Here is a 72,089-nt window from a genome sequence, read left to right as displayed (position 1 = left end):
ACCTACACTCATTACCCTCACTAGTATTAGCACACACTTTGAGTATATGTCACCATGACCATGTCTTAGGTTTATGCATGAGTCGTTTTTTTTTTTTCCGCCATTTGAGTTCGGGGTACATTCTATTCCTAATTTCTTTATATCTCTCCATCTATATCATCTTTCCATTCTCTACATGCTTTCTCCATATCACAACCTTCATTCTTCCTACCTTCTTTCATCCATGCATGTTGAATCGAGTTTGAGTCATGTGATTCACAAACAAAATTAAAAAATGAGGGTAATGATGAAACAAATGCACAAGGCAAAGTTCTCACCAAGATTTCATGCTTTTTTTCCTTCTTTTTTTCAAATCCTTTCCCCATTAAGACTATCATAGGCACCTTTTTATTCCTCTTAGATTAATTTTGTAGATTCTTTCTTTTTTCCTTTTAATAAAATGAGCATTTATTTTCTTGCATATGATCATTTCATTACATTGCATTAAAAAAAAAAAAAAAAAAAAAAAAAAAAAAAAAAAAATTCATGTCAAACTAAGCACAAGGTATACCAATGAATTGAGGCACCCCTTGTAGCCACATCATATTACCTTTCACACTTCAAATATACAATCCTTTATTTAATAAACCACTTTGAGCCTCATCTAACGATAGACCTTTCTTCTTTAACCCATATCTACCTAACCTTGGAATGGGATGGTTTGTAACTTATGCAATTTCAAAAGCTTGAGTGATTTCAAAAGATCAAAATAAATAAAACAAGGAAAAAATAAATAAAAGTGTAAAAAAAGGGCAAGTGTTCCAATGTCTTTCATATGAAAATGTCTTTGATAAGAACACGTCTCAGATTGCGTCTCTTATCGAGTGCTCGGTACTGTGCCTGAGAAACATGAATGCGAAGTGAGTGATAGACCGCATGATAGGGATTTCCCACACTTATAAAAATGAAATAAATGCTAAAGCAAAAGAAAGAGCTAAAAAACAGTAGAAAGCCTCAAGCATAAAAATACAAATATTCAAAAGCAAGGTTGCACACCTTGGGGGCTTATTTAGGGTCTTGAGCCTTTATCCCTTTCTTCTATAACCTTTATCCTAACCACGTTACAACCCTTAAAAAGACCTTTTTGAGGTATACACACACTTGTGCGAGGTTCGACTAGAGCTATGTTCGACCTGATTCCTAACGGATACGTAGGCAACCTCACATCGAGGTGCGACCGTAATAAAAATACATTCACATTCACATACACACAACATGATCATATAAAGGGATCTCCAATGCTCATCCTATCTACTTAGATCTAGACATGGGGGCTTGATCCCTATATCATTAGCTTACCTAACCTAAGAGTCACCATCATTTGACTCTTCTTGAAATTATATCTTTTCCCACACACTTAGCCCTTGCGGCCTAACTTTAGAATCACTTTCACACACATCACAGATACATGTCCAAATATACCTTCCCTTAGGAACCCGTTGTAATGGAATCTTAACACAACGTTGAAGCATGCCTTGTCATATCCACATCACTCATCAATCATAATTGTCATTGCATCACGAAGTATGAAGTGCTTAGCCTCCGTGTCTAAGTTACCAAAATACTTTCATCATTCAGTCAACCATTGAGATAGCCTAGGATGCATTAATCTTTGCACCTTGAGAAATAGTATCAAACAACATTTGACTAAGCTCATTCAACATGTATTCAAAAACTTTGATTCCTTTTTCTTGTCTTTCTTTTTCGGGAGAAAGTTGGTACCCTCCACAAAAATGATGGAAATTTTTTCTTTTTTGCATTTTCGAGTCCCACGATCACAATACAATGCACACACGAGTCATGTACACGTTGAGTCATGTCATGATATCACCTTTATTTGAGTCTAACACATGTGTCAAACACTTCGAGTTGAGTCAACCTCGAGTCAATCACAACGAGTCAAGTTTATACCTTGAGTCATGTCAAGTCAATGAGTCAAGCAACACTAAGTCTTAGGTCAACCCAAAAGAAAGATAAGTAAAGTCCTATAATCAAAGATATAAATGCAGGTACATCTCAGCAAGCAAGGACATTCCTGGATTTTTTTTTCGAAAAAACCGTGAATATGACACAGGAGATTCCTCCAAGATAAGAGGAGTTACATTGATCAGTAAATTAGAGATGAAGAGATTTAATTTACAAAAGATTTGAGCGTATTTGGTTTAAAGGAAACAACCAAGTTCAAAGTTCGAAGCAAAATCGAGCAATGAATAGCGGCAGTAAGAGCAGAATAGAGAAGACCCGACTTTAGCGCCAGACGACAACATCCAGCGTCTGGCAACATATTTCAGCGCCTGACGCTAGATCCTAGCGTCTGGCGACAGAGCCAATTCTTGACGTCAGAGATATTTCAGCAGCGACAGAGCTTAAAGCCTCTCATAATGGTTATTTCGACCTTATACAACAATTTCGGGTTCCTTGGTACGCCAGTTAGCCTCTATAAGAAAATTGACATGATTAGTAGTCGGCTCAATTACAATCGTAGTAAGTGATTGACTTGACAAAAAAGTGTCTCACTCAGCTTAAGCGCCTAAGCATTGGTTCATTACGAACACCAAGGCATCGGTTCAAAAGCAAGCGCTTAAACGACAATATTTCCAAATATGGATTGTCGCACATTCTTCTTAAACGACAATATTTCCGAATACGGATTGTCGCGCATTCTTCTTAAAAGACAATATTTCCAAATATGGATTGTCGCGCATTTTTCTTAAACGACAATTTTTCCAAAAATTGGATTGTCATCCTCAACTGACAATATCTCCAAAAATGGATTGTCGTGCATCTTCTTCAACGACAATTTTTCCAAGATTGGATTGTCATCTCTGGCAAAGTTTCCAAGCGAGGATTGTCGTGCTCCTTCTCTGTTTGGCAATTTTTTTCCAAGTTCGGATTGTCATCACTGGCAAGTTTTCCGAGATCGGATTGTCATACACCCAGTTTCCTATGGCAAAATTTCCCAAAGGATTGTTGTAGGTTTCTATTCATCATAAATTTCGGCAAAGGTTCCTCAACGTGGATTGTCATTCATTTCAGCAAGTGGAAAAATTTTTCCGAAGTGGATTGTCGATCGACTCTTTTTTGGAAAATGTTCCAAGACTCGGATTGTCAATTGTGGCAATATTTTCCTAAAAGGATTGTCGCATAGAATTGGAAAATTTCCAAGGTGGATTGCTTTCAAGAGTTATATTCCAAGATGTGGATTGTCGATCGTAGCAAATTTCTTATGACAGATTGTTACGAAGCACTGTCAACTTTTCCCAAAATTGGATTTTGGCGAATTTTCCGAGATATAGATTGTCGTTTCATCGTGGCAACATTTCCATGGATGGATAGTTACGTGGATTTGACAACGTCCCTAAATCGGATTGTCATACATCATACAAGAGTTGTGTTGGCAACTATTCCCAAAGAAAAGAGGATTGTCATCACAGCAAAAGCACCGACATACTGGTTTGCAAGCATCAAAGCGCCGATGTATTGGCATAGCAACATTAAGGATCAACAAGCAGTGATCTTTTTGAAGACTATAATAACGGAAATTGGAGGCAGTTACAGGCGTAGCAGTCTTCAGGCGGTATTCTCTAGCTTGCAGAAGATTGTCAGAACAAATCGGTTACCTACAGAGACGTGTGTTCGACGGTGCAAGATACGCGTTTCTTAACTCTCTTATCTGTTTAACTAACGCTAGTTTGCAGGTATCTGCGTTAGAAGAATGATTTAGGATCGCAGAACGTTCTGAATCATTCTCCATCCCTATCGATACTTTGACTTTCGTTTTCGAAACTTGCGTTTCTCAAAACTCAGTCAAAGTGGGAGCTTTTGTAGACACCCAAATGTGTCTCCCCTAAACTAAACCCAGTGATGAATACCTTTGACGTCATTTGATTATCGAACAAAGCAAAAGTGTGAAAAGTCTAGTAATGAGGATGTTTTTATTAAAATATCTTTTTTTCTGTTTTTGAATATGCTTCTTTTCTTACTCTATTTTTGAAAAATGTGCATTCCAGTTTATTTTGTTCAATGATATGGGTCCAATAATGGTGTAGTTGGATGGGGCGTGAAAAGACCTTTCCAACGATATATTATAAGCCCAATTCAGATGAATAATGAGGAAGTTATGACCAAAATACTAAACTAGGCCCAAATCGGATTTTACCTACGACCCAATGATCATGTGGAGGGTCCAAAGGTCTAATCCTATTCCTAAAATAATTAGGATTAATTAGAATATTCTATAAGTTTTTAAAAGATCTTAATTTTGAAAAGATAAGATTAAAGAATTTGAGTTAAATAAAAACTTTCCTTTTTAAAAACATTCCTTTTCTTAAGTTCTAATTCTATTCGAATTTAATGCTGTTCAAAGAAAGTCAGATTTTTTTTTCGTGCCTCATGATATTTATTCAAATTTTAAATTTTAGGATAGATCTTGAAATTATCTTTTCAATGATATATTATAATATTACATCCGAGCTATAACGAAAAAGATATGAATAAGATATGAAACTCTATCCAAAACTGACACCGTCCTACTATTTCAACTATTTCTTTTTATCTACAAAATATTTTTATCTGATTGTAATTCTTTCGGAAAGTAGACTTCAAGATCTTTCCAACGACATATCATATGCCTTATTTGGACTTATGGATCAAAAGATATGATAAAAACAAAATCCGCAAAAACTGCTGTCCATCAAGTTCTATTTCGATTCGAATTCGGATTCTCTTCTTATTCTTATACCCAATTTTTTCTCTATAAATACAGGTCATATCTCCCCTTTTTCAATCACCAACTCTCATCAAGAATTTCTTGATTCTCTCTCCCTCTTTCTAGCCTAGCCTTTTACAAACACAATTTCTCATACATTAGCACTAGACACACCTAGCCAAGTTCGAAGTTGCCTTCGCCCTAGACATGAAAGAAAAAGGTACGAGGCATCCAAGTAAGTTCTTTAATTTTTTACATTTTTATTATGATATAGAAATCATGTCTAGGTTGTTGTTAGGATTCCTTGCGTCATGTTAGGGTGTTTTAATCTTCCTAGTATCATGTTTAGGGTAATTTCTATTATCAAATATGACAATTGTGTTTCCTGCGATGCTTCCTATTTTCTTTCCTAATAACATTTTAGTATCATGTTAGGGCTAAATCTTGGATCTTTATTATTTAGTGACATGCTAGAGTTTGCTATTAATCTTGTTAGTATCATGCCTAGGATCTTGCTATTATTATGCTTTAACATGATTCTGATTATTTTAATGATTCATGATTGTTATTATAATGATAATTATTTATGTTTATTAGTAAGTTGCTTGATTATATTTATTTTTATTGCTTGATCACACCTTTTATGCATGTTTAAACGGAATTGGTACTTGTAATCACGCTTAATGAGATATAATTATCTTATTTAGGATTAATATGATTATATTTCAAGTGATCACCAATAATAGTTTTGTTTGTGCATTAATATTCAACCAACATAGATAAATAGGTTTAGGGTAAACCTATTGATTGCATGTTAGTCAAAAATCGCACATGAATACGATCAGAATAAAGTAGAGGCCTATTATTAGGGTAGGTTCAATCGCTTTTAGGTTGGATTTGTACCTTCATCCCCGAACTACCAGTCATGGTTCCAGACCTATTGGAGTTAATGATCTCCTAGATCGTTAAGGGGGGTAACCTTCACCTCGTGAACGGTGTACAAGTTCCTGAAACTTGTTGGCGACTCTTTTACTCTATCTTCTTTTCCTTTGGACGCCACCGTACTTTAGTGTATGATCACAGTGGAGTTCAAGTTTGGGGTAGTGCTTGAAATATTCCCTACAGTAATCAAGCCAAGCTTATTGAGCAAACTATCGATGCCAATATGTCGGGTAGCATAAATGTTTTTCATTGATTATTTCTTTCGGTTCCTTCGAGGAATCTCGAGATATCACCTTAAAAGTGGATGCAAAACTAGTGAGGACACGGAAGTTTGGTTGGAGATAAGGAGGAGTGTAAGTCCCTCTAAGTTCTCTACCCTTTGCATGCTTTATGTGTGTACCAACCTTAGCTATTCTTTTTCTTGGCTACCTTTAATGTCTAGAAAGGATTGTATCCTTGTGCACTTAGCCTGTTGTTTGTGTTTGCTTTGATATGTCAAATCTCGAGTTTTCTTGTTTTCACCTTTGCCTTGTATGTTATGTGTTGCCAAGAGTTGTTGGTTAAACCTTTTAGGAAACCCTCACGAGAGCTTACTCGTCCTCTTTGGGGACATGGGGGTTTAAAGGGCTTGATGCATACGCTAAATGCATCCGTGATTCCTACGGCAGTGAGTTAGTGTACATTCTTTCTCTTTGTTTCTATTTTGTTTCTTTTGCTTTCAATAATTCCATCTTATTCTTTTTTGCCTCAACTTTGCTCGAGGACGAGCAAAGGTTTAGCTTGGGGGAATTTGATGAGTGACATTTATGTCACTCTTAGTAAGTAGTTTTTTAGAGCTATTTTCGTGTTTATTTTCCCTTTTATTCTCTTTTTTCTTTTTAATAAAGTTTCTAGTTTATTTTATAGTTTTAGTATGTTTTAATTTAATTACTTTATTTAATTAATTTCTAGTTTATTTTCATATTTTATTTGCTTTTGATTTATTTTATTTCGTTCCTTTTCTTTGTTACTTTCATAGTTTTTATTAGTTTTAAGTTTATTTTGTTATTTAATTTTATTTTATTTACTTGTATAGTTGGAAGTCTTTATTAGTTTTAGTTTTATTTCTCTTATTTCTATTTTACTTTTATTTATTTTAATTAATTTGGAGTGTTTTTCATATTTTATTTGTTTGTGTTTTATTTAATATTGTTAGTTTTAGTTTTAATTCTCTCATTTTCTATTTTAGTTTATTTAGCTTTATTTTATTACATAGTTTTATTTTATTTTTCTTAATCTTTTTCCTCGGTTTTGTGTGTAGGTGTTCGGGTTTTAAGTCAAGTGAGTTCAGTTTCCGAATTCATGTCAAAAGTTAATTGCCGACTGTATAAGCCGCCAACACCACCGCAGCCACCTCCTATCATCCTCCACCACACCATTTCCCCTGCTCCCTCATGCGCCAATCACCAACGTCCACTTCACAACCATCGTCAACCACCAATTTCCCTACTTTGCAAACCTAGTAGCCACAACAGCCACCCAAATCACCTGAACCACCATCACCCCACATTTCACCTTACCCTTCACCATACAAACCAGCATCCGCACTAACCTCCACCATCACCCACCAATTCCACTCCAGCTCCCACGCAACCAACACCCCGCCACATCCCTCACATCAACCACTCTCACCAGCCACGCAACCACCAACCAAATTAGCCCACCAATTAACTCCCCTGCTCCCTCGACCTTTCACACATACCTCCACATACAGCAGTAACTCACCTCCGTATCCACCTTCAGCCGCATCACAATTCTCAATCACCATCCGTCAACAGCCGCATCACCAATTTACAGCAACAAATCAACCACCAATTGCAACCCCAACTCACCCAATCAACAACCCCAATTTAAAGTAAATCACAAATCGATCGGGTTCGGGCAATTCATTAAGGAGTTCGATCGAAGTGCAAAAAGTGTTAAAACAGTTAGGAACTTTTGAAGTTGTCTAAATTTAATAGGTGTGGTCGAACATACCCATGGTTCGACCAAACCAACCCCGTAGTTCGGTAGAACCTACCCGAGGTTTAATCGAACCATTTCACGAGTTTCACACGTGATTTTAATGAAGATCAACCGGTCTAATAATGATGATGATGATGCAATTGGTGATGACAACCATTGATTTGGAGCATTGATTATGATCGGATGGTGGTGATTTCATATGGAAGCTTGATGATGGATTTTGGTTAGGCGTAAAGTAGGGGATCATCTCCCATTTTTTGCGCAGCCATATTCGAATCAGAAGGGGAAGCAGGGGTCTGAGGTTTTTGGTTGGGGGATTTGTGGGTTTATTTTTCCTATTTCTTTTTCTTTTTAATTTTATTTCTTACGTTTTATTTTATTTATTTTATATTTATTTATTTATTTATATTTTTTTAATAACTTTGCATATATACCCAATTTTGGGGTAATTAGGGAGAGTAAAAAACAATTACCATCTATACTATTCTCTAATTAGGTTTTAGTAGAGCTTCTCTCTCTAGATTTAGGTTAGGATTAGAGTAGTAAAGAGAGAGAAAGTGAGGGTTTCACCATTGATGAACTTGGATATTGAATAAAAAATTGATCAACTTTTCTATAGACTTTCATCTTCAATAAATGAGAATCTCTAATTCTCTCTCCTCTATTTTTATTTACTTTATTTTGATTATTATTTTAGTAGTTTGTATTGCTTGTTAATCATGTTTATTCTTGATTATTTGTTAATTAATCTTGTTATTAGCATGATTAGTGAGTGATTTCCCCATTAAGGGGATGGTTGTGGTGTAGTTGGATCTTGAGCATGTTCTAGGGTTTAGAATTGATTTATTTGTGATTAAAGTCTTTATACGCGTGATATTCTTTGATCTTCTTGCAAGTGCACATTGTTGGTTGATTAAAGGTGAATCTTTTGCTAACAAGAAACAGAATTTGACTTAGTTAAGGTTCATTACTATCGATTATTATTTAATAGTACCTCCTAGTATATGGTTTTAATGTAGAAACATAGAGGCTATGTTAGGAGAAGCCAATTGACTCCGGAAGACGACTAGCTTTAATCCTTTATTTCAATATTCGATCATGTTTAGTTCATCATTAATTTAATTTCTATGCCTTTGTTTATGTTCAAGTGAATGTTATACTTAAACCATTTCCCTTAGTGTTTTATTTCTTATTTTAGCATCTTTAGACTTTAGTTTATTTATCTTCTATTCCGGACTAGCTTAATTGTCGATAACATTTGGTGGTGTTTATTCGTTCCTTGTGGTTCGACCCCTATGCTTGCCTTATACTCGTATGAGGTTTGTTTAGGTTGTATAAATTGTAATTGATCTAGGGATAGACAATTGACAACGCGTTTATTACCTTGTCAAATTGCCGCCGTTGCCGGGGAACGGTTTCCATTACCGTTGTGTTATCTTATTGAGACTTGTCCATTATTTATAATTTTCTTTTGATTTGTTGGTTTTTATTTGTGTTGCTTTGTTTGAAAAAATGTCTTATATTTCTATTCCTCAATTTGATAATGAACCGTTTTGGGTGTATTTAAATAGACTTGAGGATATCCTAGATGGTGTTAAAGGTTTAACCAAGGGTGATTATTGTGAAATCATCAATTCGGGGTTAAATGAGAATTTTAGAGGAGTAGTTGATAATATGTTAAATGGTAAATTTCAAGACATGTCTTCGGATGAAGCTTAGTATTTCTATTCATGGTTAGCTAGGGATAATTATGATTGGGAGAGGGCCAATCATGAGACTTATGTTTGAGATTCTCATGCTTTAAATGTTTATGCTAATTGTCATGATTAGTCTAATATGAATTCCCAAGATGTGCTTGGTGCTCCCCGTAGTGACCATGTAATGCATGATTTCAACTCCCCACCCTCTATAGCTCAATTTAATGAGGTACATTCTAATGATGATGAAGTGCATGTTCTTTCTCGTATTGCATCCTATTTTTGCATGAATTCTAAAGGTGTGCCCCATAGTCCCCTAGATCATTCGAATGAGCAAGCTTTTAACTCGTCTATTCCTGATGATTTGGACTCATTTGATATTATGGTTTAAGTATTTCTTGAGTTTCAAACGGTATCCCATAACCTTATGAGTGAGTTCATTAATAAGGCTTCATTAGAAAGAGATGAGTTTGAGAGAAATTTGCCCCCATTCACTCTTGATTTTGAGATGGTAGACCTTGAGAAATTTAAGGGAGATGTTGTTCAAGGTTATGAAGAGGAGGTTGAGGTTGAATCGTTTGGAGTTTTTGAGCTTGAGGGAGATGTAGAACGTGAGGGTTCTTTATTTGAGGATTCCATGATTGATTTTTATTCCCTCATTAGTGATGTGAGATCTTGTGATGAGGGATTAGCTACCCCTTTTTCCCTTTCTCATACACCTTTTTCCCAAAGGTTTAACCATATCTCCTACTATCCTAGGTTCCTCCCTTCTTTTCTCCAAGAACCTCTTAGGGATCCTTTTCCTATCCATGCTTCCAAAGCCCCCAACTCTTTCGTTGTTGATGAGTAAAAGAGTTATAATGCCAACCAAAAAGATTTTTGTGAGGAGAGTTTGCCTCCCTATTTTTCTTTTTATTCTTCTACTTTTTTTTTTCTTTTTTTCTTGATTTTTCTTTTGATTCTTTTAGTTTTTCTTTTCTCCCTTCTCTTAAGCATAAGTTCTCCTTGTACTTTATGTTTGTTTGTCATATGAGCATCGCATATGCTCTATTTCTAGATATTTTTGCCGGTGCATATGACAAGCTTTTGTGTTCTTTGTCGGGTTATTTACTAGATTGGTCATGCTTGGACGTTAAGGAAGCCTTTCTCGGGAAGTAACCCATGTTTTATTGTTTTCTTTTCTTTCTTTTGCGTTTCTCTCTTTTGTTTAATCTCTTGTCTATGGGTATAGGTACTTGATGCATATACTCTTGTGCAAGGACTTTGTATTGAGATCCTTGAGATGAAGCACACCAATGATTGCTTGCATTTATAAAGCAACAAAGACAAGGAATTAGATGAAAATGTGGACAATGTGCTCAATTGCGGGTTTCAACACCCACCTCATATTTGGTTTACTCTTTCCTTCTTCCCTCATCTTAAATTTGCTTTCTCAAATGCATGTGGATTGAATGAATTATTATTTGTTGTGTTAATGTGTTTTCTTTCTTCCCCTCCCTCCCCCCCTTTGTGCCTTTATTTTGAGCATTGAGGACAATGCTCCATTCTAGATTGGGGGAGTAGCTATTCTCTAGCTTGGGGGGTTATCTATATCTCGTGGTGGTTTCTTAATCCGTAGTCTCATGATTGCTTGATTTATTCCCCCATACTTGCCAAAGTCTATTATTGATATTAGTTTTCTCTGTTTGGATTGCCATGAGCGCCTTATTGAGTTGACTTTTGGTATATGCAGTCTTGATTGATATGCTTTCATCTTGCACAATTGTATATGCACTCATGAGTATTGTTTTTTTTTTTTGTGAATATTTGTGTGTATAGTGTCTTTCCATGGCATTCAAGGGTAAGTTTCAAAATGTTTTGTTTTAAACTTGGACATAATTGGGATTTAGCACCTAAAATACCCTCTTTGCTAGTTGTTAGAGGTTTTCATGCACATGAATGTCGAGGTTGGTTCACACGTATAACATTGCCAAGGTAGTAGAACTTAAGGGCTATGTGACCTTAGCTCACTCGGTTTTGTGGTAAGATGGTTGTCGCTCTCTAGCTAGTTGAAGCTTTAATGGTGATTTTTGCTATTCCACTACCGTCATTCTTGTGAGGCTGTGTCTATATTGTTTTAGCCTTCTACATTTCTTGCATGTGTGGCGTTTGGATCCTTGGCATTGCTAGCTCATATCGAGAACTTGGCTTGATTCTACCTGAGATCGAGACTGAACCAACCTAGGGGAAGACGAAGGCAATTAAGATTTTTTTTTTGTTTTATTATTTTCTATTCTTTTATTTTTATTTTGCATTTGCTCATTTAGTAACCCAATTTGAGCCATTTTCCCTTCTTTGGCATAACCACATTACAAACCAATGGACCTTTGCTTTATTTTCACCTTTATTAGTTTTTGTGAAGCATTCTTGGGACTTGATTTGTATTTTTGGTTAATGAAAGTGAGAAAAAGAAGTGAAAAACTCAAAATTTTTGTACTTGTGATTATATTTGTTATGTTGAATGGTTTGAGAAAATGAGAAGAAAATAAAGGAAATTAAAGAAAAAGCCCCCTTAAAGTTAAAAAAGGCAATAGCGAAGAATAAAAAGAAATGAAAAAAGTGGTAAAAAAGAGAAAAAAAAATTGAGAAAATAAAAAAATATTTTTTGTTTGGTTGAAAAAGAATAAGCTTGGGGGATTATTTGCTAGAATTTTTGATTTAAAAGTTGGTAGTTTATTGAGTTTGAATTGAGGAATGATCAACCTTGCTTCACTTCTAAGTTTACCACCGATTTCCAAATTTATTTCCACGCCCTTTACCCTAGCCTAAACGTTACAACCCTTTTAAGACCTTTTGACCTTAGTGAGGTTTAGTTACTACCGGTGGAGGGTAATCAAGACAAGCCTATTGAGCGAGCTATCGATGCAAAGATGTCGGGTAGCCTAAATGTTTTTCATTGATTATTTCTTCTGGTTCCTTCGAGGAATCTCGAGATATCACCTTAAAAGTGGATGCAAAACTAGTGAGGACGCGGAAGTTTGGTTGGAAATAAGGGGGAGTGTAAGTCCCTCTAAGTTTTCTACCCTTTGCATGCTTTATGTGTGTACCAACCTTAGCTATTTTTTTGCTTGGCTACCTTTAATGTCTAGAAAGGATTGTATTCTTGTGTACTTAGCCCATTGTTTGTGTTTGGTTTGAAATGTCAAAACTCGAGTTTTCTTGATTTCACCTTTGCCTTGAATGTTATGTGTTGCCAAGAGTTGTTGGTTAAACCTCTTAGGTAACACTCACGAGAGCTTACTCGTCCTCTTTGGGGACATGGGAGTTTAAAGGGCTTGATGAATACGCTAAATGCATCCATGATTCCTACGGCAGTGAGTTAGTGTACATTCTTTCTCTTTGTTTCTATTTTATTTCTTTTGCTTTCAATAATTCCATCTTGTTCTATTTTGCCTTAGCTTTGCTCGAGGACGAGCAAAGGTTTAGCTTGGGGGAATTTCATGAGTGACATTTATGTCACTCTTAGGGAGTAGTTTTAGAGCTATTTTCGTGTTTATTTTCCCTTTTATTCACTTTTTTCTTTTTAATAAAGTTTCTAGTTTATTTCTTAGTTTTAGTATGTTTTAATTTAATTACTTTATTTAATTAATTTCTAGTTTATTTTCATATTTTATTTGCTTTTGATTTATTTTATTTCGCTCCTTTTCTTTGTTACTTTCATAGTTTTTATTAGTTGTAAGTTTATTTTGTTATTTAATTTTATTTTATTTACTTGTATAGTTTTAAGTCTTTATTAGTTTTAGTTTTATTTCTATTATTTCTATTTTACTTTTATTTATTTTAATTAGTTTGGAGTATTTTTCATATTTTATTTGTTTGTGTTTTATTTAATTTTGTTACTTTTAGTTTTAATTCTCTCATTTTCTATTTTAGTTTGTTTAGTTTTATTTTATTACTTAGTTCTATTTTATTTTTCTTAATCCCTTTCCTCGGTTTTGTGTGTAGGTGTTCTGGTTTTAAGTCAAGTGAGTTCAGTTTCCGAATTCATGTCAAAAGTTAAATGCCGACTGCATAAGTCGCCAACACCACCGCAGCCACCTCCTATCATCCTCCACCACACCATTTCACCTGCTCCCTCACGCACCAATCAACCACCTGACCACCAACAACCACCACGCAACCATCGTCAACTTCCAATTTCCCTACTTTGCACACCTAGCAGCCACATCAGCCATCCAAAGCACCTGAACCACCATCACCCTACATTTCACCTTACCCTTCACCACATAATCCAGCAGCCGCACTAACCTCCACCATCACCCACCAATTCCACTCCAGCTCCCACGCAACCAACACCCCGCAACATCCCTCACATCAACAACTCTCACCAACCACGCAACCACCAACCAAATTAGCCCACCAATTAACCGCATCAACAAACACCAACACCACCAATCAGAATTCATAACTCCCCTGCTCCCTCGACCTTTCACACATACCTCCACATACAGTAGCAACTCACCTCCGTATCCACCACCAGCCGCATCACAATTCTCAATCACCAACCATCAACAGCCGCATTATCAATTTACAGCAACAAATCAGCCACCAATTGCAACCCCTACTCGCCCAAGCAACAACCTCAATTTAGAGTAAATCACAAATCGATCGGGTTCGGGCAAACCATTGAGGATTTTGATCGAAGTGCAAAAAAGTATTAAAACAGTTAGGAACTTTTGAAGTTGTCTAAATTGAATAGGAGTGGTCGAACATACCCATGGTTCGACCGAACCAACCCCGTAGTTCGGTCGAACCTACCCGAGGTTTAATCGAACCATTTCACGAGCTTCACACGTGATTTTAATGAAGATCAACCGGTCTAATAATGATGATGATGATGCAATTGGTGATGATAGCCATTGATTTGGAGCATTGATTATGATCGGATGGTGGTGATTTCATATGGAGGCTTGATAATGGAATTTGGTTAGGCGCAAAGTAGGGGATCATCTCCCATTTTTTGAGCAGCCATATTCAAATTAGAAGGGGAAGCAGGGGTTTGAAGTTTTTTGTTTGGGGATTTGTGGGTTTATTTTTCCTATTTCTTTTTTCTTTTTTCTTTTATTTCTTTTGTTTTATTTTATTTATATTTATTTATTTTCTTTTATTAACTTTGTGTATATTCCCAATTTTGGGGTAATTAGGGAGAGGAAAAAACAATTACCATCTATACTATTCTCTAATTAGTTTTTAGGAGAGCTTCTATCTCTAGTTTTAGGTTAGGATTATAGTAGTTTAGAGAGAGAAAGTGAGGGTTTCACCATTGATGAACTTGGATATTGAAGAAGAAATTGATCATCTTTTCTATAGACTTTCATCTTCAATCAATGAGAATTTCTAACTCTCTCTCCTCTATTTTTATTTGGTTTATTTTGATTATTATTTTAGTTGTTGGTATTGCTTGTTAATAATGTTTATTCTTGATTATTTGTTAACTAATCTTGTTATTAGCATGATTAGTGAGTGATTTCCCCATTAAGGTGATGTTTGTGGTGTAGTTGGATCTTGAGCATGTTCTAGGGTTTAGAATTGATTTTTTTTGTGATTAAAGTCTATATATGCTTGATATTATTTGATCTTCTTTCAAGTGCACATTGTTGGTTGATTAAAGGTGAATCTTTGCTAACAAGAAACGAAAGTTGACTTAGTTAAGGTGCATTAATATCGATTGTTATTTAATAGTACCTCCTAGTATATGGTTCTAATGTGGAAACACATAGGCTATGTTAGGATAAGCCAATTGATCCCGGAAGGCGACTAGATTGGATCCTTTATTTCGATATTCGAGCATGTTTAGTTCATAATTAATTCAATTTCTATGCCTTTGTTTATGTTCAAGTGAATGCTATACCTAAACCATTTCCCTTAGTGTTTTTTTTTTCTTATTTTAGCTTCTTTAGACTTTAGTTTATTTATCTCCTATTCCGGACTTGCTTAATTGTCGATAACATTTGGTGATGTTTATTCGTTCCCTGTGGTTCGACCCCTATGCTTGCCTTATACTTGTATTAGGTTTGTTTAGGTTGTATAAATTGTATTTGATCTAGGGATAGATAATTGACGACACGTTTATTACCTTGTCATTTAGCTTGGGGAAATTGGATGAGTGTCATTTATGACACTCATTTGATTCTTTTTAGGGTAAATTTCATGCTATTCTATAGCTCTTTTAACTTAGCTTTTTCTGAATTTTACTCTCTATTTCTTTTAGTTTGCATTTTCTTAGTTGGATTTCTTTCTTTATGCATTTCTTGGTTTATTTTGTTATTTTCTCCTTTATATGCTTGTTTTCCTTTATTTTTCAAGTTAAGGTTGTTATCCAAGTTTCCTGAGGACTCTTCTCAAGTTTGGCATTAATTAGGATGTATAGTGTTCTCCATTTGAAGCTCTAGCATGGAGAAGTGCAAGTTCCTAAAGTCCTTGAGCTGTGTATTCAACCCACGGGGGCATAATTTCTAGTGTTGAACCTGCAAACTTTGATTTTAGAAACTAAAAGGTCCCGTGTTTATCAAGAGCATTAAGTGGAACGCTCGAGGAGCATAAGCATGATAGGGAAGACGGCTGCCATGTTCCCAGGCGCGGCCGCACCTGTCTGTGTCTCTGTTCCGTACCCAGATTTGCGCGGTCGCGCTCTCCCTTATAGTTGGACGCGCCTGTATGGGTTTATTTGGGGACGATCTAACAAACTTCTCTTAAAAGTTATACTATATATAGATTTTCTTTCTATTTTTAGAAGAGAGGGAATTAATTCAGAAATTAGAATAGAATTAGAATTGGAATTTTAGAGAGAGAAACTCTAGATTGTAGAAAGAGAAGTTCTTGATTGTTGATTGATGATTGAAGATTGTTAACTCTAGCATTTTCTCCATTACATTGAAGCAGGTTTGCAAGGATTTCTTTTACTTTAATGCAATTTTTAGCTTATCATTTTAATTGCTTTGTTGATTGTTCAATTTGAATTGAATTTTTGCTTGAATTAGTTCTATTAATATGATGATGATGAAATTGTTGATTAGCTTAGTTTTGATCTTAAATTCAATGGATTGTGAGTAGTTTTCTTGCTAGGGGAATGGTGAAGCATGTATGAGTAATGGACTGATGCTAATTGGGGGAAATTGATGGAGTTGATGTTGTGATTAAATTGGTTGATTGATTAAGTGCATGTGTGTGATTAATTGAAGAGTAGCTAACTTTGATTGTTACACTAGAATGCATTGTAAGCTTGCATTGATACGGAAAATTGATTTGTGGCTTGCTTTTGTCGATTGAGTAGGTTTGCAAGGTTCCTAGTTAGAGTCTCTCGTAGTTGGCGCTAGCTTGACCTCTAGAAGATTAGCCTACCTTACTCACTTGATTGCTTTATTGATTTTCCCTCTCAACACTCGACTTAATCATCTCCAATCCCAATTAGCTATATCTATTCCGAGTACATGCGGATCCTAACCCTAGTCCTTGATAAATTTGATTTCATTTTGATTGTTTCATTGTTTTGAATCTACACACCTCGCTTTATTGCTTTGAAATAGCTTAGCTTTGACATTAGCACTCACCTCCCATTCCTAGTGGTTCGACTCTCGACTTACTCTATGCTTTGTCTAGGAATGTGTTGAGAGAATACAAATTTTGTTTTGACCAAGGGTTGATTAGTTTTCAACGACCTCGTCTCGCCCTAGATCAGCTTTGAATGCCGCCATTTCATAAATGGTATCCGAGCGACATGTGTCGCAAATCCTGAGAGGCCATTTGGGCGTCTCCCAGGGCTGGTGCCTCCTCCAGTGACACGTGTCAAACGCTGATTGGGCCACTTGGCGGGGTATAAAATACCAAAAACATTTTCCCCTCACAGGGGTCACGTTCTTGGCACATGACTACGCTTGTGATAGGTGTCAGGCTATGAATGGCCACAAAGTTAATGTTACTATTCACTTAGTTCTAGGGTTTTACCCTGGAACATTTTACCCCCTCTATAAATAGAGGGGTTGATCTCCCTTGCATTTTTTTTTGCGTGAATCTTTGGAGATTCTTTGAATTTGACTTACAAAGACTTTGACTTCTTTAGCTTCCGACAGTCGGCCATCTTAGTTTTCCTGCTCAAACATACGCCCTAGACCGACGCCTCTTGTTACCTTATTCTAAGGTAACCGCCTAATTCCTTTTTTACATATTTCTTTGCAATATTTCTTTACGAAAAATGGTTTCCCAAACGCACCTGGCACAACCTAGATTAGTGATCAATCGGTCACTGGGGACGGTTGAATTTAGTAATAGGAGTGCCGAATGCTCGTTCGAGAACTTTCCTTTAAGTACATCTCCAAATCCGACAGTGTTTGTGCCCCTGCAGAACACGATGGCTAGAACAAAGCAGACGACAATGAGATATAGGACAGATGGTTCTTGGTACCATTCGGAAAGTTAGACTTTTTTTCAGACGGCTCTAATGGGGCGCCTGTCTCTGAAATTAGTAGAGAACCCCCTAGCACTGTCAGTACTCCTGGTGGCTCATTCTTAGAGGAGTGTGATGGAGTAAGAGAGCCCCGGGCCGAGTGGATCGGTGCCGGATGATGAATTGGGGGAGGACAGTGCTGGCACCAGTCGGCAGGCCCCTAGCTCTGAAGAGAACTCTTATGATGACTCTGCGTCATCATCCTCTAATTGCGTCCCCCTTGACTCGAAGGAGGCACAGTCGAACCTCAAGGCAGCTAGAGAGTCCCTCTTCGTTGAGAAGGGAGAAGGCTGGGAGGAGCCCTCTTCCTGGTGGCATGAACGTGCGCCTTATTATTTGCACGTCGTCGAAGGCAGGCGAAAGATCATGAAGGATGATCTTGGAAAGTTTCTTTCTACCCATGTCATGGGACATTGATGAGTGTCATTTATGGCACTCATAGGGTAGTCTTTTAGGATGATTTCTTCTCCTTTTTATGCTTTCTTATCTTATTTTTGGTCCTTTTTCATTTAATTCCTTTCTTTCTTTCTTTTCTTGTGTTTTTCGTGTTTTCCTTTTATTTGGTTCTTTTTCCCCTTTTATTCCTTTCCGTTGTTTGTTCTTGTAGGTACCTAGGATTTTTCTTTGCAAGGGGATCAAGATGGGCTACATTGACTAAGCAAAGAGAAAGTAATCGGCTTGGAGAGGCCTTGGAGAGGGAATCAAGCCGTACCAGTTTGCCGCGGGCGCGGGTAATGAAGGCCGCGGGCGCGGGCTCGTATGCACCAAGTTGCAAAATTTTGACCAGGAACTCTCTGCGGTCTGGCTGCGGGCTCCTAGCGGGCGCGGGTAGTCTGGAGAGACCGCTCCATACCAGAGAGACCGCGGCCCTCTGATCACCCCTTTAGGAGCAGGGGACTCGCCGCACCCTTGCCGCGGGCGCGGGTGTTGCCCAGATAGCCCGCGGAATTTGATATGTGTTCCGTACCAATTTTCTTGCGGGCGCGGGATTTACTAGAGACGGCGCGGGGATCCCGTTTTCCTTCTTTGCCTATAAATACACTTGGAATTCCTTTTTGAAGATAACTTTTAGATAATTTTCATTAGCTTAGTTATAGAGAGAGAAGTTAGAGAGAAGTTCTTGGTATTGGATTTGTATTTCAACATTGGATCAATTGTGCTTGGATTTCTTCATTTTCAATCATTAATGTTAGTATGAATTTCTTCTTCTAGTTCATCTTTTTACTTGATTGTTTTAGCTTCATCTTTGATTTTTTAAATTGCTTGGATTTGAATCGGATATTGCAGTTGATATTGTTTTCTCTTGATTTTGATTTAGAATGATGATCAATGCTAATTCTAGTGATTAGTTCTTGAGTTACACCATGATTAGTGAGTAGATTAGTTTCTAGGGAGAAGGGGAAGCATGCTTGATTGATAATTTGTGCTAGTTGATGATCTTAGATGGATTGAATTGTCGCAATTAAATTGGTTAACAAAGTTTTTCATGTGATTAATTAGATTAGGAATGATCAACCTATAAGATAAATCTAGATTGCATTGTAATTCTTAATGACATGACCCATCAATTTGAGAATTGCTTTAATTGATTGAGTTTGATTGTGAATTTCCTTGATTAGCCATTCATAATGACCCCTAGCTTGGCTTCTAGGAGATAGCTCTTGAACTCTCTTGATTGCTACTATTGTTTGTCCTTTGCAATGCTTGAATCAAACGAAGAAATTATCGATTAGCACATTATTGAAATAGCATGTGGAACCTATATCCCTAGTATTTAGCTTCTTGAATTACTTGACTAGTCTAATTTTAATACCATAATACCAACCTTTTTCTCACTACAATCTTCGAAATAGCTTGACTTAGGCTATAGTTAATACTGACTCACTCCTTTGGGTTCGACCCTATACTTGCCTTATACTTGTATTAGGTTGGTATAGGATTTTATAAATTGTGTTTGATTTTGAGATAGACAATTAACGACTCGTTTATTCCTCTATCAAAATGGCGCCGTTGCCGGGGAGTGATATTGGTGCTTAGCTTTAGTCGTTGAGTCTATTTCACTTTAATTGAAAAAAAAATACAAAAAGATGTTGTTTCTTAAGGCTACATTTTTAGCCGTGCTACTAATATTTTCATTGAGTTTTGCATGCATAGAGCTCGTGATCGATCCATTGTGCCTTTTGACCCGGAAATCGAAAGGACTCTTTCAAGGAGAATAATTGCTAGTCGATCCTTGGAATTTAGTTCCTCAAGCGAAGAAGGATTTGAAGAAGAACTTGGCATGGGAGAACAACCAAGAGTTGATTTGAAAGAATTGGGAATTCCCGGTGCGTATAAGTTTGAGAGTGGAATTGCTCCACCTACAACACCGGCGAATGATTTCGAAATTAGGTCGGCTATGATCTCTTTGACGGAAAGGAGACAATATAGCAGAGCTAAGAATGAGAGTCCGTTGAACCATCTCAAGGAGTTTGAAAAGTATTGCAACACTATCAAAGTGAACGGAGTTTCTCAAGAATTCATCCGGCTAAAGTTGTTTCCATTTTCTCTCATAGGCCGAGCCTTGGAATGGTTGGATAAGGAGGTAAATCCAAACTCCCTACGAATATGGGATGAAGTCACCGAGGAATTCTTGTCCCGATTCTACCCACAAAAGAAAACGGCGGAGGCTAGAGCTTTGATTCAAGGGTTCAAGCAAAGACCTAATGAAAGCCTCTACGAAGCATGGGAGAGGTATAAAGAGTACCAAAGGGAATGTCCCCACCACGGAATTCCAACCTATCAAGTCATTAAAATTTTCTATGGTGGCCTAAGTCCTCAAGGCAAATCATGCCTTGATGGGGGTGCCGGAGGTCCCATAATGAATCGGACGGAAGAAGAAGTGGTGGACATCATTGAGGACATGGTTAAGTACAATAGAGATTGGCAAGATGGTGAGAGGGATTCAACTAGCAAGAGTGGCTCTTCGGTGTACTCTATAGACCATCTAAATGCGATCAACAACTTATCCTCACAAATGACAAACTTGGGAAAAGAAATGACCGCAATCAAGGCCAAGTTAGAAAGCTCCTTTTCTTCTCAAGCTTTGAATCTTCCCTCCAAATTTAAGGGGAGAGGTACTTTTTCTAACTCTCAACCCCCTCCCTCTTCAAATAATATGCCTAGTGGTTGCTTGTTTTGTGATACATGTGGATCTTATGATCAAGTCTCTTGTAATTTCCCTCATGCTTCTTCGAAATGTGGTGATGATTTTGATAATAGTGAGAGTGTGCATGTGAATTATGTGTCAAATAATAATGTGCAATGTTTTGATAATCAAAGAGGTCAATGGAATGGGAATTGCCAAAACCAAGGTAATTTTGACAACTATAACCAAGGTGGTGGTTATAGGAACCAAGGGAACCAAGGTTCTCGTGAAAACTATAACAATCAAGGTCATAGTAGTCAAAATCAAAACCAAAGTTATGGAAATCATAACCAAGGTAGTGGAAACCATAATCAAGGTTATGTTCAAAATCAAAATAGGGGTAATTGGAACAATCAAGGTAAGGGAAATTTTCAAAACAATTCTCAAAGAGGTCCCCACCCGGATTTGTTCCGAAGACTCAACGTGAAAATTCCTATTCACAATCTCCTTCTTTTAGGACCAATTAAATGATGAACCAAGTTGTTGAACACATACATGGCCGTTAGTGACAAGAAGTTCAATTAAATGATGACCCACAACAAAATGCTCGAAAACCCAATTTCTCAACTTGCTAGTGTTTGAAAGACCAAGCAAGCCCTTCTTCTTTATCTTCCCAAGGCCTAGATCCCATGAAACCCGTGAATACTATTGTTACAAGTAGTGGTAAGGTTCTTTAGGAGATATTGCCTAGGAGGAGTGAAAACAAGGAGGTCCCCAAGGAAGCCTTGGTTGAGAATGAGAAAGGTAGAGCATCTTTAGATGAGGTTGTGGTTGAGACACCAAGAGAGGTGAGAGTAAAGAAAGATATTGTGAAACCCAAGCTCCCTTATCCCAAAAAATTCATGAGACACAAATTGGAAGAGCAATTTGGGAGATTTATTGATATGCTCAAACAACTTCACCTTTCTCTACCTTTCACCGATGTGATAAACTAAATGCCTAATTATGCCAAATTCCTCAAAGACATTTTGAGTGGGAAAAGGACTTATGATGTTGCGGAAACTATCAATTTGACTGAAAATTGTAGTGCGATCATCATGAACAAAATGCCACCCAAGTTGAAATACCCCGAAAACTTCTCCATCCCTTGTGTTATTAACAAGATGCAATTTGATAATGCCTTTTGTGACTTAGGAGCTAGTGTGAGCTTAATTCCATATTCGGTTTATCAAAGACTTGATCTAGGGGAACTCTTACCTTCTAACATTACCTTGCAACTAGCCGATAGGTCAATCAAGTTTCAAAAAGGTAAAGTAGAAGATGTTCCATTGAGGGTTGGGAAGTTTTTGTTCTCGGTGGATTTTGTTGTTCTAGAAATGGATGAAAATGCTACCATTCTAATTATTCTAGGTAGACCATTTCTTGCTACCTCGGTTGCTATGATAGATTTCCCTTAAGGTAAGAGATGAGGTCATAGAATTCGATTTGAATGAAAGCATGAAATATCCAAGTTCTTCTCTTGAAAATTGCATGATTATTGACTCTCTTGATCATGTTGTGTCTTCCATGCATGAGCACTTGCTCACCTCTAATGATGCTCTTGAGAATGTTTTGTTGAACAAAGACAAGCTAGGTGTACAATGCATGGAGGTGGCATTGTATGAGGAATTTCTTAATGGAATCCTGGAGGAAGTGGATGAACAATTGTGCTTGAATAACTCAAGCCAAGAAGCTTTTCAAGCGGCCGCAACAAAAGAAGGTAAAGGTGTGTCTATGGTAGAGCTCAAACCTCTACCATCAAACCCTAGGTATGAATTCTTAGGCCCAAATTCCACTTACCGTGTAATTGTTAGTGCATACTTGAGCGAAAGCCAAGCTCAAGCGTTATGTTGTGTCTTGAGAAAGCACCAAGGTGCTTTGGGCTATACTACCGATGATCTTAAGGGTATAAGCCCCGCTTTGTGTACACACCACATAGAAGGCACCTTTCCTTTTCTTGAACGACAAAGAAAGCTACACTCTCAAATGGGAGAGGTGGTGAAAAAAACGATCACCAAGATCTTGGATGCGGGAATCATATTCCCTATCTCAAGCTCTAGGTGGGTTTCTCCCATTCATGTCGTTCCTAAGAAGGGGGGTATGACCTTTGTCAAGAATGAGAGTGGTGAGCTCATTCCAACTAGGACGGTCACCAGTTGGAGGATGTGTATAGATTATTGACGTCTAGATACATCCACCAAAAAGGATCACTTTCCCCTTCCATTCATTGATCAAATGTTAGAGAGTCTAACAAGGCACAAGTTCTATTGCTTCCTTGATGGCTATTTGGGGTTTTTCCAAATTCCAATCCACCCCGAAGATCAAAAGAAGACAACATTTACATGCCCCTATGGGAACTTTTCTTATAGGAGAATGCCCTTTGGCCTTTGTAATGCCCCCGCAACTTTCCAAAGGTGCATGATGAGCATTTTTGGAGACATGTTGGAGGAAGAAATGGAGGTATTTATGGATGACTTCTCCGTAGGTAGGGTTTCATTTTAAGAGTGCCTAATGAATCTTGAGAAATGTTTGGCACGGTGTGTAAAGGTTAATCTTGTCTTGAATTGGGAGAAGTGCCATTTCATGGTGGATGAAGGAATAGTGCTTGGTCATAAGATATCTTACAAAGGAATAGAGGTGGATAAAGCCAAGATTGAGGTTATTGAGAAGCTTCCACCTCCAGTGAATGTCAAGGGAGTGAGATCATTTTTGGGACATGCGGGCTTCTATAGAAGATTCATCAAGGATTTCTCACTCATTGCCAGGCCCCTTAATGATTTTATTCAAAAAGATGTTGAGTTTGTTTTTGATGGTAAATGCTTAGAAGCATTTAATAGATTTACCCTAATCTCTACCCCCATTGTTCAAGCCCCAAGATGGGATCTACCCTTTGAATTGATGTGTGGTGCTAGTGATTGGGCAATTGGAGGTGTTTTGGGACAACGTGTGGACAAGAAGCTTTATATGATTTACTATATGTCCAAGACAGTAAATGGGGCCCAAAAGAAATACACAACAACGGAAAAAGAATTCTTGGTCATTGTTTACGCTTTCGAGAAATTCCGGTGTTATTTGTTGGGTTCCAAGACCACTATCTTCATGGATCATGCGACTCTCAAGTATCTCTTTGCCAAGAAAGATTCCAAGCCAAGGTTGATTCGTTGGGTGCTTGAATTACAAACTTTTGAAATAGAGATTAGGGATAAGAAGGGTGCGGAAAATGTTGTGGCAGACCATCTTTCTCGCCTTGAGGTGATCAAATTCATGATGATGGTCTACCAATTGAAGATAGAATGCTTGATTATGTTTTGTATGCCAATAAGGTTAAGGATATCCCATGGTATGCCGACTTGGTGAACTTTCTAGCATGTAGGGAGTTTCCAACTTCTTTCTCCAAGAACCGAAAGAAGAAGCTCAAGAAGGAGGCAAGACATTACTTGTGGGATGATCCCATCTTGTATAAACAAGGGGTGGATGGCTTGCTTCGGCATTGTGTCCCGAATGAAGAGGTGCCAAGTGTTTTAAAGATGTGCCATTCGAATCCAAGTGGCGGTCATATGGGCGTTTCCAAAACCGTTACTAAGGTTCTTCAATGTGGTTTGTGGTGGCCGCATCTCTTCAAGGATTCATGGAGCTTTGTAAAGTCATGCGACCGATGTCAAAGGGTTGGAAATATCTCCAAGAGGAATGAGATGCCTTAACAGCCTATTCTTGAGTTAGAGGTGTTCGATGTTTGGGGGATTGACTTCATGGGACCATTCCCATCTTCATATGGAAATCAATTCATACTTATGGCTGTGGACTATGTTTCTAAATGGGTTGAGGCCATTGCCTCCCCTACTAATGACCACAAAGTAGTGTTGAAGTTATTCAACAAAATCATCTTCCCAAGGTTTGGCGTGCCTAAGGCTGTGATAAGCGATAACGGTTCTCATTTTGTTCACAACGCCTTCCAAAAGATGTTGAGGAAACATGGAGTGCATCAATGGTGTGGCCTTCCATATCATCCTCAATCGAGTGGCCAAGTCGAGGTCTCCAATCGTCAAATAAAGCTTATTCTTGAGAAGAAGGTTGCAAGGAATAGAAAAGATTGGTCGAACAAGTTAGATGATGCTCTTTGGGCTTATAGGATGGCTTTCAAGACACCTATTGGCACCACTCCATATCGCCTTGTCTATGGCAAGTCTTGCCATCTCCCGGTGGAGCTTGAACACCGTGCTTTATGGGCAATAAAAAGATAAACTTTGATTTAGAAAGTGCGGGGGAGAAAAGGTGATTGGATCTTCATGAGCTAGAGGAGCTTAGATTTGATACTTATGACTTTGCTAGCACCTATAAAGCTCGTTCCAAAGAAGCTCATGATAAGCTTATTGAGAAAAAGGAGTTTTGTGTAGGTGATAAAGTCCTCCTCTACCACTCAAGAATGATGTTATTTCCCGGAAAGCTCATGTCAAAATGGAGTGGCCCTTTCTTGGTGAAAGATGTTTGTGCTAATGGCACCGTGGAGATTTTTCCTTTGGATTCCTCATCTTCATTCAAGGTTAATGGTCATCGGCTAAAGAGATATTTCGATGGAGTGTTGTTAGTCTTATTCATAAAATGTTTTTTTAAACCACCTTGAGTGGGGTGGTAAACGTCGAGCTAACGACGTTCAACAAAAGCGCTTACGGGAGGCAACCCGGATTCTCACCTTTACTCTCTTTTCCTTCCTTTCTTTTATTCTTGGTTTTTTGTTGATTTTAGCTCTTACCTTTCTTGTGTTTTTGGTTTGTTTTGTAGGGTGCCTTCATTCATCATCTATGGACTAAATGTGTTTGATGAGGATGATAAGAGGAGGTTTTAAAGTGCAGGGGAGAGGGCACCCCGCGGACTTGGAGAGGCCTCGGGTGCCCTTACTTTCAAAAAGAGGAAAGCGGATCAGTAGCTCTTCGCGGTCTCTTCGCGGTCTCTCCGCGGGCTCCCCACGGGCGCGGGTGCCTTAGAGAGGGCGCGACTTATTTTCTCCAACTTTGATCAGGAACTCTCCGCGGTTGCCCCGCGGGCTCCCAGCGAGCGCGGCAATATTGGAGCGAGTGCGCGTTTTTTAGAGAGGGCGCGACCCCTGTTCAGTTACAAAAAATACGATTTTTCCAGGAACTCCCCGCGGTTGCCCGCGGTCTCTCCGCCACGCGGGTGCGGCTTTATTGAGAGAGGGGCGCGAGCACTTGGATTTTTCAATACCCGGTTCCCCTCTCTCTCTCTCTTCTCTCTTATTTTCCCTTTCACTTTTAATTTTCCCCATTCTCTCTCTTCCTCCTCTCAAACCCTAACCCCAAATCGTCTCTTTCACTCATTTTTACTCAAATTCACCCTTGTTTTCACTCAAATTTACATCCCAACTTCCTTCATACTCCATTTTCATAAAAATTACTCTCCTTTCTCGTGGTTTTTTTCGGGAATTTTGAGTCTAGACGATTTTGTGCTTGCTTTGAGTCTTCAATCTTGGTATACTTCTAACCTTTGTTTTATTTTTGTCAATTTCAATTGATTTTTTTGCATTGGTTGTGAGTGGCCTTGATTAAGCATGGGGTATGATGTTTTTGGTAATTTGTATGGTGGTTTTGGAATTATTTCTGGTGATTTGTGCTTCTTTTTGTGATAGATTGTTAAAGTTGTTGGTTGTTGTTGGATTTTTGGTTGTTTGTTGCTTGGAACAGGTACTTTTTAGTTTGAGGTGGTTTTTGGTGGTCTTGTGAAGGGTGGTTTGATCAATTTGGTGGTAGTGTTGAATTTGGGTGTTTTTGTGATTCATTGTGTTGGTTGAGCTTGAGACTATGGATTTGTTGAGGAAAGTTAAGAGTAGCAAGAAAAGTTCAAACCAATCCCCCGACCAATCTTCTTGTAGCCAACCTTCAACCCCCGAACCCCCTCAAAACTAAACTACTCAACATAATGCCCCACCTCCTCCTTTACCTGCTCTCAAATTTCATAACCAGGCTAAGCATACCCCTATCTTTAATAGAATGAAATCCTGGAAATTTAGGCCGACCCGCAACTATTTTCCCGAGGATATGGTCAAATTAGGTGTTGATGCCGATCTTTACATTTTGCTCCATAATATTGGTTTGGATGAGTTTGTAAAGTCATTCCCCCGATCTTATTTGGAACCGTGCATTGAGTTTTTCTCCACCTTTGAGTTTAATATGACGGGGGATACCGACTATATCATCTCTTTTCAACTTTTCAATTCCAAGCATACCATGAACCTTGCGGAATTCAACAAAGCCCTTGGCTTCAACCCCAATACCGATATCTATGAGCCCTTGGTTGCCCTTCACAAGTCTGTTTACCATGAGGTTGCTCCGTGGAGATCCATATCTAAGAAGAAGGTGTTTAACTCTAAAGAATTGCTTGCTAGCGAGATCATTCACCCGGCTCTTCGTATTCCGCATCGGATTCTTGGTCACACAGTGTTTAGTAAGCAAGATCTTGGGAAGCTTTCGAGGGAGGAGAGCTTGGTGCTTTGGATGGCTACGCGGTCGGATTTGGGGCCGAGGTTGAATTTTGGGTATATTTTCATGAATTGTTGTCAATTGATTATAAATAGGAAGAAGACGGGTGAGATTCATTGTGGTGGTATGATTACTAGATTGGTGCATTATTTCAGGAAATAACGTTTTTTGAGGTCTTGCACTCTGATTGGAAGGGGTGAAGACATGTATTTGGATATGAAACAACTTAACAATTTGCGCTTAATTTCTAAGACTAAGGGAAACGATGTTTATTCTTGGCTAGTGCGTAATGTGCACCACTATTTTCTCCCAAACCCGGCTGCCACCTCAATTACTCGAGAGGCTAGGATTGTTTGGAGGATTCCCGCAGATAATGGGAGATTTGAGAATGTTATGGAGGAGGATGTTGGTGATGAGGATGATGATGATGATGATGGGCATGATGGTGAAGGTGGAGAAGGAGAAGGTGGTGATGGATAAGAAGAAGAAGAAGAGCAAGAGCTACAACAACAACAATGGCAATTTCAGCATGACCAACAACAACAACCGCAGCAAATAAGAAGAAGAAGACAACAACATCAACAATAAGACATCCGAGAAGATGCCTATCTCCGTGAGATGGAGGCTATGCGTTAGCATATGGAGCACATGAAATTGAGCATGCAAGGTATGTATTCAACCCATCAAACTTTATCTTTTCAAACTACTGCCTATATGACGCTAGTGTGCGTAGGGGGGAGGTCACTCCTCTGGTTAACTACCATATGTGCCGCTCCAACAAGGGTCGGTGCCATCTTGGGGTGGTGACGTCCTACCCACATACCCATATTGGCCCGGGGTTACAAACCCCGATGAGCCAAGGCGTGAATTCCCATATGAGTCCGGTCATTATGACTACCGGGTCTCGGGGGGGAGTGATTATCGGGGTGACCCCGATTACTACTATGTTCACCCCACTTACCCCGAGCTCTGTATGCAACCGGTGCCTTTTGACCAAATGTCCACATCTCAACTTGACCTTTTTAGGGGTCGCTATGGGTTCCCTCCTGGTTATACCAGAGGTTGGGATGTGGATGATGGTGGTGCCGGCCCTAGTGGCCAATAGTTTCCCCCTTGGTTGTTTGACTCCCTTTTTGTTTCCTCCCTTTTAGCTTTGCATGTTTTTAAGCATCGCGGTCAATGCCCTAATTTTGTGCGGGGGGGGGGGGGGGAGTCAATAAGGATGTTTTAGGTTAGGTTTTGGGGAAGGCAGCTTGGACTCTTGGGGATGTGTTTGAAAAGGATTTGATGGATTTCTCTTGCTTCGCTCTTGGTAGTCTCGTTGGTATGTTGTTTGTCTTGTTGTCTTGGTTTTGATGATGATGTTTTGTGGTCTCTTTTATTGATGATGATGATGATGATGATGGTTTCTCTGGGACTTTGTACATAGTTTTCGCGTAAGTTTTCTTTTGTTTCCTTTTGTTTGGAAGATACTAACAATTTCATTTTGTATATAGTCCTTTTCTTTTCTTTTTCTCACCTTGCTCGTAGCTTATGCTTTGGTCTTCGAATCTTCTTAGAGGAGGTCGTCCTTGCTCCTTTATTATTGCAACATAGCTTGGACGCTTGGTGAGGCCTTTCTTGTTTTATCTCTTTACTTTTCTTCCTCTACTTTTCTTGGTTGCTTAGATTAGGATTAGTTTTAGGAGAGTTGAATGGTTCGAGGATGTCTGATTATAACACCTAGTATGTTTGGGGTCTTTGGCGATGTGGCCATTTGACCGCTTGTTTGTCAATTAGGAAATACGTGTTATGATTGCATCTCTGTCCTTTTCTTTGTTCTCCTACTTTTACTTTATCTTTGTTTTCCATATTTTCTTTTCTCTTATTTTTTGTTCTTGGTTTTGTACCTAGCTTTTTGAGGCTTTATTTTTTACTCTTTCTTTTTTGACTTGGACTTGTAAACAATGGACTCTTGCTTTTGAATAATAACCTTACTAGGTGGTCATGGTATGCACGGTTTGAGAATATATTTGGTTGGTTCTAGGATAAATCATGCTAAGGTAGTTGTCTAGAACTAGGGGGATCCTGAAACCGGGTTCTACTTTTTTGTGCCATGTTGGTAGTTGCTCCCTATCTTCGATTTGACAACCTTAGTGAGTTTTTGCTACAACTATGTGAGATTCATAATTTTTCAAGCCTTCAAAAAATTCTTGTATGAGCGGCACGGAACCTTGACTTTCACAAACCTAATCTTGAATCTTATCGTATGATTCCTAAGATCGAGAACGAACCACCTAGGGAGGACAAAGGTATCTTTTCGGGGAGGTATTTTTTCTTTTTCTAGGATAGTGTACTTCTTTTTACTTTTGGGTTTAGGGATACATTTTCCATCTTACTAGCCCTTTGAGCCTTTTTCCCTTCTTTTCAAGCCAAATTTTAAGATCTTGAGCCTTTTGTTTCATTTTCGTTTTCATCTTTGGGTTATGTGAAGCAAATGATCGTATTTTGAAGATTGTGGTATATAAGTTTGGTTATTGGTTCAAATTGAAAGCAAGATCGTGTTTTGTGTATATATTGTGAATAATGGCAAGTGAATAAATGAGAAAACCGTCCAAAGTAAAAAAGGCAAGGACAAAGAAAGTGAAAAGTTCAAAAAGTCGTCCAAAGTTAAAAGAGGCGAGGACAAAGAACTAATAAAGAAAAATGAAAAAAAAATGAATGAAAAATGCAAAAATGAAAAAATATTTTGATGTGAGTATTCTTCCTTTTTGAGCATTTAGGATAATGCTCTATTTAAGCTTGGGGGGAAGCGTTCTCACGCTTTTTGTGTATATGTTTGTGGTCTTAGCTTTGAATAAGCTTGGGGGTGTTGGTATTTTTGTTTGTTGATTGCTTAGTTATGGTGTAAAGAAATGCGCAATCTTTGCTTCACAATTTAGGTTAACCACCAAATTTTAAATTTTTCCTACCTTAACCCTTTTTTCCTTACGTTATAACCTTTGGCAAGACCTTTTGACCTAGGGGTTGAGTCATTCATCGGTGGAGGGAATCATGGGTTATAGCCTAAAGACAGGGGATGCGTAGTCAAGACGTCGAGTAGCCATAAATTTGATCTTTTTCCGGTGCCTTCGTGGAACTTATGAGACGCTCACTAAGGGGAGATATGAGATTAGTAGGGGAACGCGGTAAGATCGTTAGGGATGAGAGTGGAGTGTGACAACTAGTTCCTATGCTTAGCATATTTATGTTTCAATCAACCTTAGGTATTTTATAACGTGCATACCATTATTTACGTTAGAAAGGTTGTTATTCATTTGAACTATAGTCACTTCGTAAAGTCCATTTCACAAAGATTTTTATAGAAATCATTGTTGTTTTTCATTATTTTCTCTTTATTCTTGTATTTTTCCTCATTTTTCCTTCTTTTGTTGGTTTAATAAGAGTTATAGGTTATCCCTAGGAAACCTTTACGAGAGCATCACTCGTCCTCTAGAGTGATCTAGGGGTTTAAATGGCTTGTCTTTTGTTACTAAAATTGACCGTGATTCCTACGAAAGTGAGTTGGTGTATATTCTCACCTCGTTCTTTTTCTTTTCTTATTTTGAATAAGCCCTTCTTTTTCCTATTTAGCCTTTGTTTTGCTCGGGACGAGCAAAAGTCTAGCTTGGGGGAATTTAATGACTGTCATTTATGGCACTCATATGGTAGTCTTTTAGGATGATTTCATCTCCTTTTTATGCTTTCTTGTCTTATTTTTTTGGTCCTTTTTCCTTTAATTCCTTTATTTGTTTCTTTCCTTGTGTTTTTCCTGTTTTCTTCGTGTTTTCCTTTTATTTGGTTCTTTTTCCCCTATTATTCCTTTCTGTTGTTTGTTCTTGTAGGTACCTAGGATTTGTCTTTGCAAGGGGATCAAGATGGGCTATATTGACTAAGCAAGGAGAAAGTAATCGGCTTGGAGAGGGCTTAGAGAGGGCTTAGAGAGGACTTGGAGAGGGCATCAAGCCCTACCAGTTTTCCGCGGGCGCGGGTACTGAAGGCCGCGGGCGCGGGCTCGTAGGCACCAAGTTGGCAAATTTCGACCAGGAACTCTCCGCAGTCTGGCCGCGGTCTCCCCGTGGGCGCGGGTAGTCTAGAGAGACCGCAGCCCTCTGATCACCCCTTTAGGAGCAGGGGATTCGCCGCGCCCTTGCCGCGGGCGCGGGTGTTACCCAGATCGCCCGCGGAGTTTGTTATGGGTTCCGTACCCATTTTCCGTCGGGCGCGGGGTTTACTAGAGAGGGCGCGGGGATCCCATTTTCCTTCTTTGCCTATAAATACATTGTAATTCCTTTTTGAAGATAACTTTTAGATAATTTTCATTAGCTTAGTTTTAGAGAGAGAAGTTAGAGAGAAGTTCTTGGTATTGGATTTGTATTTCAACATTGGATTAATTGTGCTTGGATTTATTCATTTTTAATCATTAATGTTAGTAAGAATTTCTTCTTCTAGTTCATCTTTTTACTTGATTGTTTTAGCTTCATCTTTGATTGTTTGAATTGCTTGGATTTGAATCGGATATTGTAGTTGATATTGTTTTCTCTTGATTTGGATTTAGAATGATGATCAATGTTAATTCTAGTGATTTGTTCTTGATTTACACCATGATTAGTGAGTAGATTAGTTGCTAGGTGGAAGGGGAAGCATGCTTGATTGATAATTTGTGCTAGTTGATGATCTTAGATTGATTGAATTGTTGCAATTAAATTAGTTGACATAGTTTTGCATGTGATTAATTAGATTAGGAATGATCAACCTATAAGATTAATCTAGATTGCATTGTAATTCTTAATGACATGACCCATCAATTTGAGAATTGCTTTAATTGATTGGGTTTGATTGTGAATTTCCTTGATTAGCCATTCATAGTGACCTCTAGCTTGGCCTCTAGGAGATAACTCTTGAACTCTCGTGATTGCTACTGTTGTTTGTCCATTGTAATGCTTAAATCAAATGAAGAAATTATCGATTAGCACGATTGTTGAACTAGCATGTGGAACCTATATCCCTTGTATTTAGCTTCTTGAATTACTTGTCTAGTTTAATTTTGTTACCATAATACCAACCTTTTTCTCACTACAATCTTCGAAATAGCTTGACTTAGGCTATTGTTAATACCGATTCACTCCTTTGGGTTCGACCCTATACTTGTCTTATACTTGTATTACGTTGGTTTAGGATTTTATAAATTATGTTTGGTTTTGGGATAGACAATTAACGACTCGTTTATTCCTCTATCAGACATGGGTTCATTTTGTAAGTGCCGGATGCTATAGACACGGGCACCTAGCCTGAGATGACCTTCTATGGTGATCAGTGCTTCGGCTACTACGAGGTGGCCATCCAAGCAGAACTACACTTCCCTCTCCATCCGGCTGTAGAGAGGATCTTGGACAGATATATACCAGCTGGCTATCTGGCAACTAGCACCCAACTCTTGGGTCAAGATTCTGGGCTACGTTGCCACCTGTGAGATGCTGGAGGTGGAGCCCATCTTCGAGGCGTTTGCTCACATGCACTTTGAGCAGAACTCCAAATCCAAGCGGGATCGGCTGGTTTACTCTGACCAGTCATACCCGTTATATGATGAACCTTGGGAATGAGAACAAGTGAAAGGATTGGAGAACAAAATTTTACATAGTCTCTTCCCTAGATTTCCAAAAGAACAAGCGGTACAACCGCTAGACTCATTATCCGCTCCTCTTGGCTGGAAAGAAAGCCCTTCCGCCTGTTCCCATGCGGGCGTAGGAGGAGATTTTTTATTGGGGCCTTTTTACTGTGGCCGTCCGAATGAACAACGAGATGGGGGTCAAGGAAGTCACCCCCCAAAGTTATATTCCCCTATTTGATTGGCTCTCGGACAGGACGTACTTGGCCGCTTGCGGCCTTAGTACTGAGATGCCCAGAGGTAGCTGGCCGCTTGAATTTATTAGCTTTTCTACCCACATTGTTTCTTATTTATTTCATTGCTAACTTTTCTTTGTTGTTTGTTGCAGATGTAGCAATGGCCAAGCTTCCCTCTCATAAGAAGCTGGCTATCTCTACAACCTTCTACCGCTTGAACCTCAAACAAGCGGATGAGCAGCCGCCAAGCGACACTCCTAAGGTAACCAACTCTTCAGTCCTTGAAAAATTTCTTTCATGAATTACTTAGTGTATTTTTTCTCAAGGTCTCACACTTAGAATTCTCAGGGTGGCTCATCAAAGCATGCCCCTCTTCTCAACCAGATCCCAAACTGCGTAAGCAATCGGCTGGCGACATTTCCTAGAGTTGCAAGAAACACATCCCCACTAAGTTGAAGAAGGGAATGGGCGCCTCCTCCCCCATTCTTACTCCCACAAAGCCGGACGCTCAACAGCGAGCGTTGAAGAGTGGCAAAAAGCCACTCACCACTTATGGAGGCACAGCAGGCGGTAGCGAAACCGCAGGGGGAGAAGGAGGTAAGTCCTCCGACCATCTGACCATACATTTTAAGTAGTGCAACTATCTTCAAAAAATCTTAACTTGTTGTATCTGTATTGATAGATGCTCTAGTGAGGCCGACTGTCCTTCAGATGGCAAGGCGGATGCTCAGGACGCTTGATCCTGAGGATAAGGCTGCCTTCAAAGGAGTCGGCACCCTTAACTCTGATGACATACTGGTGCTTCTCTACGAGGTAAGATATTATCTTATGACTTGGTTGATATTTTTTGCCGAATGGTTTCTAATTAATTTCTTTGCTTTTGACGACTTCAGGCTATGCTGCGCGTGAGCTGTCTTAAAGGGCCACTCAACGAAAAGACCAAGGATGTAAAGGCAGCAAATGCTTGGGCTGCCTCTACTTTGTACAAAGCTCAGTTTGAGATTGCTCAAAATGAGATTCTAACACTTGATATGTTGTTTTCCAAGGCGTCAGCAAATCTACAAGTCCAGCAAAACTTGGACGCGGCAAAGCAGCGGGTAAAGGAGCTTTAGGAGCATGTCAAGGGCTTTGAAGAGAAGTAGGAGACCCTCAAGGAGGCAGAATCCAAGGCGTCTAACCTAGGGGAGACGGTCAAGAGGTTCCGAGGGCGGCTGCAAAACTAGGAGAACCAACTCCAGACCAAGTATAGGTCCTTGATGGAGGAGGAGAAACAGGCCCTGGTTAAACAAATGATGGACGACAACGAGGTCATCATGCGTGCGAATTGGGCCACTGTGCAGCCATCTGCCGATTATCAGACTTGGAAGGCCCAGTTTGATAAGGCATATGACGAGTTCAATGCCCTACTCCTTAGGGAAGCTTAAGACGCGGCTGCCAAGGATGCCCCCGAGGAGTCCAGCTCGTCAGGCGGTGCGTCTTCTGAGGAAGAGGAGGATGATCAGGAGGAGAATGAGGAGTCCAAGAAGCATGCACCGGAGAACAAGGGGGATGCCGATGCTGAGAAGCTTTTCCGGCCTGTGTCGAGTAATCAATGTATCATTTACCGACCAAGGGGTCGGGTTACTTGAAAATTCCTGGCTTTGCCAGTTAACATTTACAGTCATCACTTTTGACGGTTGTTACTTCTATGAAGCATCTGGTCGTTTCACCTTTTTTATTTATATTGGTGTTTATGCTTTAAAAATTTTCAAAGCTTTCAATTTTCATGCATATAATTTTGCTAAGTATTTTAACCTGTATAGTATGCGAATGTTCTTTCCCCTGGCCGGATTTCGTTTGGTTTCAGTTGCATGGATTGGTTGACTAAGAAATTTTTATACTTTAAAGTGTATGAATGGTTTTTGAGTCAATCAATCACTATGGTGATTACCCCAATCCAAGCTACAGACGGCCCTATAGAGCAGATTGTTTCTTAAATGCATCCGACCAACGGCCTCAAGTAGTATGGAAATATTGCTAAGTCTATTAGGTTAACATTTTAATTAAAAACGAATTGGTCCGCCTACCTTGCCCCATAACAAGAATAGGCGGTAAGGTAGCCTCTAATCCTGAAACAGTAGCCGTCATCCGTCTGTACTAGAACAACCGGAAGACTCGGTAGGGCTGCCTTAGAGCATTCGGTAGGGATGCTTGTTGTTTTTGTAGAGCAATGTGCCACCAAATGGGAGATGCTTATCCTCGACAAATTTTCCCGAATGGACGTCTTCGGTTGCCTGACTCATGTTAGAGAAGACGGTCGTACTCATGTTGGAGCAGACGGTAGTTTAAATAATGTTCATCCGGCTATTGGCCTCTTTTATAGAATTAAATAGCAACTAAGTCATTGACTTAACTTTAAATAAAGAGTAATTAGATGCTAAGTTATTAACTTGGCTTTAGGACGGCTTATAGGACGACTGTTTTGGTGCAATCGGGTCCTTTCTTGGGCGTCTGCTGTTGGGGCAGACGGTCCCTAAATTATATTAAGTTTAAGAGTGTGCTTAGCCATCTACACATTGTGCATGCGGTAGCTCGTAGAATCTCGACGTTGGCCGTCTGCACATTGTGCAGGCGATACTCCAACGTCGTCATTAGTAAAAAAGAAATTTAGTCCGCCTACACGTTGTACAGGAGGTACCATAGAGGGTAAGTAGGATCCGCCACCACATAATGCAGGCTGCATCCTTCATTGCTATGAGCATGGTCCTTCTGCACTTTGTGCAGTCGTTGCTCAAATAAAGAAAATAAAGACGAGTATGAAATGAAGGCAAAATTTTATTAACAAGTCAAAAACTTTACAAAATTTCAGAAGTACTACTTCTTAAGGTTATCTACATTCCAAGTTCTAGGTAGCCTCCTACCGTCCTGTGCTTCCTGGCGGTAGGTGCCACCTCTTACTTCTTCATAGATTCGGCAGGGGCCTTCCCAGTTTGGGGTTTACTTCCCTTGTTCATTCGCCCTACCGACTACCTCCATTTTCCGTAACACAAAGTCCCCAACTTTTAAAGGGTGCTTATGTACGCTTTTGTTGTAAGCTCGAGTAATTCTCAGACGGTAGATCTCATGGCGCAAGCAGCATTGCCCTTACGCTCTAGGAGTGAATCCAATGTCAGGCGCATGGCCTCCCAGTTTGCCTATTCATCATATAACATAATCCAAAGAGTTAGCTTATAGTGTTCAATCGGCAAGACAGCTTCTGCCCCGTACACCATGAGGAATGGGGTTTCTCCAGTCGCCCCTTTTGCTGTTGTTCTGATAACCCATAGGACATGTGGTAATTCATCTGCCCATAGGTCGTCAGCTCTCTCAATTTTCTTTGTTATGCCGTTTGAGATTAACTTGTTGAAGGCTTCAACTTGGCCGTTTGCTTGGGGTCGGCCGACTGATACAAAATAATTGGAGATCCCTTGATCTCCCAACCAAGTCTTCAGGTGAGAGGTCTCAAACTGAGGACCATTGTCAAAAACCATAGACATAGGCACCCCAAAATGGGTGATGATATTCTTCCAGATGAAGGAAATGACATCCTTGTCTTGATGTTTTTGACCACCTCTACCTCTATCCATTTGGTAAAGTAATCCACAGCCACTAAGATGTAACGCCTGCCACCTGGAGCAGTAGTATATGGGCCCAGAATGTCCATGCCCCATTAAGCAAATGGCACAGGACTGTGGATGGTCGTTAGGTCAGTGGCCGGACGAGGGATCAACTTGCCAAATCTTTGTCACTTGTCACATTTTTTAACCATATTCATAGCATCCGACTCCAAGGTAGGCCAAAAGTAATGCCGCTTGGCCCTGAGAGCTAAGGATCTGTCGCCTACATGAGAGGCATAGTATCCAGCATGCAATTCTTCGAGGACTTCTTGCCCCTTTTCTAGGGTCACACACACTTAAAAAGAGGCTTCATGAAACATGCTTTGAAGAGCTCTCCTTGCCTTACCTCAAAGCTTGCAGCCCGTTTCTTCAGCACGGCCACCTCCTTAGGTGAATCTAGGAGAGTGCCATCTGTTAGGTATGCCCGGATACCATCCATCCAGGTGGAGCTTCGGTCAAGTACTCTAATGGGGTCTTCATCAGATTTACTTCTTTTTTCCATGACTTCCCAGAAGACTGACCGAGGCGTTTCACAGGAGGCGGATGAGGCCAGTTTGGACAGAGCATCCTCCTTATTGTTTTTGGATCTGGGCACTTGGCTTAAATTAAAGTCTTCAAGTGTCCCAACTTCTGCCTTGACTGCATGCAAGTATTTCATCATAACCGGATGGATGACCTCATAGACACCATTTTACTAGCTTACGACCAATTGAGAGTCAGACCAGGAGTCAATTCTCGTTGCCCCTGCCGCCTTGCACATCCGGATGCCGGCTAACAGGGCTTCATACTCAGCCTCATTGTTTGAGGTCGTGGAACTTAAACCGTAGTGCATATTCATATTTGTCCCCCTCAGGAGACTAACAAATAACGCCTGCACCACAACCATTCATCGTCGAGCTTCCGTCCACAAACACTTTCCAAACCTGATTGATATGGTCCAGCTCAGCCGGCCTTGTCATTTCAACAATAAAGTCGGCGAATGCTTGCCCCTTTATTGCTTCCGTGGTTCAAAAGTGATTTCCAGTCCCTACAATTCAATATCCCATTCGAGCGTTGGACCAGAAGACTCCAGGGTTGTCATTGGCCGCTTGATCTGTTAATCAGTTTAGACCGTGACCAGATGTGCCAAGAAGTAAGGTTTCAACTTCTTGACAATCATGTAAAGAGCGAGACCAAATTTTTCAACCATGGGGTACTGAAGCTCTGCGTTTCTAAGACCGTGGCTAATGAAGTAGACCGGGAGCTTGATGTCGTTTCTATCACCAAAGAGGATAGCACCGAGGGCATGATCTGAAACGACCAGATACATATAGAGCACCTCTTTGGGCAAGGGACTGACCGACCTTGGCAAAGAGTGTAGATGTGTTTTCAGCTTTTGGAAGGCGGCTTCAGCATCATCCCCCTATTCAAATCTAGTCTTCTTCTTGATCGCCTGTAAGAAGTAGAGGCACTTGTTGCCTGACCGATTGAGAAATATTCCCAGAGCTGCCAGATAACCGGTTAATTTTGGACTTCGTTCACAGTACGGGGCAACTGCATGTCGATTGCTGCCTGTATTTTTTCAGGGTTGGCCTCTATCCCCCTTTGGTCAAAAAAGGATCCGAGAAACTTCCCAGACTCAACACCAAAGACACACTTTTTAGGATTAAGCATGACCTTGTGCTACTTGAGTGTGGAGAATGTTTCTTGGAGGTCAGACAGGTGATCCGCTTGCTGTTTGGATTTGACTATCATATCGTCAATGTATGCCTCTACATTCCTCCAAATTTGATAATCAAGACTATATTAATCATGCATTGGAATGTAGCAGGCGCATTCTTTAAACCAAACGGCATCACTTTATAACAGAATAACCCCTGATCAGTCACAAATGAAATCGTTTCATGATCTTTTTTTCACAAGGGAATCTGATTAAAGCTTGAATAGGCGTCCATAAAACTCATCAGGGCATGTTCGGCTGTAAAGTCGACCAAACTGTCGATCTTTGGAAGTGGATAACTATCCTTCTAACATGATCTGATTAATTAAGTAGAATCTACACACATGCGCCAGGTACCATTCGGCTTCTTTACAAGCACAACATTTGAAACCCATTCAAGGAAGTTACATGGCCGAATAAACCCAACGTCTAACAACTTTTTAACTTTGACGCCTGCCGCCTGACTTCTTTCCTCGCCATGGTTTCTTTTCTTTTGCCGAATGGGCTTTTTTCTATGATTCACATCAAGATTTGGGCTGATGCCTGGCATCTCTTCCACTTCAAAGGAAAAAATGTCTTTGAATTCTTTTCAGCATTTGGTGAAGCTTGCGCCGAACTTAGCAAAAGCAGCCATCCTCACCTTAACAATTTCCTCTGGACAACAATCGTCAAGAGGAATATCAATGTGCTCACCATCTGGCTGGGGACGGAGGTCGTTTGACCGCTCCCCAGTCAGTGATTGCTATTGCTTTTCTTTTTTTACCACCACCAGCGGATTAGGCTTTCGTTTCTTATCGTCTGGTGGGGCCGGATGGTCATCCTTGATTTCATCAAGGTCTATTGGATCTTTGCCCTGACCGAATGTAGCAGCCGCAAGCTTGACGTTCGAGAGATAGATTCTTGAGCCGTCTTTTGATTCCTGTTCAGGGAGCCAAAATCCCATCATCCTTCTCATACTTGACAAGCATGAGAGCAGGAATGATGACTGCCTTGCACTGATTAAGAGTGGGTCGGCCAAGGATGAGATTGTAGGTGGTCAGCTCCTCGACCACCTAGAACCAAATGGTCATGTGCCGACCGCTACCTTTTTTCCCAATCGGATGGGCAAATCAATGCGTCCGACTGGATGCACAACTCCTCCCCTAAAACCCACAAGGGGGTGGGAGACATCCATCGTACTACTGACCTGTATTTTAGGTTGGATAGACATTTGTAGCTAATGATGTCTAAGGAGTTTCTAGTGTTAATTAAGATGCGACCAACCAATTGGTTGGCCACTTTGCATTCTATGACAACAGGGTCATCACGCGGCCGACGGACTTTGCCTTTGTCATTTTCGGTGATGATGACTTCAGGGAAGGCAAATGTGCTTGACGCCTGTCCCTCATCAGCAGATTGGACCATCTTTCTTAGATAGGCCTTGTTGCCCCAGATTGTTGGACCACCACTGGCGAATCCGCCTGCTATCGTATAAACCGGTTTCTCATCCGTTTCAAAGCTGATAGCAGGCTGAGAGGTCTTTTTGGTGGACTTCCCAGGATTCAATTTTCAAGCTACTTTGGACTTCACATAGGATTTCAGCGCTCTTTTGTTGGCCATACGGTCAAGCGCCCGCTTGAGCCTGAAGCAGTCGTTTGTGTCATGGCCGACATCCTCATGGTAGTGACAGTGCTTATTTTTGTTCCGATTTTCAGCGAAACCTTTCATATGAGTCGCCTTCTCAAGAGTAAGCCAATCCTTAATCTCCATGATGATGGAGTAGTTGTCCTTGTGGAACACGTACCATAGAACGTACAGCTTCCACTCTTTCTTTTTCTTTTAGGCCGGCTGGTTGGAGTTATCAACAACCCATATCTATTTTTTCTTTGTGCTCTCTTCTGGTTTAAGAGATGGCTGAGCAGGCCGACTCTCTTTCTGTAAGTTATAATTCTTAGAGTCCGACTTCTTATTTAAGGAGCAGAGCTCGGTCTCCTATATATAAGCGTCCACCTCCATCAGGGCTCCTTAGAGGGTGAAGATTTTCTTGCGGACGAGTTCGAACTTGAAACTTGACCCGTCCTTCAGACCTATGAAAAAGTCTTTAAAAGCCACTTCGTCAAACAGTCCTTGTATCTGGATTCTCACCAGATTATACCGCTTGACGTATGATCACAAACAAGAACGCAAGCGTCTTGAAGCTATTTATGCAACCAGCCGGCAGATTGCTAAATCACTGTTGGTCTATGCCCTTCAGGGTTGCTGGGAAGCATCGACACCCGGGTGTATGCCAAGAGGTGGTCTTCAGGGTTGGAGGTACCATCATAGGTGCCAACTATGACATGTTTAACCTTAGCCGGATGTTCGGCCTCGGCTATTTTCCTTGAGAACGCAGAGGGCTGCTCCCAAAGGTTTAGTAGCCGAAGCTACCAATCTAAAGGCTGATAATTATATGTCGTCTCTGCTCCAAAGAAGGTAGGCTGGATATAAGGCAAAGAAGGCGGTCTGTATGGTGGTTGTGCCACATACTGCGCCGAATTAATCAAGTTAGGCCCCGACTGTATGAGGGGGCCGCTTAAAGGAGTCCTTGGTACTGAAGGGGAATTCCTCACCGAGGTGTTCTGAAAACTTTCGTGATAAGTCGACGTTGAAGTCGACTCCGACAGCTGCTGATTCCTTAGCTGGTCGATGTACTAACGAGCCGGATGAACATCCGGCTGAACATGCCGGATGGCTTTCCTTGTCACCGTTTCAGGGAAACAGAGTCTTGACATATCAAATTGAGGCCGAGCCTTCTCCTTTGGAGCAGGTTGAGGAGTCGACTGTCGATCTCGGACCGACTTTTGCTGTCCAGATTTCGTAGGCCTTTTGGCCGAATGGTCCTTTTAGGGCAATCGTCCGCTTGTTTATTAGTCCCTTAATTTCACCCTTTAGGCTACTCATGAACTTCATGAGCTCGTCACGGGTGACTGGGGCTGATCTTGCCGCCTGGGAGGCATCAGTCGCTTGCCCTGTAGTCTTACTTGACGGTCCAAGGGGCCTACTAGTACCCGTCTGGAAAGTATGGCACTCCCGCCTGTCTTTCTTACGGAGGCGCTTAGATATGAGTGAACGGTTAGGGGCAACATAGGTTTCAACATCTGCGTCGTCACCTGAGTCATGGTCAGTCTTAACCTGTATTTCTTCCAGAGGCCGATTGGTCTCTGGAGGCGACACAGTATTTTCTTGGGATACCATCTTAGAGGTAATCTCCCCACAAATGGCGCAAATTGTTTCAGGGTTTTTTATGTTCCTCGGGAGAGTTACAGCTCAACAATAGATTCCGCAAGGTTGCCTGGACCTGCAAAGCAAACGGACCGCCGAATGGTCGGTAGTCCGCCTCCGAAGATTAAGTTAGTACGGTATTCCGAGTAAAACGTGCGGAAATAAAGTTATCTGGTTTGCGGTGCCTCGAAGTTTGGGCCTTTGAAGGCCGCCATTTCCGAAATGGTATCTGAGTGACATGTGTCGCACATCCTGAGAGGCCATTTGGTCTTCTCCCAAGGCGTCACGTGTCGCTCTCTCAGTGGTCCTTTTGGGATCACTAAATACCCTAAATCAGGGGCTGATTGTCCTCAACACGTGTCACCATCTGGTAGGTCCAGGGTGGTATCCCCTCCAGTGACACACGTCAAATGCTGATTGGGCCACTTGGCGGAGTATAAAATACCCAAAACATACCTATCCTGGGGATGGGATGGTGTGCAACTTATGCATATTCTAAATATGAAAGCTTGAGTGGTTTTACATAGAGCTTAAAAATTCAAAAAATTAAAATAAATAAAATAGCAAAAAATAAATGTTTACAAATAGCAAGTTGTCCAATGTCATTGACATGAACATGTCTTTGATACGAACACGTCTCGGATTGCGTCTCTTATCGAGTGCTTGGTACCATGCTTGAGAAACATGAATGCTAAGTGAGTGATAGACAAGATGATCGGGATCGCCCACAATTATCAAAAAAGTTAAAATAAAAAAATACAAAAGCAAAAAAAAATTTAAAAAAAAAATTAAAAGAAAAGAAAGAGCTCAAAAGTGAAAAACCTCAAGCATAATAATACAAAGATTCAAAAACAAGTTTTCACACCTGGGGGGCTTATCTAGGGTCTGGATCCTTTATCCCTTTCTTCTTCAAACTTTTGCCTAACCACGTTACAACCCTTAAAAAGGCCTTCTTGAGGTATACACATATATGTGCGAGGTTCGGCTAGAGCTACATTCGGCCTGATTCCTAACGGATACGTAGGTAACCTCACAAAGGGGTGCGACCGTAATAAAAATGAATTCATATTCATATTCACACACTCAAACATGATCATACAAGGGATCCCCTATGCTCATCCTTATTCAATTAGAGCTAGACTTGGAGGCTTGATCCTTACATCATTAGCTTACCCAGCCTAAGAGTCACCATCATTTGACTCTTCTTGAAATAATATCTCTTTCCATACACTTAGCCATTGCGGCCTAAATTTTGTGTCACTTTCACACACATTACAGATACATGACCAAAATATACTTCCCTTAGGAACCCTTTGTAATGAAATCTTAACACGACGCTGAAGCATGCCTTGTCATATCAACATCAATCATCATTGCATCACAAAGTATGAAGTACTTTGCCTCCGCGCCTAAGTCGCCTAAATACTTTCATTATCCAGTCAACTTGGATAGTCCAAGATGTTACAATCCTTGTACTGTGGGAGACACCGTTAACATATTAAGCTCATTCAACATGCACCATCAAAAACTTCGCTTCTTTCTTTCTTAGCGTCTTTCTTTTTTGGGAAAAAGTCAGTACCCTCCACAAAAATGACGGAAATTTTTTTCTTTTTAGCATTTTAAGTCAAGCACATCACAATACAATGCACACACGGGACATGAGTCACACATGTGTATTTTGTTATTAGAAATAGATACGAGGCATCTAAGTAAGTGCTTTAATTTTTTAATTGATATTATGATATAGAAATCATGCTTAGATTTTTATTTTGATTTCTAGTACCCTATTAGGATGTTTTATTGCATCCTAGTATCATGTTTTGGGTAACAACTAAAAATTGTTAATCTCAAGTATGATTGTTATAATGCTTCCTATTTCTTTCCTAATATCATGTTAGTATCATGTTAGAGTTAAAGCTTTTATTTTTATTGTTTAGTAACATGCTAGGTGTAGACACCCATTTGTGTCTCCCCAAAACTAAACCCATTGATGAATACCTTTCACGTTGAACCATAATCGAATGAAGTGAAAGTGTGAAAAGTCTAGTGTTGCGGTTAGCTTTTAAATTCTTTTCTTTCTCTTTGTTTTTGAAAAACTATTTTAATAAAACAGCCAATACAGTTTTGTTTGGTCCATAGAAAGGGTCCAAAATTGGTGTAGTTGGGTCGGATTTGAAAAGAGCTTTCCAACGATATATTATAAGCCCAATTCCGATGAGTAATGAGGAAAATATGACCAAATTACTAAACTGGGCCCGACTTGATCTTTACATGCGGCCCAATGATCAAAAGGAGGGCCTATTGTTCATTTATCATTCCTAATGCGATTAGGATTGATTATAGTCTTTTAGAATCTTCTAGAAGGTTCCTTTGAATCCTAATTTAATTAGTATTTATAAATTAACTTTTAAGAGTTGTAATTATAATAAAAGAAATGTTTTTAAGGAAATTAAAGTTTTACCCTCTCGTACGTTTAAATTTTAATAAGAAAACTGATTGCAACACCATACGACATGTCTGCCGCCTGGCGACTGGCGACAGCCCTATCGTTTGGCGTCGTGTTTTATTCTTTTCGAAACTCTAATTTGTTTTTTATCATATCCGGCTAGTTTTCTCTATAAATAGCCTCCAAAAACGTCCGTTTTCAATCATCAATTCTCAATTCTTCTCCATCAACTCTTATCAAGAAATTCTTAATTACTCTCTTTTTCTCTCTCTTTTTCCTTTCTAAACTAGCCTTTTCTCATACAAAATTTCGAATTCACAAGATCTAAACACACCTAGCTAAGTTCAAGGTAGCCTTCGCCCTAGACGTGAAAGGTTTACTTTATGAGGGTTTGATCCCAAATCTCTCTTTCAATTATTTAATTTAATTGTATGATTATTATTTTCCTTAAAGTTACTAACACGTGTATTTTGTTATTAGAAAGAGATACAAGGCATCAAAGTAAGTTCTTTAATTGATATTATGATATAGAAATCATGTCTAGGTTGTTATTTTGATTCCTAGTATCATGTTAGGATGTTTTCCTTTATTATTATTATTATTATTATTATTATTATTATTATTATTATTATTATTATTATTATTATTATAATTATTATTATATTGCTTGATATTTTTATTGTTATTGCTTAATCACACCTTTTATGCATGTTTAAAGTGAATTTTGTACTTGTAATCACGCTTAATAAGATAATTTATAATCTTATTTAGGATAATTTGATTATAATTCAAGTGATCGCCAATAATAGTTTTATTTGTGCAATAATATTCAACCAAAATAGATTAAACAATTTTAGGGTTAATCATATTGATTGCATGTTAGTTAGAAAGCGCACATGAATATGAGAAGAATAAATTAGAGGCCTACTATTAGGGCAGGTTCAAACTCTATTAGGTTGGAATTGTACCTTCATCCCCGAACTTCCAGTCTTGGTTCCAGACCTATTGGAGTTAAAGATCTCCTGGATCGTTAAGGGGTGTAACCTTCACCCTGTGAACGGTTTACAAGTTCTTAAAACTTTTTGGCGACTCTTTTGCTCTATCTTCCTTCCCTTTGGACACCACCATGCTTTAGTGTATGAGCACAATGGGGTTCAAGTTTGGGGTAATGGTTGAAACATTCCATACAGTTTTTTGGCGACTCCGCTGGGGAGGATTTCGATTTTAATTCCTGAAATTTATTTCGGCAATGATTTAGAATTAGTGGATGAGACTCAAAAAGTTCTAAGTATTTCATGTGCGTAATTTGGATCAATATTATTGTCATATGCATAAAAAAGATCTCATTGGAAAGACCATCCATAATGAGTTAAATACATAGGATTTTTACACGTACGAAATTTGAGGAATATCTTTCACAATTAGGATCGAAAAAAGCTGCGATGAACTGGAAAAGTTTATCGAACATAGAAAGTTGCTGAGGCATGTAGAAACTGGCGTGCAGAAAATAGAGTCTGTCGACAATGATATGACTCTGTCGCCAGGCGACAGAGTTATATTGCAACAATAGCCTCTGTTTGTTGGTGCCAAGTTCTTCTAATACCGAGCAAGAAATATACGTTTCAATTTTGACAAGTTTTTAGCACTGTTGCTTAATTATATTACCTGATCGAGTTTTTTTCACTTTTCAGACACCCATATGTGTTCTACATATGGACATAACCCTGTGGGAATTTATTGTCCATCTACCTGATTGAACGCTCTGTGCAACAAAGGGTACATTCGAGAATGCTGAATTCACCAAACCATGGAAGCGAGTTTTTACTCGCGATGTCTCATCCACTCGCGCCAACCCTTCAAAAGGTAAGGCTTTCGCGCGGTGCATCTGGAAAAGTAACCATGGACCCTTTTTGACTAACCCATATCCCGAACATTAGAGAACTAGAGCCATGGTTAGGTTGCAAACTCATTGCATCATATTGTGCCTACTTGACTAATTGTGCATTATTTGTTGTGCATACTCTATGTGTTTTTCCTAACCGTTTGTTTGACATGTGTTTATGTCTAAAAAAACTGATTAATGACTAAAAGGACTTTGCTTAATTAATTAATTAGAGTAATTAAAGTCTAATAATTGGAATTGACTTAGTACGACTTTAGGCATGTCCCGTAGAGTTAAAATAATGAAAGCAGACCTAGATTAACGCTCCAGTAATGGCGCCAGGATTTGGGCTGCAGCGCCACACTATGTTGTGCAACGCCTGGCGACAACTTTTTCGTCTGGCGCTGCACTGCAAAGTGCGGCGACAGTTTAGAATTTTGCTCGAGTCATCACCATGAGTCTAATTAAACGGTTTGCTAATCAATTCAATTATTCTGTTAATAACATTACCTTTATTGATTCCTTAATTGAGTCTAGACAATAAGTCCCACGATCTTACACATAAGTCAAATCATGTCACTTGCACTCACAATATAAAGCACACACTAATATGTACGTACACTTTGACCATGTCTAAGAGAGTCTTTTATGCGCGTGTTTCCCGTCATTTTTTTAGGGGGTAAGTCGGATATTAATCCTCCAATTAAACCACTTGTTTGAACTATATACTTGATTTAAAAAATATACACCCTATTTTTGCTTTTTTCTTTTTCTTTATAAACCCGTAAAGTCAAAGTTAATTTTAGTCATGTCATTAAAATAAAAATGGATTAATTTAAAGTGTGTGGTCTTGAAAGGAAGGGTGTTTGATAAGAGACAACCTTTTCATTCAAGCACAACTTTTTGACAAACCAATCCCTCAAAAAATAAAAGCCAATATAATGGCAAGTCAAGAAGAAGTTAATGAGATCAAGAAGCAAATGACTGGTGTTATTGAACTGCTGAAGACCTTAACCCTCCAAATTAATGACCCTATGAAGCAACAACAAATGGATCATATGCAAGAAAGCTTGATCAAGCTATCTATTGACTACAAGTTTGAGGTCATTAGTTCACAAGGGGTCTCGGTGGACAAGGAGCTTCTTCCGCAGAAGTTCAATGCCAACGACATCCCAAAATTCAAGGCAACTGATAACCCTTATTTCCATTTAAGGGCTTTTAAAAAACAATAATGAGTATTAAGGGTATTGATAAAAAAAGTATTTCCTTCTTTATTTTCCTTATCTCTTGAAACCGTTTGCCAACAATGGTTCTTCTCCCTTGACAAAGAGAAAACCTCTACTTGGGAATCGATAGTAAACGCTTTCATTGATAGGTATACGTGCAATATTAAAGTTATAACTGATCATAGGGAACTTGAATACTTAAACAGAAAGAGAATGAAGGTTTCACTTCTCTCTTCAATAAATGGAGAAAAATCTCTGCTAGGATGATTAAAGTAACAAGCGAAAAAGAATTTGTGAGGTTGTTCATCAAGAACCTTCAAGAGAAGTACTCCAAGCATCTAAAATATCAAAACAATTTACACACCTTCAAGGTCGTCTATGACATTGGAATTAACATTGAAGACGGCCTTGCTAAACTAAAAGTTGCTAATAATAACTCCAATAGTGGTTGTAAAGGCAAGAAAAACGACAATCGTTCTTCTTCCAAAACCACCCACTCAAACAATGTTAGCACCTATTATTTTAGTGAAGTCCTTGCTATAAACAACCAAGGACAAAAGAAACCATTTGGGGGAAATTTTACTCCTATTGGTATGAGTTATAACACCACATTCTACCGACTGAATGCAAAAGGTCTTATAACTCCTATTGGACCATTTGGGGACCCACGAGTTGAAAATAGGACAGCTAATTGGAACCCCAATGCACACTGGAAATATCACCCAGGTAGGGGCCATCTCATTGAGAATTCTTGGAAGCTTAAGGAAGCTATCCAAGATTTAATTGATAATAACAAACTACCATTGCCCCCTGCTAGTAAGAAGCCAAGCATCGACAACGCACCTCTATCTCATTCCTTGGCCATCTCTGATGAGGAAAACGATGTTGATCCCCCATCTCTCATCAAACCTGCTGAAGAAATTCATGCTATCGAAGAAGAAGAGGAAATCTTTTTTGATGCCATGGATGACTTTCCGGAACAAGCAACCAAGGATGACGTGAAAATGCTTATATGGTCCATGTGGGAGGGAATAGACTTACTACGTGAGGCTATTAAATTTGCATAGAAATAAGGGGAAGAGCTTAAGAAAAAGTACGATAAAGTTCCACCCATGAAGAAGAAAACATTCCCTTTCCAAGTAATTGACACACCCAATAAGAGTTATAAACTCTATACTCTAATTGGGACTTCATATGCTGAAATGTTCCAAATGCTCTTCGAGAATGGTAAGGTCAAACCTTTCAAATCGAGATCATTTGAATCTCTAAAGAGGACAAATAGGTTCTATTGTCCATACCATCAATCAGGGGGACATACTATTGAAAACTATTTTAAATTTAAAGATTTAATTCATAAGATGATTGATGATAAGAAGCTAGCTCAAATCCTACAAGAAGAAGACATAAGCATCATTGGGGTTTGGGACAACGATGAAGAAGACGTCTACCTAAAAGACATGGAAAAACCTCCACTTTCAGTGTCGTATTCAATAGGTGATTTTTGGGACGAAGAGGATTCACCTATAGACGTTCTCACAAGATCTGGGAGAACACAACCTCCCGTCACTACACAACCTATTCCAACTTTGTAGCAAATTTCCATACCTATCAAAGAAGACAATGATATCGTCAAGCAATTCAAAAAGACCAAGGTCGAGATGAATGTATGGAAGCTTCTAGCTACGTCTCAAGAACATAGGTTGGTAGTAATGCATGCCTTGGATAAGATAGGGATAGATTCCGATACCCCTCCTGAGGGATTGGCTAACTTCCTTACGAGTGATCTCCCTAGTCCTATCAACTTGATCACCTTTTCTGACAAAGATTTACCTCCAGAAGGTGACAAGCATTACAAGGCATTAAACCTCACAGTAGTCTACAAGAGAATGAACATCCCTATAATTCTTGTAGACAATGGATCGACAATTAATGTCTGTCCACTCAGAACTGCGAGGATGTTAGGCATAAGGGATGAAGACTTAACCCCGTCAACATAAGGAATAAGAGCTTATGACAATACTCGTCGCCAAGCTCTTAGTAATATTACTATGAATATAACGGCGGGAGCAATAGAACATGCCACTTTCTTTCAAGTGGTAGATATTAAAGCTTCATTCAACTTATAGTTGGGACGCCCTTGGCTTCATGGCCTCAAGGCTGTCCCTTCATCTCTTCACCAACAGGTAAAAGCCATAGTTGGAGGAATCCTGCCCATCACAATTAATGCTTCACCCATGAAGATTAAAGCTGTGGAAAATCTGATCATTGATGTGGAGCATGATGAAGATGACGAAGACTTGTGAGGCTTTAATGAAGAGGTCTACTTAATCGAGGAGGATGAAAGGACCCCTCTATGTCACGACCCCCACTCCAGTATGACACTAAATGCTATTTTCAAGAGACAAGGGCACTTTCCTGGAATGACTCAAGGAAAAAAGATGGAGATAGCAAAACAGCTAGAACTACCTGGCCTCCCTAAGTTAGATACTTTCGGACTTGGTTTCGAACCGACTCGGGAAGATCTTAAGCCAGCCCAGGAAAAGTCTAAGGCGCGTAGGAACACTCGCATCCAAAAGAAAGCAATCCCAATGGATCAGTATCCTCTTACTCTCAATGGACAGTTCGTTTGAGAAGGAGAAAACTGTACATGCTATGAATTTCCCGAACCTTTTGTTGTAAATGGCATAAGGCAACCGGGATTTGAAATCTTTCTAGATTGCTACTTTCTAGATGAAATCCCAACTCCTATTCAAAAGAAAAAGACATATTATTGAACTCTGAAATCATTACATCAAAAAGAAGAGCTGAGATACATAGAGGATAACTCCTCACTCATCAAAAAAGTCCTACAAAGCGATTTTTACCCTTCAAAGCTCATCACACCAGCGGAAGGATTAGCAAAAGGATGGCGCAAGACAGTCAATGTGACTACTCCAAGTGGAAGAAAAATCTTTATAACAACAGGGCAAGGACCGATGTTTGAAGAGTTGTCAGAGTTAGTGTCAGAGTCTTTTCCTGCAGAGTCGTCCAAGTCTTTAGTTGTAGCACCCCCTCCTTCTTCTATTTCTACTCCTAGGATAGTTAGTAATCATGTCTTCTTCTGCTTACTCCTCGTGTTTTTCATTAACCTAAGATGACGAGCACTGCTTAACTAACAATGAAAATGAAAAGAAATCATTAAAGGAATGGAAACACTTGAAAAGAAAACATCGATAATTGAGGAAACTGAGACGGTTGATATCTCTAATGATTCAACCATTAAAAGAGATGTTAAAATCGGATTAACACTTTGTTAGTTGAGACGATTAATACAAGAGGGGAGGTGAATTATATTGAGTTCCTAATGACTACTTTTTATGGATTAATAAACAATGCATATAGGAACTTGCTACAACACACAGATTTTACGAGGAAACCTTCCAGGGCCCAACTGGAAGTAAAACCTCGATCCTTCCTTAGGGATTTCAAACACACAAACTTCACTATAATAGGGCAAACACCAAGTTTCTACCTGTTAAACACGGACCTTTATTTTCACAAGGTCCTCACTGGACTTGCTACTTGATAGGACCATGTCCTACCCAACCTAAGTACCACACTTAGATTTACTCGTACCACCAAAGTACTACACGTACTGCCAAAGTACAAACTGCTTGCACCACCTAAGTACATAACTCTCATACTCACCTAGAAGCTTACAAAACTGTATGTAAAGCAAACAATAAACTCACCCAAATAACCCAACCCAATACAAGTGTATGACACCTAGTATGATAGGTAAGCAATGCACGAAATCCGAAACTAATATGACAAGTTAGAAGTTTGGTAAACTTACTCAATTATAGCACTGCGATTTCTCCACGCATAAACTCACAAAAACTTAAAACAATTTTGCTCTCTACAATTTATACAAGTATCGCTCGTACAGAAAGTAGGTTTTCTAAAAGATAAATAAGTTAACTTATCTTATCTTTAAAAACGGTTTTATGTAAATCAAGTGGAATAAAATCTTTTCCGGAAAGTAATATTCAAAAGATATTTGTTAAAAAGATTTATCTTTTAAATAAACTGATTTTAAGAAAATAATCTTTTTAGAAAACCTTTTCTTAAAGTCTATCTTTTATATTTTCCATATTATTTTATTTACCAAGCCAACTTGTCACACTTCTAATAAATTTCGTGTAATAACCTACTTATCATATTAACAATAATCTAGAAGATAAAAACCTTAAATAAATATAATTGATGCGCTGCGCTTTTGTTCAGGTAGGTTACTTGGGCTCCAAGCTTATTAAGTTCCACCAAAGAACTTAAGCTTGTTGTCTTCAAGTTCCTGTTAGGGAACGTTCCTGTTAGGGAACTAGTTCTTGTTAGAGAACTCTTCTTCTGATTTGTTTAACTCCTTCAATAAAGATCTTTTCATTCCTTCTTAGTTCCAGCTACTTCTTCCATAACTACAATCAACTTCACCTAAACTAATCAAAACACTTGAAAACCTTTATTAGTTCAGTTTGCTTTAGTTTAAGTTCCTAATCATCAAAACCTTTATGCTTCAACAATTTTCCCCTTTTTGATGATGACAAAGTTAAACAAACTCTAGAAACAAGTTAAACAAAATAGAAGGTCATATTTTTGTGTTTTTGGTTTATTGATTGAAAGTAAACACACACTGAAATAAAAACAGAACAGAAAGAACAAAACAAAACAAAAATAAACAAAGTTAACAAAATAGAAATAAACGAAACTACTACCGCATCATATCAGGAAATTTCTGATATTTTCTCAACTAGAAAGCAGAACAAATTTAGCTTCCAAGTTTGCTTCTTCTTTTCCCCCTTTTGGCATTATCAAAAAGTCCTGTTTTTCAAGTTATTGAGCATCTATCCACAGCCCCATAAGCAATTCATCGAGTGTGGGAAACTGAAGACAACACTGCTAAGTTCCCTTAAATTAGTTCCACTCTCCTACATAAGCATTCATAACATACAAATACATACATGTATAGACAGTTCCAAAAGGAATTCATTAAAAACAAAAAATAAACATCCTGCTGAATAAATTTTACAAACAAAAATAAATTGTTCGAGCATTTAAAAACATAAGCTGAAAATGTTCATGAATGCAAAAGGAGTAAGGATAGGCTAATATAAGTAAGCTGAAAGGTAAATGCCTAAGTTCGCAAGAGGCTCAGAATCTGTTTGTTATCTTCCTTTTGTTGTGCAATAAGAGCTTCCAGCTTGTGCTCAAGACTCTGTATCTGATGTTGGAACTCCTCCTTTTGTTCCTTCAGAGCCTTGTCCTGTTCCTGCACAAGCTTCTTTTGTTCTTTCAGTGCCTTCCCTTGCTCTTGTACAAGCTTTTCCAGCTTTTGAACCCGAACCTTTTCAACTGATTCCTTCACTTGAGTTTCAACTCTTTCCATTCTATCCATCAGTTCTGCAACTTGCCCATCAAGCACTTTCTCATCAACATCCAATTCTAAAGGTTTCTCTAGACTGGTTTGAGGAAGAGTACTTGTTGTTAGCCTCCTGCTTTTCCTAACAGGTTGCTCCACAAGTTCTTTTTCCTTTCTTTTTCCTGTTCCCTTTTCTTTCTTCTCCACACCCTTCTCCAACTTTTGTATTTTCCCTTGCATCACCTCCAAACTAATACCAGCCAGTGTTCTTCATTGATCACATTTTCTAGCTTTTCATCCAAGCCACCATACTTCCCTTTGAACACCACACCCAGATTTTCAAAAATAGTAGACAAAATGGCTCCATACCCTACTTTCGTCTTTCCAAGAATACAATGTGCTAAGTATTGATACATAATGTTCTTCCATCTTTTTTCACCTAAAGCTTCAGCTATATCCCCACTCAGATAATTTCCCACTTTTACGCTAGCTTTTCATTTGATGTATGTTTCATATCCCTCAGTATGAGTTTTCAAGATTTTGCCTAGGGTTTCAACATCAAGTTCAATTTTAATACCATCAACTTCACTAGTAATTACCCCCAATTTTGCTTTAAAATTTTGACAAAATTCAGTCATTGCAATTGGATACATGAAATTATCTAAGGCTTTTGTCAACAAATACTCCCACCCTTAGAACTTAATTAAATCAAGAAATTCTAGGAACTTAGCTTGTTTAACCCAATTCAAATCAATTCTGTGACCAGCTACATACCTCCCTACTTGTTACTCAAGTTCAGCTTGATCATCGATCTCCTCTTCTTCCTCCTTCTCCGATTCTTCTTTGTCAGAATTCCTATCTTCTCAGCGAAATCTTCAACTTCCTTAATGTGCTCTTTCCTTTCTTTTAAATTTTCGATGAGATTCTCATAGGTTAGGTTTTCGGTTGCAGCAGATTTTGGATTTTGCATGTTGTCTGAAGGAGGGGGTACTGATTGTGTTTCAGTGAAGGTGACAATTGGAAGTGATGAAACTTCTTCTTGTTCTGTGGGATGATTGTTTTAAGATTTTTCGGAGGAGCTAAGAGAGTTAATTATGGCCATTGTTATCTTATAGAGGGTTTTAGAAGGGTGTAGAGCTTTTTCACAGTGGTGTAAATTTGATTTGACAGTGATGATGTAAGGTGGATAAGAGAGGCTTTTTATATTAAATGAATCGGTGTGAGGGATTTAAGGGGTTTTATTGTGCAGTCATTAATTGAGCAAGTTCAACTAATTTTTCCGAAATTAAATTATGCAGCATGAATTTTCCAAAATTATTTTCTTTCCAAATTCATTTAATTTTAAAAAAATCTTTCTCAAAATAAAACTCACAATTGGAACACGCTTTCTACACACATGCAATGTACATTACTACTAGCGAATTTAATTGAGCGTTTAATGAACTAACCTCCAGTGATCAACAATGGTGACACTTCAGCTATGTTTAGCACACCAAGATTGTACTAAATGCTCTTTTTGCTCTATTTACATTATTTTTGACTTTTCCATATCTTGGAACTTCAGAAGCAATTAATTCAGCTTGATCATCCCAAGTTCCAGTCTCAATTTCTCAAATCTTTCTATGTTCAAGGGTTTGGTCAAAATATCAGCAAGTTGATATTCCGTATTACAAACTCCAATATAATATTCCCTTGTTCCACATTATCTTTTAGAAAGTGATGCCTAATGTGGATGTGTTTTACCTTAGAGTGTTGAACTGGATCCTTAAAAATACATATAGCACTTGTGTTATCACAGTAAATAGGCACACATTCAAAAAAAGACCAAAATCTCTAACTTGGTGCTTTATCCAGAGTACTTGTGAACAACATGTTGTTGCTGCCACGTACTCAGCTTCAGCTGTAGGTAACGCAACTGTGTTTTTCTTCTTGGAACCCCAAGAAACTAAACAAGGTCCTAAAAACTGCACCATACCTGAAGTGCTTTTCCTATTAACCAAATCACTTGCATAGTCAGCATCAGTAAAGCCATTTAAATCAAATGAGTCACTTCTAGGATAGAATAGACACAAGTCATCAGTTCCTTCCAAGTATCTAAGGATTCTCTTTACTGCTTTCAGGTGAGACTCCTTTAGGTTTGCTTGGAACCTAGCACACAATCCTACACTGAAAGATATGTCGGATCTACTAGCTGTTAGGTAAAGTAAAGATCCTATCATACCTCGATACATAGGTTGATCAACACAAGTTCCATATGGATCTTCATCCAATCTGGTTGCTATACCCATTGGAGTATCACTGGTTTTAGCATTTTCAAGCTTGTATTTCTTGACCAGTTCCTTGATATACTTTTGTTGATGGATCATGATTCCTTTCTCAGATTGCTTGATTTGCAATCCGAGGAAGAAATTTAATTCTCCCATCATGCTTATTTCAAACTCTCCACTTATAAGGTCAGCAAAATACTTGCACAAAGATTCATTAGTTGTACCAAATAAATATCATCAACATAAATTTGTGCAACTAATATGTTAGTTCCATTTGATTTTAAAAACAAATATTTATCTATTTTACCACGTTTAAAACCATTTTGTAATAAGAACTTTGACAATCTTTCATACCATGCTCTAGGAGCTTGTTTTATCCCATAAAGAGCTTTGTCAAGCTTGTAAACATGATTTGGGAACTCTGAATTTTCAAATCAAGGAGGTTGTTCCACACAGACCTCTTCATTTAGAAATTAATTTAAAAATGCACATTTAACATCCATCTGTTACAACGTGAATCCCATATAAGCAGCAAAAGCAATAAGTAAACGAATAGCCTCTAACCTGGCTACTGGAGCAAATGTTTCTTCATAGTCTATTCCTTCTTGTTGATTGGAACCTTGTACAACAAGTCTTGCTTTGTTTTTGACAATAATCCCATGCTCATCTAGCTTATTTCTGAACACCCTTTTTAAACCTATAGTCTTCTTATACTTGGGTCTAGGTTCCAGATGCCAGACTTTATTTCTTTCAAACTCATTTAGTTCAGCTTGCATAACAAATCCAGCATGCGTCAGTTAAAGCTTCAACATAGTTCTTAGGTTCCATAGAAGAGAGGAATGCACAGAATGCACAGAAGTTTTTAAGTTGAGATCTGGTCTTAGTTCCTTTTGAGATATCACTCACAATTGTTAACTGGATACAATCTTTCCTGATCATTGTTGACTGGTTCTTCTGTAGGAACTCGTTCTTGAGTCTCAATTAGAACTTCAACAGGATCTTCCGAATTCTGATTTTGATTCTGTTCTTGAGGAGGAGTTCCTGGTGCATTGTCCATTTCTTAATCTTCATTTGCTTCAGGATTCGTTTGCTCAGCAATTTTAACTTGCTGCTTCTTCAATGATGTTGATTCTTCTTCTGAATCTGTCTTGCGTACAAGTCCAATTTCAAAATCATCATCACAATCCTGTACATCATTCAATTATTCAGTTTCATCACAATCCTATAGCACCGGTTTTGAACCGGTGCTAAAAAGGGGGGTATTTTCCACCCCCCACATAGGCAACGGTTCAAACCGGTGCCTTAGAACGGGTTTGAACCGCTGCCAAATCACTCTTTTCACCTAGTGTGTACAAATTCCTCAACACACATTGTCATTTTATTATAAACTCTATATACTTTACTATTAGAGGCATATCCTAAGAATACTTCCTCATCACCACGTTCATCAACCTTTCCTAAGTTTCTTTTACCATAGTTATGAACAAAGCATTTACAACCAAAAGATCTAAAGTAAGAAATATTAGGCTTTCTCCCTTTGATTAGCTCATAAGGAGTTTTATTGGTGATGGCTCTAACTGATACTCTATTAAGAATATAGCATGTTGTATTCACTGCTTCTGCCCAGAAGTTCCTAGGCAAACCACTTGAAATCATCATTGTCCTAGCCATGTCTTCAAGGCTTCATTCTGTTCTTGCGTTCCACCACTCCATTTTGTTGTGGGGTCCTTAGAGCAGAGAAGTTATGATCCATTCCATGCTCAGTGCAAAATTCATCAAATTTTGAATTTTCAAATTCAGTTCCATGATCTGATCTGAGGTGACTCATTAGATTACATGTTATTCTCTTTTCTTTCTTTACAAAAGCTATAAATTTATCAAACGTTTCAGCTTTACTAACAAGAAAGAAAACCCAAGTAAACCTTGAAAAGTAATCAACAATAACCATAACATATCTCTTACAAGTTCTACTTTGGATTCTCATAGGACCACATAGATCTATATGAACAAGTTCCAAAGGTCTTTTGGTGCTTACCATTTTCTTAGACTTAAAAGAAACTGAAGTCTGTTTTCCTCTAACACAAGCATCACACACTTTGTCAAATAGGAACTTAATGCAAAGAAGTCCTTCCACTAGTTCTTAGATCTTAATTTATCAAGTAAAGTAAAGCTTGCATGACCAAATCTCTTGTGCCATAATAGAGGATCATTCTCAATGACACTAAGACATGTTAAACTGCTATTAGGAACTTCGTTAAGATCAACAACATATGTGTTTCCTTTACGAGTTCCTTCTAAAATAATGTTCCCAGTGTCACTATGAATGATTCTACACTTATTGGAAATAAAGCTTACAGAGTTACCTTTGTCACAAAATTGTGAAATACTTAGCAAGTTGTGTTTGAGGCCCTCGACCAAAAATATATTATCAATTGCATGGGAACTTGACCTTCCTACTTTGCCAATAGCAACTATATCTCTTGTCATGTTATCACCAAAGGTCACAGTTCCCCCATAGTAGGCATCGAGTGAGAGAAATCTAGATTTGTCTCCGGTCATGTGCTTATAACAACCACTGTCGAGGTACCAAATGTTGTTCCCCCTCAATGGAACCTGCATGAGAAATCAAATGTTAGTTTTAAGAACCTAGGTTTCCTTGGGTTCTTGTGTAACAGCAGCAGGTTCATCATTCTTCTTGATCCAAATCTGTTCTACATGTTTTTCATTTTTTTGTGTACTCTTTTCTTTATTAGGACACTTAACCTGTTTGTGTCCATTATTGCCAAAAAAATAACAAACAATACTACTAGGCAGGTTAACATACTTCTTTTCCTTTTGGAACTTCATTTTGAAACCCAAACCTTCTGTTCTTTTAGTTTAAGCTTTGGTGATCCAATCTGGAACTCTGTATCATACATGTTGTTTACCTTTCCTGGCTTTCTCAAGTTCCCCCTCAAGTCTTGCCTTATCCGCTTTTATATCTTCCAAATCAGATTTTAGTTTTTTAAAATTTGGATATTGAGCAAGTGGAGGAACTTCAGAATCAGGAGTATCAAGACAGAGTTTCATCAAGTATAGTTTCACATTTAACATTATGTTATCATGTTTCAACCTGTCTATAGTTTCTATCAAATAATTATTATCATCAAACAGACTAAAGAATCTATATTGAATATCAAATTTCAGGTTATCAACCCACTCACTGTTTTCTTTAAAAGTTACCAAAGCTTCATCACTTTGCTGTTTAGCTTTATGCAATTCTTTCAATTCTTCTTGAATTTCTAAAACAACAAATATTAAGTTTTCTTTAGAGAAAACCATACCTCAGATTCTAGTTCCTTCAGTTTTGCTTTTTCATCAGTTTTGGCCATCAAGCATAGATGCGTAGTTTCCTCTGACGGTTGATCTTCCTCTTCTTCTGAATCCGAATCTCCCCAAGCAGCAAGCATGGCTTTCTTCACATTGTCCTTGGTGATGTAAGGCTTATAGACTCTTGAATCTTTGGATTTCTCCTTGCCCTTTGTCTCTCCTTTCTCACCATCTGGTAGTGGACAATCTTTGATGAAGTGATCTTTTGACCTACATTTGAAACAAGTTGTGTTTCTGGAACTTGCATACTTCTTGTTCCTATCAAACTTCTTGTAGTTCATCATCCTTTTGAACTTTCTAACTAGCATTTCCATTTCTTCCTCATCAACTTCTGATTTCTCATAGTCTTGAGCCTTAAGAGCAAGAATCATTTAACCTAGTAAACATTTCCTCTATCGATTCCTTTGATTGCATTTCAAACCTTTCATATATAGACATTAATAAATCAATCTTAGAACGTTTTACCTCATTAGTACCTTCATGAGTTACCTCTAGCAGATCCCAAATCTATTTAGCAGACTTGCATTCCATGATATGATTATGTTCATGAGGTCCAAGTCCACAATGCAAATACTGTATAGCTAAAGCATTTAATTCAAGTTTCTGATAATCTTCCTTATAATAATCATAAATAATTTAAGGAACTACCTCGTTCTTATCATTGGTTGTAGTTATTTCAAAATCAGCAGTTTCAATAACACGACAAACCTGGTAATTTTCAGCCTTGATAAAGTCTCCATCCTGTTCTTCTAGTAGGTGTAAAACTTACCATTGAACATTGGTGGACGTTGGATGGAATACCCTTCTTCAAGTTTCTACTTGTAATTCATCTCTCCAGGAACTTAATCAGCAAAGTTATCTACTTACACGTGAGAACCTTGCTCTAATACCAATTGTTAGTTGAGACGATTAATACAAGAGGGGGGGTGAATTGTATTGAGTTCCTAATGACTACTTTTTAAGGATTAATAAACAATTCATATAGGAACTTGCTAGAACACACAAGTTTTACGAGGAAACCTTCTAGGGCCCTCTTGGAAGTAAAACCTCGACCCTTCTGTTTTGGGTGTTTTTGTCCCTCGAGAGAGTTACGTCACATAAATAGGTCTGACTGAGTTGTAACTGCAAAACAACGGAGACCCCGGGTGGTTGGGGCTCCGCCTCCGAAGATCAAGTTAGTAACTTGAAAGAGAATAAAGGGTGTGGAAATTTAGGTGGGGATCTGCTTCGATTCCAAGCTCAGGTTATTCTCTGATGAGAGAGAAAGTAGGTGTAATAAATGATTGAACCTATCCCCAAAATGGGGAAATATCTCCCTATTTATAGGGTCGTTGGAGAATGTGCCCCTATCTAGGTCACTTGACCTAGATTTTAGTGGGTTGCGCCATTTTACGGCGCTTTCTTGGGATTTGGGCCCTTGAAGGCCGCCATTTTAGAATCTATCTGAAGGAGCCACGTGTCAAATGGTTAGGGGGGCCACTTGGGTCAGTCTGATCTTGACACGTGGCCTTCTCTTATTGGGACACCTGTCTAGGGTAGTTTTTACCCTAAACATTTGCCCCTCACATGGGTCACGTGGATGTCACGTGGGGCATGTGACACGTGTCCTCCTATCAAAGGTGAACGGTAACAACGACTTGTAAAATTTAAAATTCAAACGGGATGCCCCCGTTTTCATCTTCTATAAATAGAAGTTTACCCCCCCCCCCCCCCTTCTCTCACTTCATTTTCATTGGACTTTCTAGAGAGAGAAAGAGAAATTTTTTAGAAAGATTTTTTAAAGAGATATTCTCTGATTCTGTCTGCATCAAATTCTCAAGATTTCCGTGTGCTAACCTTGCAACACCCGGTCACCGTCTGTAGCATTTTTCATAGTTTCAAGAGTTAAACGCAAGGTAACTGCCTGTTTCTAACTTGTATACATTTTTTCTCCGTCTGTATACATAGTTTAGAAGTAAAAATGAGTTCTCAATCCACACACTCGGCACTTCCTAGGACACTCAGCCGGTCTCCTGGAACGGCTAAGTCCAGAACAGGGGGTGCCTTTTCTGGACTGTCAGAATTGTTGTGCTCATCTTTGAATTCCTCCCTCTCTTTGTCTGTGCAGGACACAATGGCCAGAGTCAAACAGATAGCCATAAAGTCTAGGAGCCAGCCGATGAGATTGTTCCGGATGAGGAACATGAGGATTTGGAGGAGAGCGACAACTATGATGAAGAGGCTCCATCTTCCTCCGGGAGCTCTGACGTACGGGAGGAAGGCGGTGAAGAATCCGCCTCCTCTAATGGATCCGACGATGATGAGGCCGGTGAAAGGTCGAGGGCCGAAACTTTTGGCTCTAACCAGGATAACTTTGCGGCTGACTATCAGCAGCCGCCGAAAGTCGCTGACAACCCGAACCCTATAAGAATTAGAATGCTTCCGGGTGACATTGCCCTGTTAAAGAGCGGTTTTAGGTCTTTCAAAGAAAAGCAGCCCTTTGGAAAGGGGTGGGATATTATCGCCCCGCCTGCTGATATAGTAATGGCATGGGACGATGACATTGAAAATGCAGACCACTACTTTGTTTGCTACGAGGCGGTTATAGAAGCCGGCCTCCGGTTCCCCCTCCATACCGGGATTAGGAAAATCCTAAAGGGGTATGATTTGGGAGTTTGGCAGCTCACCCCAACTCATGGGTGAAAATTTTAAGTTACATTGCCGCCTGCGAGCTCCAGAACTTAGCACCCAGTTTCTCCGCCTTCGCTCATATGCATTACTTGGGCAAGGCACCAGGCGGTCATGGGGCGTGGTACACTCTTTCTACCTTGCCCCAATACTTGATGAGTTTGGACAAGGTATCCAAGTGGTCAGGGTGGAAAGATAAGTTTTATTTGATTTATTCTCCAACTCTGAGACACAACCGGACACTACGCCGGTACAACAAGGAACCGGTTCTTCTAGGCAGGAAATGCCCTCTCCTGGAGCTATCTACTAGGGCTCGGGAGCAAATAATGGATTCGGGTTTCTTTGAAACCACTACTAAGACTATGGGGGATGGGGCTAATATTATAGTTCCAAAAAGCTATATCCCCCAACCGGACTACTTCAAGGATGAATGCTTCCCAAGGGTAGATTCACTTGCATCCGAAATGTTTGTAGTTTTATTTTTACACTTCAAACTTTTCATAATTTCTTCTAACTTTTATTTTCTTTGTGCAGCCGATGCCCTTGAAGATGGTTGACCCGGCCAAAACCCTGGCTAAGTCAGCGACGCTACTACGCAAGAAAGCTGCTATTGCAAAGAAAGCATATGTTGAAGCCAAAGAGTCTAAGAAAGGCGGGGTAGGACCGCCTGCCCTAGTGTGTGTGTGTATATATATATATATATATATATATATATATATATATATTGCGCAAAGGAACTTGTTGGTTGGGTATATTTAACTTTCTTAATTTGCAGGACTCTGCAATACGTGTGTCTCGATCCTTCTCTAAGATTTTCAAAGGCAAGGAGAGGATTTGGAAAAGGCTCTGCCTGCAAAAGCCGCCAAGAAGGACCCTCCCCGGTCAAGCTCTACTGCTAGAACCGATCGTCCCACGACTAGTGACAAATCCCCTGCGGCAATGAAGATTCTGAGCGAAGGCTTAGAGCGTTCGCAGCAGAATGCGCCGAATGCCTCCACGTCATCAAAGGGTGGCCCTCCACCTAATGTTGCAGCCGGTACGGCAACAACCGGGAAGGAGGAGGCTCCTAAGCCCCATCCGGAAACCCAAGGTAAGGGAAAGATTGAAATACCTTGGCCCCTTGACTTCATGAGAGTCAAGACTAAGGTAGACCCCTCCGGGGGTTCAGTCATCAGCCGGCAACGGATGAATGCAAACTATGCTGCTTTCTTCTCACAAAGTGCTTCTACTTTTAGTGCAGATCTTACATCCGACAAGCCGGATCTTGTTGGTTTCGCAAAACGGATGGTGAGGACCCTCACCCGGTCAGAGAAGAATTCAATACCTGATCTGCAGGTAGTGGACTTCGATCGGATAATGGGCCAGCTTTACTCTTATATCTTTCTTTATTTTAACTAAGTATGCGATAATCCGATTGCTCTTTTCTCAGGTAATGCTGAGAGTGGACGGGCTCTGAGGCCCTTTCAGGCGGAAACAAGTAGAGGTAAATGACGCCAAACGGAGGGCCCTTGAAAACCTCAACTCTGCTGAATTTGCTAATTATATGTGTGATTTAGAGATAAAAGTAGTAGAGTTGAAACAGGAGGAGCTGGTCCGGAGCTTCACGGCTGCAAATTCTGAAGCCACCAGCCGGGCTAATGACCTTGAGCAAAAACTGAAGGATGTCAAATCTGAGCTCAAGGCATTACAGGATGCTGACAAGGAAAACGCACAACTCCGGGCAGACGTCTCCCGTCTGGGGGTCCAGATCGTTAAGTTGCGGAACAAGCAGTTGGATGAGATCCCCCAGGAGCAAAAACAGCTGATGGAAAAGAACGAGCGGGACAACGAAGCCCGCTTGAAGTTATCCTGGGGGCTACTCTACCCAGATGTAGACTTCGAGGTCTACAAGCTTAGGTATGATTACACTGCAGCGGTGTATGATGCCCAAGTGTAGGGTGAGGCTCCTCCGCCTCACTTCCAAGACTGGGCTACAGAGCAAGGGTATGAAGTCTCGGACAATAAGGAGCCGGCGAAGGAAGAGCGAAATGAAGGTAGTCAGCCTCAAGTAGCTGATGACCAATCTGAAGCCCTCCCAACCGGCCAAAACCAGCCGGAGCAGCAGCTTCCATCTCAGCCTCAGGCAAGCCTCCCCAAATTAAGCGGCAGTATGCCAAATTTCTTTCCTTTTCGGCTTGTAAGCCGAGTATGTTGCATCTTTACCAACTGCAGAGTTGGGTAAACAATTATTTTTTTTGCTTTTTCACTGGATGTGAGTCCGGTTAAAAATTATTATGGCCTAAGTGCCACCCTTAATATTTATATGAAGTAATCCCACTAAGTCGGTTGTTTATACATGTTTGTGTTTGAATTTTTTAGATTTTGCGTATTTTGAATTTTGCGTATATACTGCAATTATTTAATGTTTTTCCCAACTTAAAAAAGCATGTAGCAATTTCCAATCCGGGTGCTCTTGCCCCTGGATGGTTGTGTGGTTGGTTTCATTTCAAATTGATTGATTGGCTTGAAAACACTTGATACTTGGAGAAGTATGAGGTGTTTTGAGGCCAATCAATCACAATGGTGATTGCCCAAGTGCACAGCCGGCCATTAGAACGGGTGCTTCGAGTCTCTTACCCGGACAGTAATATTCCATCTAGGATTATTCCATAGCCATTACACAAAATCTTTTGCCCCAATTGGGAGAGAGAGTGCAATTTTTGAATAAATAATCTAAGTGATAACTTCAGCCGGCAACCGATTGATGCCTCGGTGCATCCGGTATTCGGTAACTTAATCGTTTCTCGTACATTATTCTAGTTAGACGGATATGAGTTGACCAATTTGGTCGTTTAATCTTTGCCGTCTGCATAGGTACGTAGAACTGACAAAGAGTCTGTTCTCTGCAACGATTGCACCCGGAGGGGTGTCGCCGGACGCCATTGTCCATGTTGGGACAGACAGTTTTGTAAAATAAGCAACCATCCGGCCATTTGGCCTTTTGTCTTGTTTGAGACCGGTTGTATAGCCACTAAGCGTTTTTGTACTTAGTTTATTCAAGCTGGCAATTGGCCATGCGATATCATATTTACACTAAATGTCAATTTTAGTTGGTTAAGTAATAAGTCCGTCTGGGTATTACCCAGGCGGAATGGTAATTATAACATTAAATTAAACAAGTATCAAACTTAGTTGGTTAAACAAGTAGTTCGTCTGAGTATTACCCAGGCGGATAAGTAATTATATCATTATATCATTGAATCTACACTAAGTGTCAAACTTAGATAATTAATCAAAAGTTTTGTCTAAGAATAACCCAGGCGGATAAGTAATTATAAGGATAGCAAAACAATTTTGCAAACAAAGCCTGATTTCTCATTGATTGACTCACTGTTTACAAACAATTTACATTTCTCAAAAGTAGTACTTTTTCAAGTTATCTACATTCCATGTTCGAGGTAGACGCCGGCCGTCTTGAGTTTCCAGACGGTAAGTGTTATCCCTGACTTCTTCATAAATCCGGTATGGGCCTTCCCAATTAGGAGTTAGCTTTCTAGCCTCATTGGCCCTACCGGTTGCCTCCATTTTACGTAACACAAAGTCGTCAACTTTCAAAGGACGCTTGCGTACTTTCTTGTTGTAGGCTCTGGTCATTCTTAGATGGTATAACTCATGGCGCAGGGCAGCATTGCCCCTGCGTTTTGGGAAGGAGTCCAATGCTAGCCGCATGGCCTCCCAATTTGCCACATCATCATAAAGCATGACTCTGAGAGTCGGCTCATAATGTTCAATGGCCAAGACGGCTTCAGCACCGTATACCATAAGAAATAAGGTTTCACTGGTTGACCCTTTGGCAGTTGTCCGGATGGGCCATAGGACATGAATCAGCTCTTCTGCCCATAAGCCATCGGTTTTTCAATTTTCTTTTTTATGCGGTCTGAGATAAACTTGTTGAAGGCTTCTACTTGGTCGTTTGCTTGGGGTTGGCCGTCTGATGCAAAACAATGTGAGATTCCCTGATCTCCCAACCAAGTTTTAAGGTGAGGTGTTTCAAACTGAGGGCCATTATCAAACACCATAGACATAGGTACCCCAAACCGGGTGATAATGTTCTTCCAAATGAAAGAGATGACATCCTTTGTCTTGATGTTCCTGACCGGCTCGGCCTCTACCCATTTCGTAAAATAATCCACAATCATCAAAATATAGCGTTTTCCGCCTGGAGCAGGCGTATAAGGACCCAAGATATCCATGCCCCACTTAGCAAACGGGACTGGGTTGTTGATTGTCGTCAGATCAGTAGCTGGGCGATGAATAAGCTTGGAAAACCTCTGGCGTTTGTCACACCTTTTCACCAAATCTTTAGTGTATGCTTCAAGAGTAGGCCAAAAGTAATGCCGCCTGGATCTGACGGCTAGGGACCTGCCGCCTATATGAGTGGCGCAGTATCCAGCATGCAATTCTTCGAGAAATTCTTTCCTCTTTTCTGGGGTAACGCACTTCAATAGAGGTTTAAGGAAACCTGCCTTGAAGAGCTCTCCATTTCTCAACTCGAAGTTTGCTGCTCTCTTCTTCATGGCGGCTGCCTCCTGAGGTGAATCAGGAAGTTTGCCGTCTGTTAAATATGCCCAGATGCCATCCATCCAGGTAGGGCTTCGGTCAAGGATTCCAATGGGCTCTTCATATATGCTTCTCTTTTCAAGAACTTCCTAAAAGACTGACCGAGGCATATCACAGCAGGCGGATGATGCCAATTTGAAAAATGCTCTGCCTAGTTGTTATCTGACTTGGGCACTTGACTCAAACGAAATTCCTCAAGTGCCCCGGCCTCTTCTTTGACTGCCTGAAGGTACTTGATCATAGCCGGATGAGTTGCCTCATATTTTCCCTCATACTGGCTTACGACCAACTGTGAATCAGAGTAGGCGTCAATTTTAGTTGCCCCTGCTACATTACACATGCGAATTCCGACTAGCAGGGCTTCACATTCCGCCTCGTTATTTGAGGCTTGAAACTTAAACCGCAGTGCATATTCAAATCTGTCCCCCTCAGGGGACTCATATATAATTCCTGCACCGCAGCCGTTCTTCGTTGAGCTCCCATCTACATACACTTTCCAAACCTGATCAGTGTTATCCAGTTGAACCGGTCGTGTCATTTCAACAATGAAGTCATGACGTGGGGTCGGACTAGGTCGTTGGACTAATCCTCCCTAAGCCAAACAAAATTTATAAACACTTAACTAACCTAAATACAAGTATAGAGGTAAGTCAAGGGTCGAACCCAAAGGAACGGTAATGTCTAAGTGCTTCCAATTATCTGCCTAAGCTAGGTCGAAGCCTAAGGATAAAAGAGGACACTAAAAACTACTAAGACAAAGAAACCAAACAAAAAAAGTGCTACAGACTAGGATTCACATATAATAGCAATGAACATAGAATAATGGGAGAGGAAGTTGACTAAGTCGAGTGATGCGAGGGAAAACCAATTATGCAACCAAAAGAGCATATCAAGCTATTCTCCTAGAGGTCTAACTAGCGTCAACTACGATAAACTCTAGCTAGGAAACGTCACAAGAAACCTCAATCGTGTAAATGCAAGCCACAAATCAATGGTCCGTATCAATGTAAACTTAGAATGCAATCTAGTGTGAATAACTAGGGTTATCAAGCCTAAATCACACACACACATGCACATAATCAATTAACCAATTTAATCACATCATCAACTCCATCAATTATCTCCAATTTACATAAATCCATCACATCATATAAGCTTCGCCATCACCCTAGCAAGCAAACTACTCTAGCAACATCATCAAATCAACAAACAACAATAGAAAACAAGAATCAACACTCAAAAAGAAGAACAATTACTCTAATCAAAGATCAAAGATCAAAATTCAATCAACACAAATCAAACAAACATGAATATTAAACAAAACAATAAGTGAGATAGATTTTAGAAATGCTCATTGATAATAGCGAAGATCTCCAATACAATTGTCACCATTGAATCTCCAATCTCTCAATCACCATTGAAATTCCTCACTTTCTCTCTCTAAAATCTACTCCTAAAACTAACCCTAAAACTAAAGAGATAAGCTCTCAACTAAGCTAAGAATATGAATGAAATCTTATTCTAAAACTTGCTACAAAAATCGGATTTAAATATATATATCTAGAGGCACAAAATCACCAAAAACCGAGCATAAAATACCCACGAAGGCGCGCCCTGGCAGCAGGGAAGGAGCGCCCACGCAGCTACAGTGCGTACCCGCGCAACTACAGTGCGCGCCCGCGCTCTGCTGGGCTTCTTAGGATCTTCTCGTGGCTCCGTGTGTTCGCTAAGGTCGCACGATTATGATGATGATGAACACTAAAGTAGGCAGTGGCTAATAAAGCTCTTGATTAGTGGGTACACCACTTCTTAATGGTAGCACGACATGAGAGCGAAATAGTTAAGACTTGGAATTTCCACTTCCTTGCATCTCGAGCTTTCCAAATCCCGTGAGCTTGCTCCAAAGGCTTTCTCCACCTTAGTAGATCACCAATATCAAGACCCGAACCTCGTACAATACCTACAACCACAAAAATAGAGCAAATAAAGGAGAAAAGGCTAGAAAACCAACGAAATAAACGAAAGCTACAAAATAAGAGGGGAAACGTAAAACTAAGAGCAAAAGCATAAAATTAAGCACTTATTGAGCAAGAAAGCTATGAAAAGAGGATGAAATCAACCTAAATGCTCATCAAATGGGTGCAATTTATGACACCCATCAAATGCCCCCAAGCTTATATTTTGGTCGTCCTCGAGGAAAACAAAACCAAGGGAGTGAAAATGACGAGCTTATTCAAACAAACTAAAGAAGAGAAGAGACAAGAATCTACACTAACTCACTTTCGTAGGAATCTCGGTCAATTTTAGCAACTAAAGACAAGCCATTTAAACCCCTAGATCGCCCTAGAGGACGAGTGATGCTCTCGTAAGGATTTCCTAAGAGATTAACCCATAACTCTCATAATAATACAAACAACGAAGAGCATGAAAAGAAATCAAGAGAAAAGCAAAACAAACACATGTTCATGAAAGGACTTTTCCAAATGTACAAGCACAAATGAATGCAAATCTTTCTAAACAAGTAAGGGAGTGCACGTTCCAAGATACCAAAGGTTGATTGAAACATAAATATGCTAAGCATAGAAACTGGCTTTCACAATCCACTTTCTCAATGATTCCTCGAAGGAACCGAAAAAAAGAGAATTATTAGGCTACTCGACATCTTGACTATGCATCCCTTTTTCTTAGGCTAAAATTCACATTTCTCTCCCCTGAAGAATGACTCAACCACTTAGGTCAAAAGGTCTTTCCCCAAGGTTGTAACGTAAGGACACAAGGTGAGGGTAGGCTAAAACTTATAAAATTTGGTGGTTTTCCTAATAATTAAGCACAGAACAGGCCCTTTGTAATACCCCGTATTTTTATACGTATTTTATTTAAAGTATGTATTTTATAAGGTATTTAAATAGTTATAATTATTTTAATTAAAGTATTTTAATTAATATTCTAAAAAAAAGGAAAGTTTATTTAATTATTTTGTTTAAAAGTTGGGGTTTTATTTTAAAAAAGTTTAATTTTAACAAGTTTTATTAGGGAAGGGATTAGGAAAACTAAAAGAGGAAAGTTTAGGGTAAAAGGGTTGGTAGAGAAGGGGTATAAATATCCAACTTATGAGGCAAATCAACTTTGCCCAGAGTGGAGAAAACCCAAGGTAAGCTTCTCCCCTTTTCTCTTTACTTTTCTTTCTTTTTTTCTTCCTCTTCCCCTTCCCCTATTCACGGACGGCCACCACCACCACCATACACGTGGCCGGCCCACCACCACACACCACCGCGCACCACTAGCACACGGCCAGCAGCCGCGGCGGCTGGCGACAACAGCCCAGCCGTGCCGTGGTGGCTGCTGCTGCCGTGGGTATTCTCGAAAAAAAAAAAAAAAAAAAAAACAAAACAAAAAGATTTAATCTTTCTTATTCTAATTTAATCTATGGTTAGATCTAATTATAAATTATGAATTGTGGGATTAAATTTTGATGTTTGAATGTTGTAATCATGTTAATTAATTTTCAGCTTTGGTTTTAATTTAAAAAGCCCCAATTTTTGAAATCCTAGGTTCTTGATTTATGAAATTATGAATGTATATGATGTATGAATGTTTAGATCTTTAATTTAAGAGCTTTGAAACCAAATTACAGCAAGTTTTAATTAGAAATAACGTGCTGGAATTTTATGTAGAACCCCAAATATTATGTTTTTGAAGGAAATTTAAATTACCCATCAAGTGGGACTTAATTAGAGTGTTTTAAATATAATTTCAACTTATTCTAATTATTCTACGAGGAATTTTACGATAGTATATATTGCTGGAAATTTGTTTAGAGTGGGTTTTAATGCTCTATTATAATTGTAATGTGTAAGAGACTTCGAAGTGAGCAATTTTTATTAGTTGTGACGATTTTAAGATCGTATTCAAGGTACGTTCGCGTACTTAGCATATTTGATGATGTAGAATCATGATAGGTTTAATTTCAATCAATTACAAGTAGTATCATGCTAAGGTTTATGTATTAAATTGTGAATTATTGGTGTTGGTGATTGATTTGTGAAGCACGAACCAGTTGTGATGGTTTATGGATTGGAAAATTATATTTTGGCATGATTATATGGACTACATATTTATTTATGGCATGATAGAGAGTTTGTTTAATTAAACTAATTGTTTAATTATGTTTGGAATATTGAAAAGGAATTTAATTATGGTTCACATAACTTTTATTGGTGCTTTAAACATGAGGAAGGAGCTAGATAAGTGTCTATGTACACGAGGTATAAATTGTATGTCGGTGCCTTTGTGCACTTTAGGTGTGTTTAACAACGAGGGATAGGATTTGTGGCGCATTATGCATTTAAGGTGTCTTTGACACTGAGGTAGATTTAAAAAGCGTTCAACATTAAATCATATGTGGTCACTAATTATTCAAGAATTAAATTGGTAAGTTTGTTTGATTGAATAATTATTGTTGATTGATTTATTATGCTTTGAGAGTCATCACCAAGTCTAATAATATGTAAAATAACGTAAAGTGGAAGAGATTATGCACCAAAACTCTTGGAACGTATATACCTTGAGTATGAACAATGGGGGGGGGGGTTATGGGGTTTTATATTTAACTATAACTTCCAATGGAGTACAAGATGCTGTATATTCCTTTTTATTATTTATTATGCGCAGTAATTCCGCCACCTTTGTGTGGTTTGTCGCTGGCACAGTTAGCTCCCGTGCCAGTTAACCTCAAATTTTATTTAGGGGTGGTTAAGAGTTGGAAACCCGTTCGATGCGTAATCAAGGCAAAATGAATTAATTATTGTCCAGTCATTGTGTCTTGTTTGTTGTGGGTGTGCTTGTAAACATGTGCAATGAGGTAAGTGTGTGTGATGATAGGAGAATGCATGCTAGTGTGATTAGCTACGCTTATGTACTCAGCTTTGCTGATTGTGTGTGTTGTTTGTGTCTGGCCATGTCTATATCGAAAACACAAATTAGTTACAGCACCAGTGCTTACACTCCCAGATGATAGTGGACTGTATGATGTATATAGTGATGCATCAAAGAATGTCTTGGGGTGTGTGCTTATGCAAAATGGAAAGGTGATTGCATACGCATCAAGGCAGCTAAAATCACACGAGGTAAACTATCCAACTCATGATTTGGAATTAGCCGCCATCATTTTTGCACTGAAAATTCGGCGCCATTATTTGTATGGAGTGAAACATAGAATTTACACAGATCACAAGAGCTTAAAGTACATTTTCACCCAAAATGATTTGAACTCTCGTCAAAGGAGATGGCTAGAGTATACGACGGATTACGATCTAGACATACAATACCACGAAGGGAAAGCAAATGTGGTTGCGGATGCTCTAAGTCGTAAAACTAGTCATGGATTAAACTCGTTAGTAGTAGCTAATGAATTATGTAGAGAAATGGCGAAATTGAATTTAGAAGTCGTGGAATGGGGAGTAACAGCAGGTATTCTTGCGAATCTGAGTATCCAACCAACAATATTCGACGTGATTCGACAGAACCAAGAAGGGGATGTAAAGTTGGACAGGATTCGTGAGAAGATTATGCAAGGAAAAGCTATAGACTTCAAAATTCACGAAGATGGGAGCTTGAGGTATAAAGGCTGATGGTGTGTACCACAGAAATGTGTGGAAGTGAAGAAAAAGTTGATGGAAGAAGGACACAACACACCTTACTCAGTACACCTGGGAGGAGACAAGTTATACAAGGATTTGAAGAAGATGTTTTGGTGGCCTAGAATGAAAAAGGAGGTTGCTGAATTTGTGGCAAAGTGTTTAACATGTTAGAAGGTGAAAATAGAGCACAAGAGACTGTATAATCATTAGAAATCCCAGGATGGAAGTGGGATTGCATTTCAATGGATTTCGTGACTGGCTTACCTAAGTCAAGGAGTGGAAATGACACCATTTGGGTAGTGGTGGACAGACTTACGAAATCGGTAGTTTTTATACCTATGAAAGAAACTTGGAAGATGAAGCAAATTGCGAAGGCTTACATCAAGTATGTAGTAAGGTTACATGGAGTTCCAAAAGATATTGTTTCTGACAGGGATTCCAGGTTTCTCTCAAAATTCTGGAAAAGTGTTCATGAAAATTTTTGTACTATACTTAAGATGAGTACAACATTCCACCCTGCCATAGATGGGCAAACCGAAAGGACCATTCAAATTTTGAGGACATGTTAAGAGCTTGTGTAATAGACTTACAGGGAGGTTGGGAAGACAGTTTGGATTTAATTGAGTTTTCCTAT

Source organism: Chenopodium quinoa, unplaced genomic scaffold, assembly GCF_001683475.1.
Source record: "Chenopodium quinoa cultivar QQ74 unplaced genomic scaffold, ASM168347v1, whole genome shotgun sequence".
In the NCBI taxonomy this organism is placed as follows: domain Eukaryota; kingdom Viridiplantae; phylum Streptophyta; class Magnoliopsida; order Caryophyllales; family Amaranthaceae; genus Chenopodium; species Chenopodium quinoa.
This window is presented reverse-complemented; position numbering follows the sequence as displayed.